The sequence below is a fragment of the Populus alba genome, chromosome 4 (assembly GCF_005239225.2).
Source record: "Populus alba chromosome 4, ASM523922v2, whole genome shotgun sequence".
Lineage (NCBI taxonomy): Eukaryota > Viridiplantae > Streptophyta > Magnoliopsida > Malpighiales > Salicaceae > Populus > Populus alba.
In genome coordinates this window covers 14,264,106-14,336,194 of record NC_133287.1, presented here as the reverse complement: position 1 = coordinate 14,336,194, position 72,089 = coordinate 14,264,106, and the positions used below count along the sequence as shown (strand labels likewise).

General features: G+C 33.2%; 3 protein-coding genes across 5 annotated transcripts in view; all 3 read left to right on the top strand.

The window, feature by feature from the left end:
• The window catches only part of LOC118050857 (uncharacterized), a 3,138-nt gene extending 524 nt beyond the window's left edge, over positions 1 to 2,614 (top strand). Inside the window, exons 1-3 of the mRNA XM_035061336.2 lie at positions 1 to 160; positions 1,508 to 2,107; positions 2,194 to 2,614. The exon at positions 1 to 160 is cut by the window's left edge and continues 524 nt beyond it. Of these exons, the coding sequence (XP_034917227.1) occupies positions 1 to 160; positions 1,508 to 2,107; positions 2,194 to 2,481 (1,048 nt within the window). The 3' untranslated portion in view covers positions 2,482 to 2,614. The remainder of the gene's footprint in view (positions 161 to 1,507; positions 2,108 to 2,193) is intronic.
• A 3,730-nt stretch (positions 2,615 to 6,344) lies between these two features.
• On the top strand, positions 6,345 to 12,853 carry LOC118050856 (uncharacterized). Its single transcript, XM_035061335.2, has 16 exons — positions 6,345 to 6,635; positions 6,736 to 6,864; positions 6,981 to 7,040; positions 8,688 to 8,801; positions 8,876 to 8,963; positions 9,262 to 9,407; positions 9,487 to 9,588; positions 10,312 to 10,383; positions 10,455 to 10,554; positions 10,634 to 10,716; positions 11,353 to 11,430; positions 11,521 to 11,619; positions 11,709 to 11,759; positions 11,841 to 11,897; positions 12,106 to 12,147; positions 12,580 to 12,853. Exons 1-16 carry the CDS (start codon positions 6,489 to 6,491, stop codon positions 12,661 to 12,663), a joined length of 1,452 nt encoding a protein of 483 aa, XP_034917226.1. The 5' UTR covers positions 6,345 to 6,488; the 3' UTR covers positions 12,664 to 12,853.
• A 22,945-nt stretch (positions 12,854 to 35,798) lies between these two features.
• LOC118050855 (inositol hexakisphosphate and diphosphoinositol-pentakisphosphate kinase VIP2) lies at positions 35,799 to 61,476 on the top strand. Of its 3 annotated transcripts, none has more exons than XM_035061333.2 (30): positions 35,799 to 36,142; positions 36,277 to 36,336; positions 36,426 to 36,472; positions 37,060 to 37,143; positions 37,628 to 37,691; positions 38,111 to 38,264; positions 38,890 to 38,960; positions 39,946 to 40,050; positions 41,087 to 41,179; positions 42,282 to 42,356; positions 42,966 to 43,051; positions 43,743 to 43,949; positions 44,033 to 44,132; positions 45,285 to 45,355; positions 45,872 to 45,953; positions 51,897 to 52,055; positions 52,237 to 52,279; positions 53,187 to 53,269; positions 53,395 to 53,457; positions 53,532 to 53,606; positions 53,914 to 54,039; positions 55,284 to 55,525; positions 55,780 to 55,824; positions 56,522 to 56,588; positions 56,960 to 57,031; positions 57,555 to 57,808; positions 57,886 to 57,943; positions 58,750 to 58,917; positions 59,728 to 59,802; positions 60,755 to 61,476. In XM_035061333.2, exons 1-30 carry the CDS (start codon positions 36,059 to 36,061, stop codon positions 61,022 to 61,024), a joined length of 3,183 nt encoding a protein of 1,060 aa, XP_034917224.1. In that variant the 5' UTR covers positions 35,799 to 36,058; the 3' UTR covers positions 61,025 to 61,476. The 3 variants fall into 3 exon arrangements, with proteins under 3 accessions (XP_034917224.1, XP_034917225.1, XP_034917223.1); XM_035061334.2 differs by having other exon boundaries at positions 35,801 to 36,124; positions 60,752 to 61,476; XM_035061332.2 differs by having other exon boundaries at positions 35,801 to 36,142; positions 60,752 to 61,476.
• Positions 61,477 to 72,089: the final 10,613 nt, after the last annotated feature.

The following is a 72,089-nucleotide window of genomic DNA, read 5'->3' as shown; positions in this document are numbered from 1 at the left end:
GGACATAATCGAAAGTGATTTACAATTACAGGATTATATATCACCTGCTTCTAGCTTTCCTTCTTCAGTTGGATCGCAGCTTTCCAGTTCACAGCGTTCGGACGTAGACTGCCAGCTGGTCTCTAGTTTAGCTAGAAACACACATTCTCTTGCAAGAGAGGTATGGATTTTACTTATTTCCTCAATTATTTTACTTTCTAATCAAATAGAAAGTATATGTGCTATGAATCCATTTGACAAATATATTATGAATTTTATCAACTACTTCCTAAAAGTTTTGCTAATATTAATCAAGTTTTTAGTCAAATTAAGTGTGTGAATGAACATGCACGTTAGATCGAAACCTTTTAAGAACTTTTAGTCAAATCTTACGCAAATTTTAATGCTTGTAAAAGTTCGAAATCGATAGATGGACATGATTGAGAAATGTCGGAAACGTTTGGGACTTGATTGGTAAAATTTACAGGTTTAAAGGGTGCATGATATAGCAAGATTAATATGGAATCTCTACATTTTGCTCTTTAAAAATGGATTTTTGTTTCTCTCTTGCTTATAAGTGGATACAAGGGGGAAAAAAAAGAAAACAAAGGTACATGCATGCTTGAGTTTGATGTGGCAAATAATTAATGAAATAATATTATACTCAAACTCAAAAGTCAATTTCTGGATTCATTCACCCGACAATACACACATGTACAGTTGTACACACACCACCAACTTGCCTCTCTTGTCTATTTGTTGATCCCCACCCCACTGTCGTTTTGCCATTCTATAAAAGCAACTTGTGCCCTAAATTAATTCATATGGCTTATTGAATTGATGTCTCGGCGACCAAGTGCACTTTTGGGACAGCTAACGTTATATACTGCAATTGTTAGTTTAAACTCAAAAAGTAAAAGTGGAAGAGAGAGGGAGGTAATTAATATCATCCCTTTTATTCTTCATATATATATATATATATATATATATACACACACTGATGACTTCTACATGAAGTGATAATATTGTGCTTTTATTAATTTATGAAGAATAACAAAATCTCCCATAAAGATAAAAGAATGATATTACAAATAAAGATTGAATTTGAATGACCGGATTTGCCTGTAGATATCATCATAACACATCACTAGCAATCTTCTTTTTCCTTACAAGGCAACTCCAATATTAGCTGCCAATATATATATATATATATATATATATATATATATATATATATATATATATATAGTGAATCTCCTACTTTCTTGCTTCGTTGATTGCTACAACTCCCCCCTACACATCATAATCTTCCAATTTCCCACACACCATTAGAGTTAAAAGACATGATTTTAAACCATACGCTGCTTTGATTCAGGTATTTTATCAAATTATACACAAAAGTTATGTTATCGTGATTGTTAATTTTCTTTTCTTGCTCTGTATTTTTCAAATGCTAAATTTCTTGTTAATCGAATTGCCGTGTTTTAGATATGTGATTGATCTGTTCTATGTATAATGTGGTGTCCAGAGTGCCATGGAACTGTTTGAGAAAGCAAAATCTGTTCGTCTTCGGAGCCACCATGACAAGTATCTATTGGCAGATGATGATGAAGAAACCGTTAGCCAAGAGCGAAATGGGACAATCAGGAACGCCAAATGGACGGTGGAAATCGTCGGAAATAGCAATGCTATACGTTTGAAAAGTTGTTTTGGGAAATATTTAACAGCCAGTAACTTGCCATTGTTGCTGGGAATGAGAGGCAAGAAAGTACTGCAAACTTTGCCTGCTGGACGATTGGATTCTTCTGTGGAATGGGAGCCTATTAGGGAAGGTATCCAGGTCAGGCTCAGGACTCGTTACGGACAATATTTACGAGCAAATGCAGGCGTACCGCCATGGAGAAATCACATAACACATGATATTCCTCATAGATCTTCCACGCAGGATTGGATTCTATGGGATGTGGATGTTGTAGAGATAAGAGTTCAAGATCTTCCACCTCCACCTCCACCTCCACCACGACAACGACGACGACGACCCAGTGATCAAACCGAAACGGCACCAAATTATGAGCCTAGTTCACCAACATGCATTTCAACTACACCACCCAAACTGGCAAGACAAGAGGTCCGTTCAAACATTAAACTCAATCGGCTTGATAGAACTTTCCTTTTTCTTTTTGAATGGGATTAAGATTGTTTTTCTGTGTGCAGTCTGATGATTCTTTGGAAGGTTCACCAGTCAAAAATGAAGGCAGGGTGATACATTACAGTGTGTCCGTGAATGATGATGCAGATGATGTTGAAGAACATTCCTTCTCATTTAAGGGAAGAATGGTGGAGGAATTGAAGAATAAGTTGGAAGAAGAGACAGGCCTCATTGATATCCAAATTTGTTCTAGGAATCCATTAAATGGGAAGTTCTATCCCCTTCGGTTACATCTTCCACCCAACAACACAGAAATGCATGTTGTTATCATTCCCTCATCAGGGAGAGTTTAGCTATTTTTATTTATAATTTTGTGCTTGATCATGTACGACTCCAAATTTTGATCTCTAATTTTCTCATTCACAATTATAAATCAATGTGATCACCAATATGTGATCAATCAATAGCACACGAATTTGAACCAATTTTTCCCACGAGAAACTTGTATTGTTTTCTTTTAATTTTCTACTGCGCTTCCTCTTGCAAGGTGTAAATGAAGTTTTGGGTCGCAACTCATTCCATTCTAAGAACTAAATCAAATTAATAGGTGATGATGATAAAGATACTAATCATGCTTAAGGCCATTTGAGCAATGAAGCAAGGCTTCCATTTAATAAAAAACCTTAAGAATAAGTAAGAAATATTTATTAATTATACTTTATAAAATAAAGATTATTCTCACTTAATAAAATGCTTTAAGGACAAAATGAAAATTATCCAAAGCCCTACTAAAAGGATATATATAATAAATAAATAAATAAATAATATTTCTTAAATATTTTAAATTGATTCATTTATAGTTTTGTCAAAGATCTTTATTCACTTTAAATCAGTTTTATCATACATGTAACGAGATAGCAATTTAATTTCCCTTCATGGATTGTATAAAAATAAATTATATAGCGGTCCAAAAAATAGTGATGTTAGGCTTATAATTTCAAGAGATTTGTATGGTAGTTAAGGATATACTTTCTCTTTCTTGAATTCAAACAGTCGGCTCAACTTCTAGAAGAATTTATTAAATTTCTCATAATATTTCTCATCTATGTAAAAGGGTACAATGTATGTCTTTAAGATAGTTCACGAAGAAACTCAATCTTAATTTGATGTGTAAATTGAATTAAAGATATAATTATCATTGAAAAAAAAAAAAGCACACTTCTAATATGAAATTATTGATATAGAAGATATGTTTTTTTAAGGTGTTTGAGAGTATGATAATTAAGAGTGTTTAAAATAACCGATCAACCGAGAAAACCAAAGAAAAATTAAACCGAGATGAAAAACCATTTAAACGGATTTTCAAAACCATAAATTCGATTTTGGTTTTAAAATTGAAATCGACAAACCGGACCAAACCAACCAAAAAGCTATAAAAACCTATGAGGGGTATAAATAGATAAATTCTAAAGTTAACCTAACCCTAACATAATCCCATCTATCCTCACAAAAAGTTGTCGCTCTAACCCCCGAGAATTCTCAATCTTCCTTTCAATTAATTCTCAATCTTCCTTTCCCTTTCAAGTTTCAACTACTTTGCGTCTGTCTCCATTTCAAAAGTCCCATATTTTCTCAATTCTAGCCAAACAAACCCACCTCTCCATCTCTCTGGCTTCTCTTTTCTCTATACTTCTACGCAAGTCGTCGTGATCCTTCTCTATTCTTGCAAGTTGCAGCAAAAGGAGAGGACTCTTTCATTAGAGAAAAGACAACAAGGTAAATTTTATCCTTATGGCTCATTCATCATATATCATGCTAAGTTCAGTTTTGCTTTTTAGATTTTGTTTATTTGCTCCTGAATAATTTTTCAACACTCTTGTGTTGTTCTTCCTTCTAGTCATTAGGGTTGGTTTTGGTTTGCTTGAGTTTGCATTTAAGTTGGTTGTACGGTTCCTATGATGATTGGCATGTTCTGTTTTGTTTGAATTTGAATTTTTCAGTTATGTTAATTTGTTTCAATGAAAGATTGGGTGTTTACTGGATTGTGTAATTGATTTGATGTTTGATTCATATGTATTTTTTCCTTTTTTTATTTTTTTTATTTCAATTACTATGTTTTGGTGAGGGAGGGAAGGAGGTTATAACATGTTATTAGTATTTAGTATTGATACTGGAGATTGGTAGTAGAGTCGCTGGACATATTCCAATGGAGATTATCTTCTCAGAGTTTAAAAAAGACTACTGCCTAGTGTTAGTGAAAAATAAAGGATTCGGTTTGATCATTTGTGATTGATATGGCATTTGTTGCGTCTTAGGTTTTTTTTTTTTTTTTTTATGACTTGTGGATGATAATTGTGTTTTGTTTTATTGATGGAGGAGCATCTTTATGTTGGTTAGTGTTATTGAAACTAGTTTTGATATTAATGTTCTTATATTGTGAGGGAAATGTTAGTGAAAAATATGTTGTGACATTTGCTCGCCTGATATTTCAAGGGTAGATTTTCATTTCAAAAACATTAGTTTCCAAGACAGTAAACAAAATGTATCATAGGTTTTTTTCTTGCTTTTGCATTAACTGATAGAATAATGGGCATAAAGCTTAGTGATTAGGTTGTCATATGTCATTTTGCTAACAGTTGAATTGCTAACTGTCACATTTTTATCAATAAGTTAATTAACATCTACATAGCTGAAAATAATTACTTGATTCATGTTGTTGTTTTTGTTATTTCAAATGGATAATCAGGAAGATCCTACACCAAATGAGTCAAATCCTTCAAGTTCAGAACTCAATTCTTGCTAATTCCAGTTCAATTACTTCCTTTAGTACAAATAGCAACACTGAAGGTAATCCACCTTCTAGATATAATAAAAGAAAAACATCCTAAATTTGGGATCACGTTAAAAAACTATATGGTAATCCTAAAGCTCCTATAGTTGTATGTATGTATTGTGAAAAAAATTATGCATGTCATACTATACTTAATGGGACTAGTAACATGTGAAGTCATTTAGGTGCATGTCAAAAATTTCCTTTCGTCATTGATCAAAAACAAAAAACTTTAGTTTTAGAACATAAGCCTGTAATAGAGGGGGTGATAATAGAGAGGAAAATATGGTGACTATTAAGGCAGTGGGTTATAATTATGAAAATTATAGGGAAGCCCTTGAAAAAATTATTATACTTGATAAGCTACCTTTTAACTTTGTAGAAAACCAAGGATTTAAATCATTTTGTAAAGTAATGCAACCTAGATTTGATGTTTCTTCTTGTTTGATGATTTGGAGAGATTGTTTGAAAATGTATGCAATCGAGAAGGACAAATTAAAGAAAGCTTTTAAGGATCAACATTTATGTCTAACAACTGATACTTGGACATCAATCCAAAATATTAATTATATGTGTTTGACTACTAATTGGATTGATAAAGATTGAAACTTGAATAAAAGAGTTCTAAACTTTTGTCAAGTTTCTAATTATAAAAAGTGAAACAATTAGCCAAACGATTGAGAGTTGTTTGTTGGAATAAGTAATTGATAACATTTTAACAATTACAGTAGATAATGCAAGTTCAAATAATTTGATAATAAAATATCTGAAAAGAGTAACAAGTGGTTGAGCAACTAATATATTGTTAAATAACTTCATGCATGTTATATGTTGTGCACATATTGTTAATCTTATTGTATGTGCGAGATTGAATGATATTGATGATTCAGTGGTTAAGATTAGATCTTCTCCTTCTAGACAACTTGTTTTTAACCAATGTGCGGAGAGGTTGAAAATTGTGAGTAAAAAATTTGTTTGCTTGAATGTTGTAACTAGATAGAACTCTACATATATGATGCTAAATGTGGTTGCTAAATTTGATGTTGTTTTTATGAGGTTAGAAGAAATCGATTCTAGTTATTTGAACAAAAAATGTTAGGTCCTCCTGTTTTAGAAGATTAAAAAAAAGTTAGATTTTTTGTGAAGTTCTTGAAACTATTTTACATGGTTATATTGAATTTTTTTGGCTTATTATATGTGATATCTAATTTTTTTTTTTTCATGAATTGATTTTCATGCATATAAGTATATTCTAAAATATATAATACATAGAACTTTCTCTCTTTTAAATGTGATTGTTCTGTTAGATACATATTTTAAATTGAAATATATCAGATTTTATTTTGAAAGATTATATAACGTTGAAAAGGCTGAAAATTTTAAAACAAAAAAATATCCGCAGCCCAACAGCAATCCCTTGAAACAATACCCAAAGGCACTCAACGGCGTCATTTTGAAGGAAAAAGTTCTCTAAACTAGAGAGGAGATTCGAATGCGGAGGAGATTCGAGTGCGGAGGAGAATCCATGAGATGAGCTTCCATTTAGCGCGTTTCTTTCTCCAATTTGGAATATCTTCAAGAACTGCTAGTATTAACTCTAGTAGTGGTTATTACGATCTCCTTTTCAATCCCAACAAAAGGAAATTTACTGCAACTGCCATTCCTACAGCCCAAAAGGTACAGATTTGTAGTTGGTCTCATCATCCATGTTGTTTCTACTCGACTACTTGACTAATCACTATACTATTTTCTTGGCCTGTTTTTTATGGGCATGCAGTCAAGTAAAGAAGAGCTATTGGTAGTTGTTGGAGGTGGAGCAGCTGGAGTGTATGGAGCTATTAGAGCCAAGACTCTGGCTCCTAATCTTGATGTCCATGTTGTAGAGAAAGGAAATCCTTTATCTAAGGTCATGTTTTTCTTTTTCTTTCCTTTCTGGGCTCCTGCTTATATATACTACAGAATTCAGTTTGCACTTTCTTGAGTCATTTTTTGCATATTGATTGTGGGTGTTTACATTTACAGGTGAAAATATCAGGGGGGGGCAGATGCAACGTGACAAATGGGCATTGTTCTGACATTAAGGTAAGTGTAAAACAACAAATGCTTCCATTGAAAAAATGTTATATTAAGATTATGTTTGTTTTGAAATTCCATGTTGCTTCCATGTTCTATGTTTTGTTGATGACTCTTGAATTTCCCTTTAATGGGAATATAGCTTACTTCTATTTTTGTTGTCATGTTATTCCTTTCTTACTAGTTTATGGCACATTCTACTAGTCTTAATGAGATTTTCTCATGGTAGAGCATCTGAAGATTGCTGCTTTTTTCTTCAGGATTTTTTCTAACGACTGGTTAGTATGTTATTTCTTGGGGTGTGCAAAATGAAATATCAGTGGTGGGTGGTCAGGCATAACAAGAAATTTAAGTAAAACACAGGCTTTATAGTATCTTTATTTTTCAAAATTTCAGTAATATTTAGAAAGGGGATAACTAAGAGAATGATTTTCAATGCTTATTGCAGTGTTATTGCACAGGATTTCTTTGAAATGCACTAGCTTGGTAGAGAAATTGTTGCACTTAAATTAGCATCTTTGAGTTACTCACTTCATATTTGCTCAGATTATTTTTCATCTGGTATTAAGTGTAGTTTTTTTTCCCCTTGTTAACACAATGTAAGTGCCATCAGGAAAGGGCCTTTTAAAGCGAAGCTAGTATAAAACAACTATTCCATGGTTTTGCTTAGCAATTAATCAAGTGCATACATAAGAATCAAATTCCACAAATTTAAATTCATAAACATGATGTGCCCCCTAGCAGTAGCCACCTTTTCTTAGTTGCAGATGAAAAACCATTGTCTGAGGAAAGCTCCTTGTTATATATGTCAAATAAAAGAAATTTAGTTCTTCAGGTGGCATCTCTAACCTTAATTTTGGCAGTGTCCCAGTCAAGAATGACAGTCATAACAAAGACAGCAAGCAAGGGTACTGGATAATTTGTCCTAACTGCAATTGCAGGATGCTGACTATAGATATCTGTAATATCATAACTTATAATAAGTTAACAGAAAAATCATGATAGGGGTCAATCTCTCTGATGAAGATTAACCCCAGCCTGATAGTAGTGGCTAGAGAAGCAAATGGAAACAGGAACTAAAATGGACAGTTTAATTAAGCAATCATAGTAAAGTGCAGTTTTTTTATTAGACATTGGAGGTCTTCAGTGCATGGATAGCCATTAATCTTGTAAAATTATTTTTCATCTCACCCACATTCTAATAGGAAAAATAAATGAAACAACTATCTGCTGCTGCCATCTCCTTAAATCTGTGACAATTTTAGCCATGGCCCTGCTTGTTGCTCTCTAATTATCTGGAATAGAGCTGTTAAAAAAAAAAAATTATCCCATGACAACAAAGATGAAGAATTCAAGGAGATCAGGGCCAACAGGATAGTCCTCTCCCTTATTTTTGGTATTAGTTGTGTTTGATGAATTCAAACAAATGAGATAACAGTGAGACATGCTTAATGACCACAAACTTTGTAGGAGCATTTAATATTTTAACCTTCTACACTGTACTGAGCAATAGTTAAGGAAAAGCTTGGCTTTAATGAAGTGTTAAAATGGACTTTGCAGTGGTGTTATTTTTGTCAGGTCTAATGACATCTAGAAACTGGATCCTCTTGCACATACATAATTTGTTGAATTCACATTGTGTTGGGTTGGTTGCAGATTTTAGCAGAACAATATCCCAGGGGTCACAGAGAATTCAAAGGTTCTTTCTTTGACATGCATGGCCCAGCAGATACAATGTCCTGGTTTACTGATCATGGGGTGGCCTTAAAGGTTGTCTCTGAAACTGCATGTATTACACTTCGTCAGTCATCTTGCACATGCTATTTATTCTTGTATACCCATAGATTGAGGAGGATGGAAGAGTGTTTCCCACCAGCAACAGCTCGTCTTCAGTAATTGATTGTCTTCTGTCTGAAGCCAAACATAGAGGAGGTTTGTTTTCTTTACTGAGAATGTGTGGATTTTTTTATATTAATCTTAGCTTAAAATGATGGTGTTTGTTTGACAATTTTCCTTTCCAATAGTAAATCCAATAGTGTATGATGTTGTAAGGGATATTAATATATGAATCTCGAAGAAATGTTTTAAATGATGGGCAACTTTCTTATTATTTCTGCTACAGATTTATCATTTATTCCTCTTGTAATATGATTTTAGATAGCTTACTATAACCTCAATATTATGGAATGCTTGAAAGCTATACTTTCTGAACTATGACTTGTTCTCCCAGTTTCATTGCAGACTAGAAAAGTTGTATCAAGTGCATCTGTTGAAGCTGGTGGAAAGTTTCTTTTGAAGCTTGAGAAACGTACAGTCAGTTTCGTTGAAAATGTCAAAGCTGATTATCTATTGATTGCCAGTGGGAGTAGCCAGCAGGTACTGATAGATGGATGTTTCACTTGCATCACCATGTGGGTACTTAAATTTCTTGTGATATTTTGTTTTCTTATTACAGGGTCATAGTCTTGCAGCTCAGCTTGGTCATTCAATTGTAGATCCAGTACCGAGCTTGTTCACTTTTAAGATTTCAGATTCAGGACTAGCAGAATTATCAGGGGTAATGCTTCTGTTTAATTTATTCACACTTAATATGCTACTTTTGTAGCCTTTTGCAAATGTACTATCAGATCTATATTGAGTCGAAAGACAGTGGTTCTTAATCCTGAGTCCCTAACAATTGTCTGCCTATTTTCCCCCTATTTCTTGAGATATTACTAATATAACTATTTTAGTTGTAATCAACAAAATTAGTTCTACTGAACAATGTGTAATTATTAGTTGCATGGACTATGCATTTTCTTAAACCATGATTGCTTGGACTGACTGTTAGAATGGCCTCTGCTTATTGTACTAGAAGTTGCTTATGAGAACCCTCAGATTACTGTTAATAAAAAACACTTACTAAAATTTCTAGTGGTGCTCAATCTCTTTCATTGTGGTACTTGATGTTTTATCTTAGGCAGCAGGTTCATGAAATAAATTTCCATTCATCATGACATTTAGTGTGAAATTATGCATTTCTGAAATTGGTTCTTTTCAAGGTTCTACATTGAATACCCTGCTTCCTATTCATTCAGGTGATGACTTCATATTTTTCAGCATATAAATGAATTACTTTTTTTTTTTAATGGATGATATATGCATTATTTTGATAGGACTCAAATAACTTCATGTCTGTCCAGACATCCTAGATTACCATGAAACAAGTTGCTCTTCATCACAAGTTACAGTGTGTTATATCAATATTGAAGTGTTAATTTTCTCAATTTGTAATGTTCAGGTTACATTTCCAAAGGTTGAAGTGAAGCTGAAATTAGAAAACATTCTGAGGAACACACCACACCTTACACAGGCATGTTTTTCTGGCTGATATGATGTAAATGTACTTGAGTGTAGGAAGTACTAATAGATATCAAATTTCAGGTTGGGCCCATGTTAATTACACACTGGGGGCTCAGTGGGCCTGTGATTCTCCGGCTTTCTGCTTGGGGGGCACGTGATCTGTTCAGTTCAGGTTACAAAGGTAATATAAGTTTTACTCTCTCTCTCCCTCTCTCTCAATTCTTTTTTTCTTCAATAATCTCGATAACATTTGGGTGCAGGCACACTTACAGTGGATTTTGTTCCTGATTTTCATATAGAAGACATGAAGTCAATCCTTAATCGACACAAGCATAAATATGCAGTAATCTTTGATCTAAGTTTTCACTACTCAAGCTTTTTGCATGCTCCATAAAGTCTTAAGTTATTCATGAATTGGGAAGTGGTCCTTCACCCTCTTTGCTAATATAGTGGGGTAATTCAAAGCCAAATTTCTCTCTGGTTTACCAGAGCTTGGTAGATCAGTGTTATAAATTTCTTGTTCATTTAAATGAGGGTAACATGAGTACATAGAACTGTTCTTGGTGATTGACCTCTGACAAATGCTGGTTAATGATGCTATGAAAAGTGCTGATATTTCTCTAAAATTATGATTTTTCTTTATGCATAACCAAACCACCAGAGAAGAGAAAACATGCTATGGCATTAATTTAAACTGCTATTGAAAAGCCTAATGGAATATGATGTGTTCCAGTTCTGGTTGTCAACTACTGGAAATCAGAATTGATTTGTAATAACTCTATTGAGTCTTGTATAAAAGCCAGATTAAATCTGCTTTTCCAGTCTCTGCAGATCAAATGTGCCTTTCCCAGTTCCTCATTATCTACAAGACTACAGTTATTTTCATGCTTTGCAAGTAGTGGCATATTTATTGCTTTTCTTTAAGGTTGTGTTATGATAATCTTGCTTTACTTCTATCATATTATTTATTTGTTTGCAGAAACAAAAGGCACTTAATTCATGGCCATTGGGGTTCAGCCTTACAAAGAGATTTTGGAAATATATTGTGGATCGAGAGGTTGCTTGCGTGTTTCAAAGTAAATTATCATCTGTTGATGCTCCAGCACAATATTAATTGCACATGCCATTCTTTGTTATTAATATGCAGGGTCTGATTGGAGATGCACTGTGGGCCTCCATATCAAACAATTCCATTGTTTCTATTGCTCATCTTTTAAAGCATTGTGCATTTGAAGTAACAGGAAAGGTAGAATGTTCACTCTCAGGAACTATTTGAGCTCCCTTCTTTTAATTCTGTCACTTTCTTGAGTAGCTATGCTTTTATTCTTAATGTAGGGCCAGTACAAGGATGAATTTGTCACTGCCGGAGGTGTTCCTTTATCTGAGGTTCTCTCTCTCTCTCTCTCTCTCTCTCTATTTTTTAGTGTTACCAGAACCACAACTTGATTTCCTTTTTACTTCATGAAGATCTCTTTGAACACAATGGAAAGCAAGAAATGTGCACGCCTTTTCTTTGCAGGAGAGGTAATGTTCCCTACTCTCAGACATTTAAGGTTCCTGTTTCTTTTTTGTGAACAAGGTAGAAAATAGCCTTCAGTGTGATTGTGATAGTTCCAACTTCTGTACTCAAGTTTATCTAGAATTTAAATTAATAATGCTGTGTGAAATCATGTTGGATAGTGTTTGAGTTCTGATCACCATTCATGGTGTCAAATTTTAAATTTTTTCGCAGGTGCTGAATGTTGATGGGGTAACTGGTGGTTTTAACTTCCAGGTATAAAGGCACCCTTTGGCACCTATATTTTCTTTTTTTCTTTTTGAGATTGGATCTGTTGTCCATGTTAAATTTTATTGATAAATGAATTATGTGAAATTTTAGAAAATTAGGAACTTTGTTTTGCCATTTGGAGATCTATGTAAAGTCAATGCAAGCCTTCAGTCACTGTGGAATGCTTTTCCTGCAAAAAATTCTCTTTTATAGTGAAATTTTGGGCCAAATCAATTTCTTTTTCATTGAAAATTGATAAGCAGATAATTAAGATCTCTATAATCTTGTCTTAGTCTCTTTGATTTTTACCAGAATGTTGGAACAACTGTATTTATGGAGATGGATTCCTATGATCAGATACAAGTGTCCTCTATTTAGTTCCTTCTGGAAGGAACAATATTTGATTAATCAATTCTCCATCAATTGTCCTTTTTGTAGAATGCATGGTCTGGTGGATATATTGCTGGTACAAGCATTGGTGAACTAGCAGCTGAAGCTACTTTGGAAGAGGGCATTCTTTGAATACGACAGTTCAGTTGTTTCCATTGCAAGCTTGTATGGACATGATGAATATGCCTTACGAGAAGCTTGTGAATGAATGTACATGCAGGAACATGATTATTGAATGTGCTTCAATTTTGACATTTAATTTTTTGTTTTCTTTTTCCCCTATCCGTCGTTGGCAACTATAAATGAAAATTATTGCATCTAACCATTGTCAAAATAATCTGCTTTCCCATGATGTTTGTTAGTTTGAATATTTCATGAAGATTGCATTCACATTTATAAGTTGCCTAATATATGCTGTCAAATTTTGATTATGCTGTTTTTAAGAAAATATTTTCAAAGTACATATGATAACCGAACAGCAGTCCATTGACAAATAGGTGGCAAAAATTAAGATTTGATAAACACATTTTCCTAAAAATATATGTATTTTTCCAGCCGTTTTGGCAGTAATTCCAGCTCAAAATTCAGCACAGACCCGGTTAGTGTAATCTTGTTCGGCATGTTATTTTATGCATTTTTCTAGGTTGTCATTTGATTTTTATGCACAAATTTTTTTCCACGCGTGCATGGCTTTTTCAATGCAAAGCATGCATTATTTTATTGTGATAATGACTCTATTCATCACAATATTGGCATAAATAGTATGCATCATCATGACTAGTCAACGGCAACACTAGTTTTTTCATTAATGATAAGTTCACCTTTTCTATGTAGAAATTTCAAGTTCTAGGTGTATAAATACACTGAGACATCAAATAAGAACACAAAGTAATTTCTAGTAATACAAGTCCAACATACAGCCATACAAAGTTAAAGTCATGCCATTCATTCATTTTATTTTTTTTGGTATATTTATTTCCATACACACCACTTTTTTTATATTTACTTATTTAAACATAAGAGAATTTCATATTTCAATATGTAACTTTTTATTAGGAAAGTTCGTGAACTCACGATCAAGCCCAGTTATACTAACAACTTAAGATGCGGCCATAAAAAATCCAATTTCTCTCCACAATTTTAGCATTCCAACTAAAAAAAGTATAACTAAGCTCTTTATCATCAATCAACAAGAACATGAAAAGCATTAGAGCTTATCTCTAGAGATTCAACAAGGAAATGCTAAACATGAAAAATCTACTCAAACCAATTACTATTGAGGCCTTGATAAATAGAGTTTACAACTACTTATAGGAAAACATGTATATACTATGATGCAAACTTCGTGATCACGTGAATATGCAACCTACAATCAAGATTAAGATTTGATCCTGGAAAGCCGAAAGAGGTTTGATAGAAATGTGACACAATAAAAACTTGTCTCAAGGTACTAACACTATTGAAATAAAGTTGAATGACACTATTAAAATAAAGTTGAATGACACCATTAAGTTAGTTAATCTTCGATAAGTCAGATTTAGTTTGTTCAAGAACCAAAGAATGCCAGAATCTCTCTCACACGATAAAACTAAAAAGTTCATAAGTATTATTCATCAAAGGTGCCAAAATTTAGGCTTACATGTGTTTAAATAGTTATAAGAAATTAACCCTAATGAATCTACCTTTGTGAACTGAATTGATCCACTTACAAAAACTAACCAAAACCTTTACTAATAAGTCCAAACCCTGATCTAAATAAGTATTGAATTCTAGTTGAAAACAAAATATTAATTATTTACAAACAAGCCTTGGGCTATAGCTAATAAAATAAAAATAAAGCTCATAAGTCCAAAGTCTTTATTTGTAGTGAAAAAACAAGAAGAATAAAAGCATTATAGGTCTTATACAAGATGTATTTATAGCCTATAATGTTGCCCAATAATCTTAGGAACTAAAGGAGAAGTTGTCGCCTCTTTGGTTTCCAAGTTAGAATAGAATTTTGATCTTAACCTTGTATTTATCCTTCTTTTAGAAAGCAAATGATGTTGCCTTTAATGATCCTCTTTGCCACCTCTTGATATTCTTCAAATACTAGGAAACACAATTAAGTTTTTGAATTATTATCCTTACACAACAAGGAAGCTTTGCCACCATATGTGTTTCCTAAGTCAGCTTTGATTTCTTTATATCACTTGCTGTGTTTTATCCTTACTTGACAAGGAAATAAAATAAAAATAATAAATCCTAATATTTAAAAGAAATAATTAATGTTCATACATAATAAGAAATCCAAAACTAGTTAGGAATCCATAAAACACATGGAAACATCATGCAATAAGGTTGACAAAAATTGATACAAAATTGACAACCATGTTGTCGAAACTCCATAGCCTAAATAAAGGTGGATTGAGCCCCTTTTACACAAGATTAAATGTACTAAGGCCTTCTTTTTATGCTCTAAAGGATCCCCAATTTTAGCCTTGGCTAAAACTTGTACAATCAGCCCATTCAATGCTTCTTTCATGCCTTCGCTTTGAACCTAGTAATGAGCCTATTTAGAATGTGTAATGGGTCATTGGTGTTCATGGAATGATCCACATCACACTCCCTAATAGGACTTTTCTAAATATAAAACGAACAATGGGTAATCATATTTGAGTAGAAGAAGCAAAAGTCAACAAACAAGGACACTATCATTTCTAAATAATAGAATCTCCACAACACTAGTAGTCCCTGCTAGAGCATAAAAAAGGAACATCAAGGGATACATCCATGATCATCTGACATTTATTAAGCTCTTGACAACACCTCTCACCACCACACCTGTTAAGGTATTGGCTGCCATTAAGGGGGGAAATTATATTCAATACCCACTTCCATGAAAATGGTTCAAACATTACGAACCCCAACAAGCTCCCACCATTACCATAGGCATGACACTAAGGAATGTCAAGCCCTGAAAAAAATAATTAAAAAGATTGATTGCTAGAGGATATCTATAATTATTTATAAAGAAAAAAAGACAGCTAGAACAAGAAAGGAAGCAAGTTTGCACATTCCACGATGAGCTTCCTAAAATAAGATAATCTCTAGATTATTTTCTACAATTGTATCTTCATCTTTTAAATTTCTCAATAAAGTAGTAGTGTTTCTACATGAAAATCTTTACGGTGAGTTCTCCATTAAATTCTTAGTGACTCCATGAAAATATCCATGGTAAGATCTCTATATCTCCATTGAATTCTCCAAGTTTGCAAACATATCTCCACGAAACATCTCCACGATAAGATCTTCATGTCTCCATTAAAATCTCCATGACTTAAAAAAAAAATATTTATCAAGATCTTCATTCAACGCAACATCTCCTTACATGATGCTTTTTATGATAATAAAGAATTAAAAACTTTCATGTTAACAAACTCCACAAAAGTAACATTTTTCATGCAAGCATAGTCGGTAATGCAAACAAAGGTAATGTTTATACAATAAGTATTTTCATCTCTCATTTTCACTAGTTAAATTATTCCGAACATAATTGTTTAAAATACTTGGGGGTAAATGATAATAATATATTCCTAAAATAAAATATTTTTCTAATCGTTTGGGCCAAGCCCAAACAATTAGAATTTTTCGAGCCATTTGAGTAGCCCAAATGGTTGGAATTTCAGCCCAAAACCCCATCCCAGATATGGTGTTGATCTAGTCTATCTAATCCTACCTAGCACACCATTTTATGTATTTTTTTATTCTCATGAGTTGAGAGCACAAAGTTTTCATTCATGTAATTTTTTTTACACACACACAAGTTTTTGTATATGGAGAATGTTATTTTTTGTGCCGATAACACTATTAATCACCAACAACCATGGCGTGAAATAATAACCAACGACCATCATAACAAATTAAGGGGTCGATCCTACAAGTAAGGTTTAATTCAGATGTTTATGCTAGATGATATGAAATTCGAGGGGGGGGGGTTGAAGTTATCTAGGTTGTGCTATGGTAAATAGAATAAAACAATCAAGCTAAATTAAATAAATCAAAAAATTTATCAAGAGAAAAAACCTTAGTCTCAAGTAAACATCCACCTATGAAAATCAGAACTGATCATTGAAATAATACGTCAACTTATATTTTGAATATTTATCTTTTTTTAATATTAGTTAGTTAACCGATCAGCAGTGTAACTAAATCTTTTCTTAACATTAGTTAGTTAACCGATCCGCAGTATAACTAACCCTAACCATTAAACAATTACAGTGTACGTACTAGTAATTTAATTCAACGGCAGCCTCAAGAACTAGATAAGTTGATTAATCTAGATAACATAATTGTTTGTAGTACATGTTTGATTTAATCGAATGTTTTCTCTAAAATTAATAACATAGATTTGCCACAATTATTAAACTCAGTTGCTTCACAAGTTTTTATATCACAACTCAAGTTTTGATAACAAACTTAGCAATAGATTGATTAGAATAATAACTTAGAGTCCACTTTAGCAATCAAACTAAACAATCATAGGAAATAAGTATAGAAAAAAAAAAACATACTTATCATATAAACTGAAAAGAAAAGATAAAATCGATCTCACAGTTCTTGAAATCTAAAGGTTTTCGTGTTCTTACAACCAAGAAAAAGAACTTAGCCTTGCATGTCTATTGAGAAAATAATCATGAGAAAACATGAATACATGATTTTAGGTATAGAATGAAAAGGTGAAGTTTTTTTTATCTCTTTTGGCCACCCTCTCTCTCTCTCTCTCTCTCTCTTATTTAATAGCCAACCATAATCCCTACGTCCTTAAAAATAGTCCTTTTCTAAGTAGACAATTTACATTTAAGTAATGCAATAACTATTTTTCTAAAAAATAGAAGAAATAGTCTTGCATAAAATCTTCAAGCTTTGACTTTGGACTTAGAGGAGTTAAATTGTCCTAATAGAAACTTGGATGTCGATTTGGATGCTTAGGAAGTAAATTGAACTTGTTTTTTCACAAAACCTGTTTGCTGGCAGAATCTATGAGTCGTCTTAGAAAAATCATTTGTCTCATATGAGCTCCTTTTCTACTGGAATGTGGTAGGCTGATAGGTCTTTGAGTCAGAAATTCAAAAAAAAAAAAAATTACATCAAATGAACTTCTCTAACTCAAGATACTCGAGTTGGAATGACCAAAGGTCAACACTGTCAGAACGTGAGATTTGTCTTTGAAGACTATGATTTCCATGCTCCTTCTCTTTTTATTGTTCTTGCCATATATGTATGGAACGATATGGATGTAAGCTTTCTAATACAAATGGAATCACTTCATTTCGACCTCTAGAGCTTAAGCTTTACACAAAACATCGATTAGAGGTCAAATTTGCCAAAGTTCGACACGGTTTGGAACATGGTCTGAATTATCTTCAATTTACTTCCTTTTAAATCTTACATCCAAAAGTGCCTTCAAAACATAAAACAAAGAATATCAAGGCAATATATATATAAACACACATGCAAAATACTAGGTAAATGTTAATAAAATTATCGAATAATATGGTTGCATCATATACACACATGGTAAATGCATCTAGTCACTAAGTAAGAAAGCAGAACAATTCCTAGAAATACAAATCTAACAACAAATATACAAATCTAAAATCATGTCATTCTAAGTTATGAAGCAGACAATGGTGCTTGTTGCATGCCATAGAAAAGCCAGCCAAAGTCACCATGTTATTCCAGGCCATAAAAGCAAGCTAGCCATGCCATAAAAGCCGGCCAAAGCCAACAAAAAACTGGTTGTGCCATTATTCTAGACCTATGCCATAAACTCTTTCTCTTTGTACATATATTTTCTTTTGTTTTTCTTTTCATACACACTACACTTCTCTCCATAGTTTTAAGACCCTGCCCGGTCCAAGGCCCAGGTTTCGAGTTTTGATCGAGTCACAAGGTCAGCCAGGTCAATTTTTTTTTAAAAAATCAAAACCACGTCGTTTTAGTAAAAAAAAAAGAGCCAATGGGTTTGCAGTTGGGTCTCACCAAATCAGCCTTGTCACACCTGGTTTTTTCTTCCCTCATTTTTTCTTCAACCCGGCCTGGTTCCAGCCCCGGGCAGGTCGGGTTTCAAAACTATACTTCTCTCACACTTGCTGACTTAAACATTAGAGAATTTCATATGTCATTAGAGGACATGTTTTGTAGAAAAGCTCGTGAACTCGTGGTCAAACTTAGTTATACCAACAATTTAATGTGCACCATAAAAAATCCAATTTTTATTTGAAATTTTTCCAACTTCATAAATTATAATTGCCATTTGTTGAAATCTAAGAAGAAAGTGAAATTGAGAGTTACATGCAGCACATATCAAGCAAAACTTTCAAACTATGTATTGTTCATCATTCCTCAAATTCTAAAGCAAAATGGTTAGGTATTTTTTTTTAATGGTTAAGCAAAATGGCTTACAGTGGAAATGGAACTCGTTTCCCTCTACTCTTTTTTTTCTTTTTTTTATTGTTTTGCATATTGTCTGATATTTCGCTCAATTATATAGTTGATTACGTAAACAACTAAGTAGGACTGGTCCTATAAACAAATAAACTATTGATTTTCCCACCTTTATCGAGCAAAATCATGCTAGGCTTCACCGAGTTATATCAAGGCCATGTCGCGTGTCTTTCTTCTACCTTTTTTTTTTTTTTAATATCATATATCCTTTTCCCATGATGCTAATAAGATAATATTCATTTATACATTTTTGAGGTTGACTTCCGGTGCTCTCCATGAAATAATTTGTGAAAGTGTCTATCGATTGATAACGAGACCTACTTTATTTTTTCTAGTTCTAAAAAAATTTAAAACACGTTGGAAAACTACATTAACAATCCATAATAAAAAATTTGTTTTGTTTTTCTAAAAAAAAATCAAATAATTAGTAATAAAAAGCATTATGATCTTTTCATAGGGATTCATTAATTATTATCATATTAATAATGAACAATTTGGTCTTTTCACATTTTTGTTACATGGTTGAATAATTCCATTATCCTTTAAATCAAGTTATTGAAATACTTAAATGTAAATTATCTACTTAAGAAAGAATTATTTTGTAGGAAATGGGGATTAGGGTTTCCTATTAAATAAAATGAAAGAGAGAAAGGATAGTAAGTGCGGTCAAAAAGAGAAGAAAAATGCACTCTTTTCTCTAAAAACCCGAAACCATGCATTCTTCCTTCCTTTTGATTAGTTGTTCAATAGACATGTAAAACTAAGCTCTTTTTCTTGGTTGCAAAAACACATAAACCTTTGGATTTCAAGAACTGTGAGATTTATATTACCTTTTCTTTTCAGATTATATGATAAATATGTTTGTTTTCCTATGCTTATTTCTTATGATTGTTTATTTTAATTGTTAGAGCGGACTATAAGTTATTATTATAAACACTCTATTACTAAGTTTGCTATCAAAACTAGAGTTGTGGTATATAAACTTGTGAAGCAACTAAGTTTTATAATCATAGCGGATCTAAGTTATTAATTTTAGGAAAAATATTTGATCAAATCAAACATGTACTACAACCAGTTATGTGTCTAGATTAATCAATTTATCTAGTTTTTAAGGCTGTCATTCAATTAAATTTCTAGTGCGGACACTGTGGTTGTTTGATGGTTATGGTGAGTTACACTACGGATCGGTTAACTAACTAACATTAAAAAAAGATAAATATTCAGAATATAAATTAATGTATCATTTCAATGATCGGTTTTGATTTTCATAGGTGGACATCTACTTGAAACCAATATTTGTTCTCTTCATAGTTTTCTGATCTATTTAATTTAACTTGATTGTTTTATTCTGCTATAACCTAGATAACCTCAACCCCTCTCAAATTGCATATTGTCCAGCATAAATGATGCGGACCAGCCCAGAAACACCACTAAGGACAGATTACATGTTCCAAATGGACCAATGACTAGATCCAAGATAAAGACATTGAAAGACGTATTGAATGCATTAGTTTTGAAGGTTTCCACCAAGTCAGAATTCGAAGGTCCATTGGAGTATCAAGAGGAGATCCTAGTACATCTTATCCATGTGCAAGAGGGGTCTAATACAACCTTATTTAGGCCATGAGATGAGGACAGCAAAAGAAACAAAAGAATCCTACTACAACTTGGAAACAACATGGTGGCTACCTTTTCCTTTTGTTTCTAGGATTAAGGGGCTACGTGTAAGGCTATAAATAAGCCTTCAATCAGTTCTATATTATTTTAGTTCATTCTCTTTTTCTCATGGCAGAACATGGATTTAATATTAGGGGCTTTATTTTATTTTGTTAGCTACAGCCTAAGGCTTGTTTGGGCTTAATTAATACTTTGTTTTAAGCTAGGATCTAAGGCTTGTTTGGATTAAGTTATGGGCTTTTCATTTTATTTTGGACCAGTTTTGAGTGGACCTCATATAAGTCCACATAAGGGGTCTATTAGGGTTAACTTTTCAAGAACTATTTAAACTCATGTAGGCCAAAATTTCGGCAGCTTTGATGATTATTATTCTGAATTTTTTAGTTTTAACGTGTGAGAGTGATTCTTGCATTCTTCAGTTCTTGAATGAACTGAATCTGACTTATCAAAGATTAACTGGCTTCGTGGTGTCATTCTACTCATTCCAATAGTGTTGGTGCCTTGAAGCAGGTTTCCATTGTGTCACACTCCTATCAGACCTCTTTCGGCTTTCCGGGATCAGATCTCAATCTTGATTGTGGGTTGCGTGACCACGTGATCACGAGGTTCGCATCAATTGGTACCAGAGCTAGGCTTCGAAATAAGGTCATATCATTCTGTTATTTTCATTTTTTTTTTCTTTAGTGTTCCTTTAAGTTTTTCAGTGTTTGCGTCCATCTTCTTGTTCTTCAAGTCTGCGTCATCTAAGCAAAAAAAAAAAATTATATTTCTTTTGGTTATTGTCTCTAATCATATTAGTTTATTAAAAAGAAAAAAAAACAGAAAGAAATAGAGAAAAGAGTGATTAGTTGAAATTTGAATGATCATTCAATTTTTGCCGCAGAAACACAAATCTTAGTGAACCATAAGTAAACCACCTCCGAATCAATTTAAAATTCATATTCAGTCTATTAGGGGTGGGATCGCATCATATATCAAAGTTGGGCTTATTCTGATATTATTTGCTTGAGGTTTGAATTCGAGTTTCAATTCTGCTGCAGAAACACTACTCTTAGTGAACCCTAAGTAAAACACCTTGGAATCTATTGAAACTTCATATTTCGAGTACTGGGTATGCGATCGCACCACATATTAAATTTGGGATTATTTTGATATCCGTTTCTGGAGGTTTTAATTGGAGGTTCAATTCTGCCGCAAACTGATCATACAAGGGGTTTGGGTACCTAGACATAAGAGAACGACCTATAAATTGATTTTTGATGTTTTCATAGTATTCTATTACTAAATATTGAATTTGAGGTCATTTGGAGATTGTTTAGTCTGGGTTTCAATTCTGTTACGTAAATATTGCGTAATAGAATAGATTTGCGTCAAATTTGAGAACGTGATCTATACTGTTTAGATTTGTCTGAATCTTTTAATTTCTCTTATATTTGGGTTATCTAGGAGTCAAGTAATTGTTTTTGCTAATATTCTCTTTTGTTTTATTTCGTGTCTTCGTTTCGTCCACAATTCGCATGAATTTGCATTGCTACTCGCAAAATCATAATCGTAGTTTCGTTTTGCTTTGTTTTCAATATATTTTTTTGATTCTTGAGTCTGAAAATTATAATTAGAGTGCGCCGTGAAAGCTACTGATTTGATTTGTTGATTTCAGTTCCTAAAGAACCAAAAGAAAGTAAGTTGTGAGGTAAAAGGCGTAGAGAGCTTAATAGAGTGAAAAGCCTTGATTTTTGTTTTGTGTGATACACGAGAGGTGTGAGGATATATTTGTGCTACTGACCAAATTTTGCAGATTCAAAGAATGTCTGAAAACAACTAATCAGCGACACAAAACATTGACGTAGCTTTCCAATTGCGATCTATAGGCCAGTAACTTGAGCTGTTGTCTAGGACGTACAAAGATCTGAAAGATGAGGTGAATTCGATAAAGCAACAGAATAGTGGGGCTGATCGCCGGGAAAATACAGTTTGTATGGCGGCACGGAATGTCAGATCTGATTTTGAAGAGTTTGTTGATGAAAACGCAGATGGGGATGAAGATGATTATGATTTTGCATCAACTGGCTAAGGAATCAGGTCTGGACCGAACAAGGCTAGGAGGAATGTGAATTTCCGTGGCATGAGCACTTATGAAGATATGGATAGGGACTTGGACACCATTAAACTGAAAATTCCTACCTTTCAAGGTAAAAACGATCCCGAGGCTTATTTAGAGTGGGAGAAAAAGGTAGATTGGAGTTTTGATTGCCATAGTTATTCTGAACAGAAAAAGGTGAAATTGGTGATAATTGAGTTTATAAAGTATGCGTTGATTTGGTGGGATCAGATTGTGATCAGTAGGAGGAGGAATGAGGAGCGACCCGTTCAAACTTGGGGGGAGATGAAAGTCTTAATGAGGAGACGATTTGTGCCAAACCACTATTGTAGAGACTTATATCTGAAGCTCCAAGGTCTGAATCAAGGTTATAAGACAATAGATAAATATCACAAAGAGATGGAGATAGCAATGATTCGGGCTAATGTTGTTGAGGATAGAGAAGCCACAATGGCTAGATTTCTTAATGGGTTGAATCGGGACATTGCTAATGTGGTTGAGCTACAACATTATGTGGAGCTAGAGGACATGGTTCACATGGTGACGAACGTGGAGAGACAACTTAGGAAAGGGCATGCTCAGCCAGCGTTTAATTCGGGTTCGTCATCATCTTGGAAGCCGAATCTAAAGAGAGAGGGTATTGTCCGGCCAAGATCCTTTGGTCCTTCTAGAACTGAACCACCAAAAGCTAAAGTTGATGTCCCTACTGATGCCAAAGGTAAATCTGAAACTCAACCTAAACGTACTCATGATGTTAAATGTTCCAGGTGTCAGGGACATGGACATTATGCTTCAGAGTGTCCAAACAAGATAATCATGATGATTAGAGATAATGGTGATGTGGAATCTGAAAGTGATAGTTCCGATTGTGAAGGCATGCCACCATTGGAGGATAGTGATGGGGATGAGTTAGCGTTACCGGTTGAGAAGTCCTTGATTATAAGGCAAACACTTCAGGTTCAGGTCAAAGAAGATGATATTAATGAACAAAGGGAGAACATCTTCCATACGCGTTGTTATGTACAAAGCAAGGTGTGTGGTTTAATTATAGATAGTGGAAGCTGCGTTAATGTTTGTAGCGCAACCCTTGTTAGTAAACTAAATTTGTGTACTGCTAAGCATGTTAAACCATATAGATTGCAATGGCTGAATGATAGTGGTGAAGTGAAAGTGACTAAACAGGTTGTGGTTTCATTTTCGATTGGGAAATATGTTGATGAAGTTCTGTGCGACGTGGTACCAATGCAAGCAAGTCACATCTTATTGGGGAGACCATGGCAATATGATAGGAAGGCAATTCATGATGGGGTTAAAAATAGGTATACCATTGTAAAAGATGGTAAAACCATCACTCTTGTACCTCTTATACCCAAACAGGTGTATGATGATCAAATAAAGCTAAAAAGTGAGCATGAGGCGATGGGGAGAGAAAATCAAGGTGAGGAACAAGGGGAGAGAAGACCATTAGATTCGGTTAGAACCCAAACCACCATAACCCATTCGGCCACCCATCCAAACACAAGCAAATATTCGGCCAACACTCCAAACAAATCAAACCATTCGACCACAACTCAAAAACACCCAAATCTGGCCGAAAGTGGAGGTAAGATAAGAGCAGTGAAGAAAGTCAGTAAGTGTGATGAGGATTGTGTGGAAAAACTAAAGAAACAACCCAATTTTTATGCTACAGAGGGTGAGGTCAGATCTGTATTTTTCACAAACAAGCTAATGATTTTACTTGTGTACAAAGAGGCTTACTTTAATACTAATGATCTTGATCATATTATACCTAGTGTTGCTATTTCTTTGTTGCACGAGTTTGATGATGTGTTCCCCGACGATACTCCTAGCGGATTACCACCATTGAGGGGGATAGAGCATCAGATTGATTTCATACCCAGAGCTTCAATTCCTAACCGACCAACTTATAGAAGCAATCCCGAGGAGACAAAGGAGCTTCAAAGGCAAGTTGATGAGCTGATGGAAAAAGGCTACATTCGTGAGAGTATGAGCCCGTGTGCTGTACCCGTGCTACTTGTGCCAAAGAAGGATGGAACATGGAGGATTTATGTTGATTGCCGAGCCATCAACAACATAACGGTAAAGTATAGACATCTCATTCCTAGGCTTGATGACATGTTAGATGAGTTACATGGATCCTGTATTTTCTCTAAAATTGACTTGAAAAGTGGGTTCCATCAAATTAGGATGAAAGAAGGTGATGAGTGGAAAACAGCATTTAAAACTAAGCATGGTTTGTATGAATGGTTAGTAATGTCGTTTGGACTTACAAATGCACCTAGTATGTGTATGCGTTTAATGAATCATGTGTTGCGTGCATTCGTAGGTAAGTTTGTGGTTGTGTATTTTGATGACATTTTGATATATAGCAAGAACTTAACTGAGCATCTTGATCATTTGCGTAATGTACTTAATGTGTTGCGTAGTGAGAAATTGTATGCTAATCTTAAAAAGTGTGTCTTTTGCATAGAGAAAATTGTGTTTCTTGGCTATGTTGTAACTGCACAAGGTATCGAGATGGATGAGGAGAAAGTTAAGGTCATCCGGGATTGGCCTCCACCCAAATCGGTAAGTGAGGTAAGGAGTTTTCATGGGCTAGCTAGTTTTTACAGGTGTTTTGTGAAAGATTTTAGAACAATAGCTGCACCCTTGAATGAAGTTGTTAAAAAGTCAGTTGGGTTTAGATGGGGGGAGGAACAAGAGTTGGCTTTCGTTCTTTTGAAAGACAAATTATGTTATGCACCTGTTTTGGCTTTACCTGACTTTACGAAAGCATTTGAAATAGAATGTGATGCGTCTGGAATAGGAATATGAGTTGTTTTGATGCAGGATTGGAGACCTATTGCATATTTCAGTGAGAAGTTAAGTGAAGCGACCTTGAACTAACCACTTACGACAAAGAACTCTATGCTTTGGTAAGAGCACTTGAGATATGACAGCATTACTTGTGGCCAAAAGAGTTCGTAGTCCATTCGGATCATGAGTCCTTGAAACATCTAAAAGGACAAGGTAAGTTGAATAGGAGGCATGGAAAATGGGTTGAATTCATTGAAACTTTTCCTTACGTAATCAAGTATAAGCAAGGCAAAGAGAACATCGTAGCTAATGCACTTTCACGCAGGTATGTTCTTTTACACACCATGAATACTAGATTGTTAGGTTTTGAATATGTAAAGGAATTGTATGATAATGATTCTGACTTTGCTGAGATTTATAATGCATGTGGACATTCAACTTTTGGTAAGTTTTATTTGATGGATGGTTATTTGTTCAAAGAGAATAAATTGTGTGTTCCTGCTAGTTCTTTGAGTGAATTGCTTGTTCGTGAAGCACATGGGGGTCGTTTAATGGGTCACTTTGGGGTCGCAAAAACCTTGGATGTATTGCATGAGCATTTCTATTGGCCAAAGATGAAAAGAGATGTGCAATGAATTTGTGAAAAGTGCATTGCTTGTAGAAAGGAAAAATCTAGAGTACAACCACATGGACTATATACACCATTACCTGTGCCTACTGAACCTTGGGTAGATATCTCTATGGACTTTGTTTTAGGTTTACCTAGGTCAAAGAAAGGTAGAGACTCTATTTTTGTTGTGGTTGATAGGTTTTCTAAAATGATGCATTTCATTGCATGCCATAAAACAGATGATGCATCTCATATCATAGACTTGTTCTTTAGGGAGATTGTACGTTTGCATGGCATTCCTAAGAGTATAGTGTCAAATCGTGATGTTAAGTTCCTTAGTTACTTTTGGAAAACCTTATGGGGAAAGTTGGGAACTAAACTCTTATTTTCGACAACATGCCATCCTCAAACAGATGGACAAATTGAGGTAGTGAATAGAACATTATCCCAACTTTTACGTGTTGTAATTCAAAAGAATTTGAAAAGTTGGGAAGAATGTTTGCCTTTTGTTGAGTTTGCTTATAATAGAACTGTGCATTCGACTACTACTTTTTCTCCTTTTGAAATTGTTTATGGTTTTAATCCACTAACTCCTATGGACTTAATTCCTTTACGTTTTGAAGAAATGGTAAGTTTAGATGGTGAACAAAAGGCAAAGATGGTGAGAGAACTCCATGAGGGAGTTCGACTACAAATAGAGAAAAAGAACAGACTTTACACTTCTAAAGCAAATAAGGGACGTAAACTGGTTGTTTTCCAACCCGGTGATTGGGTTTGGGTGCACATGCGTAAGGCACGATTTCCTACCCAAAGGAAATCAAAATTACAGCCTCGTGGTGATGGTCCATTTCAGGTTTTAAAGAGAATCAATGACAACACATACAAAATTTACCTTCCAGGTGAGTATAGTGTTAGTTCTACCTTTAATGTTGCTGATCTTACGTTGTTTGACACAGATTTTAATTCGAGGTCAAATCCTTTCAAGGAGAGAGGGGATGATGCGGACCAGCCCAGAAACAGCACTAAGGACCCATTACATGTTCCAAATGGACCAATGACTCGATCCAAGATAAAGACATTGAAAGGCGCATTGAATGCATTGGTTTTGAAGGTTTCCACCAAGTCAGAATTGAAAGGTCCATTGGAGTATCAAGAGGAGATCCTAGTACATCTTATCCATGTGCAAGAGGGGTCTAATATAACCTTATTTAGGCCATGAGATGAGGACAGCAAAGGAAACAAAAGAATCCTACTACAACTTGGAAACAACATGGTGGCTACCTTTTCCTTTTGTTTCTAGGATTAAGGGGCTACATGTAAGGCTATAACTAAGCCTTCAATTAGTTCTGTATTATTTTAGTTCATTCTCTTCTTCTCATGAGAGAACATGGATTTAATATTAGGGGTTTTATTTTATTTTGTTAGCTACAGCCCAAGGCTTGTTTGGGCTTAATTAATACTTTGTTTTAAGCTAGGATCCTAGGCTTGTTTGGATTAAGTTATGGGCTTTTTATTTTAGGGTTTTTGACCAGTTTTGAGTGGACTTCATATAAGTCCACATAAGGGGTCCATTAGGGTTAACTTTTCAAGAACTATTTAAACTCATGTAGGCCAAAATTTCGGCAGCTTTGATGATTATTATTCTGAATTTTTTAGTTTTAACGTGTGAGAGTGATTCTTGCATTCTTCAGTTCTTGAATGAACTGAATCTGACTTATCAAAGATTAACTGGCTTTGTGGCGTCATTCTACTCATTCCAATAGTGTTGGTGCCTTGGGGCAGGTTTTCATTGTATCACACTCCTATCAGACCTCTTTCGGCTTTCCGGGATTAGATCTCAATCTTGATTGTGGGTTGCGTGACCACGTGATCACGAGGTTCGCATTAATAAAACTCTGAACTAAACCTTTCTTATTGGATTGACTCCTTACTTGCTCTATATTATTTTGTTTATTTAAGTTATGATAATTAATTTGTGTGACTACAACATCATAATAATGGATTATATAGTCCCATCAGGTGAGGAATCTATTCCAGGGTGAAGGAATGATGAATATGGGAGCAAAGCGGGTTCTCGTTATAAAGATTCATTTCTAGGAACTTCTTACGTGGAAAGCAACTTATTGGGGAGTGCTCATATGGAGGAGATGATGTTTGACGGTGAAGATGAGGACTTTGGTGAAGATGATTATCTGGTCATCAAATTATCTAAAGAGGAAAAGAAAAGAATCCGTGAAACCTAGAGACAAACCCTTATTATCAAGGTTATGGGGAGAAAAGTAGGATATAATTACTTATTAAGATGTTTAAAAGCATCCTGAAAGGTGCATGGGACCTTGATTGGTGGACTTGGGTAATAAATTTTTCTTGGCCAAATTCTCAGTATATGGTTGCGGATCACTACCTAACAATGCATTAATGGCATCCAAACTTTGATCCGTATGAAGCAACCATTGATAAAGTAGCTATTTGGGTTCGTTTACCAGATCTAGCCATGGAATATTATGATTGCTCGGTAGGGAACCATATTAACAGAACGTTGAAGGTTGACAAAACAATATCAATAGGAGCTAAGGGGATTTTGCACATTTATGTGTTGAAGTAGATCTTACAAAACCCACGCTCTTAAAATACAAGCTGAGTAGGAGAATAAGGTGAATTGCCTATAAAGGACTTCACCTAATCTGCTTCGGTTGTGGCCAATATGGACACAAACAAGAGATTTGCCCCCATATCAACCATAATGCAGAAAAAAGGTTAAAAGTGGACGAGTATAAAGAGGAAGATGGTTGAGCAAGCTTGCTTCAGGATATTGAACTAGTGGATAGACCAGAGGTGGTGGAGTAGTTTGGCCAGTGGATGGTGGCGAGAAAAGTAGGGAGAAGATCCAACAAAAAGTCAGCGGAGATGAGGCAAAGGATCCACAATCTTCGGGATTTAGAAATCAAACAGGAGTTGTGGAAAATATGTCACGAGCGGATTCCAAGCACAAGGAATTAAGAGGAGGATCGTGGTTTAATATTTTGCAAGAAGAATTTATGGATTTTACGGAAAGGATGGGATTTGAGGTTGCATGGGTGATAATTTAGGAAGAGAATCGTGTGCTTTAAAAAAAAGTACTCGGCTTCAGGACAAGGTTAATTTTGTGTATCATGATAAAAGATTGGGCGACCAGGGCACTAACGTATGTAATAAGAAAACTAAGATTGGGCAACAGATACAGTGAGATGGGAAAATATAGATATAGACATGTCCAAAGAGAAAATGGTGGAGAGGACAAGAATGTCTAAAGCCCAGGCAATAAAAAGGGTTGAATTAGAGAGGGTTCAACCCAATAATATATAACCCTAATTAATGCAGTATAAATGAGAAGGATATTATTACGAGTCCAGGTGGTGTAGTGCAGTGTTATTCCACATTAGAGTAGGGAGGAAGTCATATGCATCCAACACGCCCACCAGATATAGAAACTGTAGAGACAGTGGATAGTGAAATGGGTTTCTTGGAGAGAACAAGAAAAATAGGGTTATAACAAAATATATGAACAGTTGGATAAGGGTTTTGACAACCAATTATTTAACGTCAGATTTCCAGATTTGTTTATTCGAGTTCTACCCTGGATAAAATCAGACCACCATCCTATATTGGTGGAGTTCAACAACAATAATCAGCATGCTCTGGTTGCAACTCGAACATTCAGATTTGAGATAGCTTGGGCACGGTATGAGGGGTTTGCTAATCTGGTTAAGAACAGACAGGGGGAGGACGAAGATTTAATTAGTAGACTAAACAGTATGACCATGAACTTAAAGGAGTGGAACAGGTCTATCTTTGGAAACATTTTCCAGCGCAAAGAAAGAGTTTTAACTAGGCTTGCAGGGGTTCAAAAAAGGCTGAATGGAGGAGGTAATTGTTTCCTTATGAGTTAGCCAATGAATATAATTTAATCTTGGACTAGGAGGAGATGTTGTGGGTTCAAAAGTCTAGGTGTTAGTGGTTGAAATCTAGGGATAGAAACACAATATATTTTCACACTAAAATACTTATGAAAAGATATAAGAATAAAATTAAATGCCTAAAAGACTCTCATAACCAATGGGTTTGAGACGAGCATAAACTTCAGAAGATGGCAATGAACTTTTATTATAATTTATTTATGAGAAATGAGGAGATGAAACTCATACTAGTTTTTACTCGGGTTTTCTAGGTATCGATAGTGATGTGAATCAGCCCACAAATGCTAGTAATAACCTATTACATGTTTCAAATGCGCTATTAACTCAGTCCAAGACAATGACATTAAATACATTGGTTTTAAAGGTTTCAATCAAGTTAGATTTAAAAGGTTCATTGGTGTATCAATAGGAAGCATTAGTATATCTTATCTATGTGTAAGAGGAGTCTAATCAAACCTTGTTTGGGACATAAGGTTTTGACAATGAGGCTGGTAATTTTTTAAAATTTTGACCAGTTTTCTGTTTGTGATGTTTCTATATATTTTGTAGATTTCTAATTGGTTGTGGACTTCCTATTATATATGAGCACATTAATTATTTCTTTTAAGTATTAGGATTTATCATTTTATTTATTTCCTTGTTAGGTGAGGAGAAAATACAACAAATAAAACAAATGAATATTACTACAACTTGAAAACAACATGGACTGCTACCTTTTTCCTTTAGTTTCTAGGAGTAACGGGCTTCATGGAATACTATATATAAGCCTTGAACTAGTTTTATAATATCTTCTTTCTTTTTCTTCTTCTTATAGCAGAATATGGATTTAATATTATGGACTTTATTTTATTTTATTAGCTACAACTCAAGGCTTATTTGAGTTTAATTAATACTTTATTTTTAGCTAGGATCCAAGGCTTGTTTGGATCAGGTTATGGATCTTTTAGTTTAAGATTTTTGAGTTAGCTTTGTAAGTAGGCTAAATCGGTCCACCATGGTAGATCCATTATGGTTAATTTTTTAATTAATTTTATATTCAAGCCCAATTAAATTTTGATTTTGACCAAATCAATACTTAATTCATTTTGAACACTCTTCAAAGAGGGACACGTGAAATACAATGTAAACTAGTTAAATGACTCACGTGATGTTGCAAGTCATTTTTTTTTACATAAAAAAATATATAAAAAAAAAACTAAGATTTAAAAATCTTGAGTTTTTCTGCAAAGCTATACTCAAGAATCTTGGGTTTGGCTACAACGCCTAACCTAAGAATAATATTAATAATAACATTAAACTTGCATGACCCAAGTTTAAGTGAGCATAGCTCCAACACCTGACCCAGGAATATTGGATGTGGGTCTAGCTATAATGTCGTGTCATAAAAGTGTGATAATTAAATAGATTAATTAAAAAAACAAAGAAAAAAAATCAACATGAAGAAAAAAACTAATGAAGAAAAAGAAAAAATTAAATTAATTAGGTTGATCCTTTAAACCAGGTTATCCCGTAAAACCTGGGATTCGCGTCATGAAAGTTTGATAACTAAATAGAAAAAAAAAATAACGGGTTTACCTAGAATTAACTAGATTAACCCATCAAACCAAGTTAACTCGTCAGGTCCAGGATACGTGTCATGAAATTTTAATAATTAAATAGAAAGAAAATTAAATTTAACAAACTAAACTAAATAAAAAAACAATTAAAAAAATATGGGTTAACTCGTCAAATCAGATTAACCCATCAAACCCAAGATCTGTATCATAAAAATCTGATAACTAAATAAAATAAATTTAACATTAATAAACTAAATAAAAAAAATTCATTAAAAAAACAAAAAAAAAATTAAAAAGAAAAAAGCAGTTATATAATTATAATTATAATTATAATAATATAATATATTAATAAGTAAATATATTAAAGATAGGAAAGTAAAAGGCGTGGGAACATGACTCGCGCGATACCGCGGATTAATTTTTTTATATATATATATATAAAATACCAAAAAAAAAAAACTAAGATCTAAAAGTGTTAGGTTTTTCTGCAAAGCTATATCCAAGAATCTTGGTTTTGGCTATAACACTTGACCCAAAAGTATAATTTATAATATTAATAATAACATTAAACTTGCATAACCTAGTAGGTCTAGCTCCAATATCAAACTCAATAGCCTTGGATACGGATCTAGCTGCAAGGTCATATTATAAAAGTATGATAATTAAATATATTAATTAAAAAGAAACAAAAAATAATGAAGAAAAAGAAAATAAATCTGAATTAACTGGGTTAACCCGTCAAACATTGGATTCGTGTCATAAAAGTTTGATAACTAGATAGAAAAAAAAAATTGACGAGTTTACCCCGAATTTACCAGGCTAACCCGTCAAACCAAGTTACCTGTCAAACTCGGGATCCGTTTCATGAAAGTCTGATAACTAAATAGAAAAAAAATTAAACATTAACAACCTAAACTAAACGAAAAAAATTAACAAACTAAACTAAACGAAAAAAATTGAATAAAAAGAAAAAAAACCAAAAAAAAAATTCGGGTTAGCTCGTCAAACCAGGTTAACCCGTCAAACCCGAGATCCGTGTCATGAAAGTATGATAACTAAATAAATTTTTTTTTTCACATTAAGAAACTAAATTAAACAAAAAAAAATTCATTAAAAGAAAAAAAAAACACAAAGAAAAAAGCAAAAAAAAAATATCATAGGCATTGAAAAAAAAACAAAAAAAAAAATCAGTCAAGTGTTTCACTATGCACTGTATGCACATTGAAACACTTATATGTAAAAAGCGTGAGGAAGCTATAGTGCTTCCCCACGCCCTTTTAGAGTCTTTATTAATAAAAGAAATGTATGTATATAAAAAAAATTATAATATAATTTGAGAACATAAAATTGCAAAGAACAAAAATTTGATGATTGAAGTGAAAAAATTGTTGATTGAACAATACAATCTAAGTAATTTGTAAGGTGGGCTACTGTGAATTACCTAATTCTTTTAGTTATTTATAAAATAATTATTGATTTTTTTTATTCCATAACAAACAATGTTTTTTTTTTTTGTCAGCTTGTAAATACTAAATTTATTTTTGAAATGATTATAAAAACACACTACCTTTTATATTGATATTTTATATTTATAAAAAAAATACTTTTTTTCTTGAATATTAATTTTAAGGTTGAACATAGAAAACTATGAAAGAGACTACCTCTCATAATGATATCAGTCAACTATCTAGATAACTATTTGTTTTTTTTGTTGCAAGTAGAACTAAAATTATTTTTAAATGTAAACAAATATGTAGGTGTTACTTATATCTTTTTTCTTTGTCAAAAAATAAAAATAAAAATAAAACTATAAATTAAAAAATTAATGTATATAAAGTAAGTTTTTTTTAAAATATTAAAACTACATTATCTTTAATCAACCCAAGCCCTGCGCTAATTCATTAAATCAACGACTCGGGTCATGAACCTGATTGGATTAATAACATTATTTTTTTTTATAAAATAATTTTTATTTAATTATATGATAATAAAAATATATGCTATAAAAAAGTAACAATATAAAATTAAAAAAAATGATGTGCGGTAAAGTTTATATAAAAAAACTTGCTACAATCTTATTCAAAAACAAAAATCAAATGGTATTTAATAAAATAATATCTGAAAAGCACTCTGAATCAATTTAAAAAATTAATAATATTTTTAATTAACTATCTAAGAAAAAAATTTAAATTAATAATAAAAAAAAGAAACCATATTTGCAACCTTAGGTAGCCTAATATGCTCAATTCTATGAAAAGAGCCCAAGCACATGGGTCTGCTACGCCAAACTTATGTGTTTGGCCTTAATTAAAAAGCCAGGCGTGTATATATTTTTTTTCTTCATATAAGTAAAATGTCATTCATTTTTCTTTTCTTTTTTGTTTTTTAAAATAGGTGATAGGTTGCCTAGTGATATGTCATCTATTGTCATGTTATATAGTCACATGTGATGACTCAAAGTCCAAGTGTTTGAACTTTAAAAACTTAATTTTAAGTTGTTTTTATTTGAAAACACTTCTAAAATATCATAAAAAACTATCACAAACCACTTAACAACTTCAAAATAACTCAATAAACACAAAAATCAATCGAATTAAAAATTCTAAATGGAACCCAAATTGCTTTTTCAAGGATATTTATAGAAAAAAAATTATCATCATTGAACTTTTCTTGTTAAAAAAAATTCATTAACACTAAAATTGATCATTTTTGTTGCTGTATTGTGGTAAACTGAATTTTTTTTTTTCTTCTCTCAAGCTCATGATTGAAATGTTAAGAAAATTAATTTTTGGACTAAAATTAGATAAAAACTAAAGGGGCTTCAAAGAAAGAAAAAGGAAAGCCGATGGAGTAAACATAATATTTTTTAGTGAATTTAAGATTGGCCATGAGATTTTTCATTGTTTTACATTTTGGTTATTTTTTGTTGAATTTTTTCTTTTCTTAACAATGTTTTAACAATTAGTCATTAATTTGGACATAGATAAGGCTGTAATTGAAAAAAGATATTGAGAACAAAATTAAAAAAAGGAGATGAATTGCTACATTGATTTATCTAATTAATTTAGTATATTTTAAAATTATAATTGTAATAATATATAATATTGTTAAGAAAAAGTTGTTCAGTCATTATCCAATGAAAATACCACCTGTGTCTAGAATGAAAGATTTGACAGCTTTTCAATTTACAAAGGAGCATTTCTGGCTTTACAACACGTAAAGCTTCGCTGGAAATCTAATAGGGATATTCTGTTGCCCAGTACCAACATAATTAAAAAAATAATTTCATATAAAACCGAGGTCTTGATAATCTTATTTAAACTCACACTCTTTAAGTGATTAAAAAAAAAAATCCCATTACATTTTATATCAAAGATGGTCAAATATGGAAGTCAAATGGATGGATTTTTTATACATAACCGCACCGCGGGACCACGGAAGAATTAATGAAAGTCATATATATGACGTTAAAATGTTGGATTTGAAAATTAGAGCCCATATCTACCGTAGACCCACCTTAACTTTTTTTTTTTTTTTTTATAGAATAATTTTAGTTATTTTTTAAAGTGTGTTTTATAAAAAAAATATATTGAAATAATAATATATATTTTTTATTTTTAAAAATTATTTTTAATATAGTGTATCAAAATAATCTAAAAATATTAATTTTTAGATTTTTTTAAAAATACTTTTAAAACGTGTTAGTATTACCATGCAAATAATATATATATATATATACCTACAAAATAAAACATTCCACATGCAAACTGGCCGAATACATTAAAAAAAATATAAAAATACTACATGCTTATTTAGTTTGAAATATAATACTGTTTTGAAGAAATATATTTTGGTTTTTCTTTATTTATAGCTGTTAAAAATTATTATTTTAAATGATGCTAACGTTTTGCATGAGAGACAACAAAACATAAAATCTCGTATAATTCAATTCTTGTTTTCAATCGATTACCAATAGAAGTTGGAAATTTCATACTTAACTCTAGGCAACTTTTTTTTTTTTTTTTAAAGAAATCATTACATAACAAGAAGCAATCAATTTGAAAAAAGAAGTTATAAATCCAAAAACCGTGTCAGGTATAGAAACCCTTACACGTCCTCATCATCCATAAAAAAAACACAAATTGCATATTCCAGAATCCATCCCTAATCCTCTCTCCAAACACTCCCTTCTTCTATATTACTTACTATATATATACACAAACACACACATGGAGGTTTTCGTTTCGTCTCTCTGTTTGCTTCCTCCCCTTCGTATATAAATACAAAATCACAACAAACTAACAAACCAAGCGCAGACGTGGAGATGGTGGCAGAAGGAGGAGAAGAGGAGGAGAAGATAAAAATTGGAGTTTGTGTGATGGAAAAGAAGGTGAAATGCGGCTTCGAGGTTCTGTTTCTCTTTATTATTTTTTTCTATCCCGAAACCAGAAACCGAAAACTATAAAAATCATTACTAATATAATCAAAACATTTCGCTACTGCTTTAATAACACATACATTTAATTTCTTTGGTTTCTTCAGTTGTTATCAGCTCCAATGGGACAGATTCTTGAAAGATTACAAGCATTTGGTGAATTTGAGGTACTTTTACTATTTCTTTTTTGAATTTATAATTTCCTATTTCGTTTTTATGATTTTTTTTTTTTTTTTTTGTGTTTGTAATGTTGTAGGTTATACATTTCGGGGATAAAGTGATTCTTGAAGATCCAATTGAGAAGTAAGACTGGATTTTATTTTTATGTGATTGTTTTAGACTTTTATTATGTTTCAATTGCAATAAAAAAATGCACTGGATCCTTGGATTTTATTTGCTGTTTATAAATCAATCCACATTTTCGGTTTTTATACTCAGTATTGATGATCGTGAAATGTTGTTTATTTTGGCATTTTGTTTTTATATTTGCCTGTTTTTCTTCTTAATAAATTAAATTTTACCTTCCACTTCTTTTGTTTACCAGTGCTTCTCCTGCTAAAATTTGATAGTTTTATTCGGTTATAAAAAAGGAATTAATTGATGTGTGCCCGATCTGAAATTAACACTTGGAGTTGAAAAATTAAACAGATTCTGTTGTGTGCGAGGAGGGGATATGTTTTGGATCATGACAAGTGTGCTGTGCCACTAATACTAGCGGGTTTTGGAGAGTTATTGCTGGCAGTTCCATGTCTAATTAGCTTGGTCATTATAAAGATGCTGTTAATCTGACCTGGTTAATTTTTTTTGAGCATGCATGCACACACTTGGAGTTTTTATTTCACTGCCCTCAAGGAAGTTGACTGATTTGTTGCACTCTTTACTCGTTTCAGCTGGCCAATATGCGATTGCTTGATTGCTTTCTATTCCTCTGGCTATCCCCTTGAAAAGGCTGAGGCATATGCCACTTTGAGGAAGTAAGTAGCATTTCTTGCTCATGTTCCAAGTTCAAATGATTAGTGAATTGCACATGCTTCTTGAGATTAAAGTCAACTGGAAACTTCATACACGCAAATGATTTTCTACTCACCTTTGAGAAGCTGAAATCTTTTATTAGTGTCTAGATGCTTTTTTTCATCAATAATTTGCACTTTGTTGCTTTTATCAGCGACATGTGAATATGGACAAGGAATGAACCTTTTCTTGATCCATGAAAAAGTGAGTAGAAAATTATGAAGTGGTGGAATAAAATTTTGTGCAGTAGTGTAATCCTGCCTGGTCGCTGTTCAATCTCATTGCGTTGAAGAATGCCATGCTTGTGTATCTTTAACTTTCCTTTTATATTTAGTCCACTGTTCCTGATAGACCTTATTTGCCCCACTGCACAAGCTGCTACTTCATGTCTATCCACATCCAAATGAAATGCTGTTCACTGTTAAATTGCTCATGCTTTTGACTCAGGCCTTTTCTAGTGAATGAGTTGGAGCCGCAACATCTTCTTCATGACCGGCGGAAGGTGTATGAGGTATAAATTCTAAACATCCATCTTATCCTAAGGATTTCTTTGTTTTGTGTTTCACACCTGCTTTGTAAGACATCTTGCATGCCTTGGTACAATAGTTTATTATGACACACACGCATGCGTGTGCGCGCCCGCTCAACAAATAATTTTCTACTCTTCCTCTTGAAGAATGCTTTCCAGTTATTCTTTTTTTTTTTTTCTTTTTTTTTCCCTGAGGGTTTTGAGGCAAGTGCTTGACCATATGATTGGTCAGTCCTCTACTGAAAGGGGTGAACCCATTGCACTGCAAAATATATTTCCTTAAATCTGCTAGTCCTCATCAATGGAGTTTGCTAATGACTAATTGAGCTGTGCATGTGCATTGTTATTTCTTAATTTATTAAAGCTAATCAATTTTTTTCTATTTGTTGTGGCTATTTAAGCGTCTTGAAATGTTTGGAATTCCTGTCCCGAGATATGCCCTTGTTAATAGGGAATTTCCATATCAAGAGCTGGATTATTTTATTGAAGAAGAAGATTTTGTTGAGGTACATGGAAGTCGTTTTTGGAAACCCTTTGTAGAGAAGCCTGTTGACGGTGAGCATATTTCATACATTTATCAAGTTCTGTGATTTATGCTGTTTTTGCTCATTAAGATTTGGCTAAACAATGCGGCATCGCTCCATGTATCTTGCTTGATGCTTGTATAGTGGACTGCAATCTCTATTTGCTAGGGAAATTATTATTCATGCTTTGGACGTAAAGTGCGTGTATCTGATGCAAGAACTTAGTGCTTTGGACATAATTATTATTCAGTGATGAGAGAACTTAGTTCATCAATACTTTTTTGTGTTGTGTATGGACAGCTTTATTATTATCATTTTGAATTTCTACCTCCAAAAAATAAAACTGTGCAATGAATCAGTGTTTCCATTTTTCTGATATTCTCAGTTTCTGAAGTCATCAATTTGTACAAGCAGTGATGTGTTTTGTGCCCCTCATATTGATCGATTAAATGATTCTCTTTTCTTAGAAGTTCTAGATGAACTGATGTGCTTGGATTGCATAAAGATGTTGCTTTAAGTAGACACTGCCTATAATTTTTTTATTTTGTAGTTATGAACTGTTTTATCCATTACATGTTGCACTTGCATTAATTTATAAGAGCTTTCTTTACAATTAGCATGCATGACAATGACTCCCATGTTGTACTTTTGTGAAGGGGATGACCATAGTATCATGATATATTATCCCAGTTCAGCAGGTGGAGGTATGAAGGAATTGTTTAGGAAGGTAGGTTTATCAACAACTTTTGTTTTTCTAATTTGGATGCTAAACTCTGTTTCTTTGTCTTTCTTTTCCCCCCCGATGACATAAGTAAATCTACAATGCCATGCAGGCATTCTTAAAGCGTTGGTGATTCTCATATGAAAGAATTCGAGGCATAAAAAATATTTACAGAGATAGGAAAACACTAATGGGGATTGGTTTAGACCCAATTTGCTTTTGCTGCTGTTTGCCTCGGTTGATTCTACCTTTTTGTTTATTTGTCTACTTGGTTCTACTGGTATTAGGGGTGAGCAAAATAACTAGATTATCCAGAATATCTGTAAAAGACTGACCTGAAAAAACTGAGAAACTGAATTTGTTGGATAATCTCATATATAAATTTTTTAAAGAAATTTGGTTCGGTTTGGTTTTAGTTTTAGAAACAAAAAAACTGACAAAACTGAACTGCAAAACCAAACCGAAAAATCTGAGACTATATAATTAGACCGAACCAAACAACCTAATTTTTGTCTAAAAAAAATCAAAGCTTTGATGAAAATAGCCCATTTTGTTTTGGCCCATTTGGACTCATTCGATTTTAAAAAAAGTAAAACCAAACCAAACAAAACTGATTGGTTTTTATTTTCATTTGGTTCAGCTCAAAATGTTGAAAAAAAATTCGGTTTGGTTGGATGTTTTTGGTCTAAACTAAACCATTTGAACCCATACTGCCCCTGAACTGGTTTATAGACAAGGATACCGATCCATAATCTGTTTCTCCCTTGGTGTGGCCTTTTTTCTTTTGCTAGATACATGTATTTTCCACCCTATTTGTGCATGGCTATGGAATTATTAAGGCACACCTTCCAGTCATACTTGCTTATAGTTATTTGCTTCTCACATTTCAAGATGCCTGATGGCTTGGATGCTGGAATGGTTTTGTATTTGCCGATCCATTGTATTTTTGTTATATATCACAGTACACTTACATGATCAGGTCTTATTTCAGGTTGGTAATCGGTCAAGTGAGTTCCATCCAGAGGTTAGAAGAGTGAGGCGTGAAGGCTCTTACATATATGAAGAATTTATGCCAACTGGAGGAACAGATGTGAAGGTTGTATATAGTTTTCTGTAAAAAGTTTGCCCTTTTAGTTTTGTTATACTCATTAATTCTGTGATAGGATGTAGCTTACATTTTTCTATGTTGTTATATGTTTTTAAAGCTCATCAGAACTTGTAATTGATTTGAAATAGTTGGGGTATCTGTCCAGGTTCCTCTGCTGATCAATTTCAATTTGAAGAGAAGATACAGAATTTAACCATGTTATTAGGATTTGAATTTGATTGCATGGCAGCAATACAAATGGAGAATATTATAGATTTCAGCTGTGTTTATCTTTTAAATTGTAACCTGTCACAATAATATCACATATATAAGAGAGGGAAATAAAATAGATGAACAAAACTTCTGAACCTATAAACTGATATAAATGCTTAGTCAAGTTAAACTGAAATAAGCTGTTCAGATGCATAATTGACCAGTGATATAAAACAGGAACATGTATTGCATTATGAGAGATGTGGCTTACTTTGTGTTTTCCTAAGAGAAAATGCTCGTCAAATCTAATTTTGTATAGTGAAATGTGCAGTATGAAATCTGTGGTAACTTGTGGATTCAAGGAGGAATCAAGCTTTGCTTTAGGTTGAACTTTACCTGTTATGTGAAAAAAGGAATGCCATGTCTACATTGTTTCTATATTGACTTTTTGATCGGTCTTCCTTTGCAAATTTTTGGGCTTTCCCTTGGATTATTGTAGTTAAATTTACCAAATTTGTCAGAAACCTATTAAAGAATTGACTTTGTATGATGTGTGTGTTTTTTGCATCACGTCTCAGCATCTTCTTAAGTGTCTGGTATTTCAAATATTTTTGGCTCACTATTAACCTTTAGTGGTGTGGGTCTGTTATTGCTTTAGTCCATGCTGCTTGCAGTTCTATCCTGCTTTCTGAATCCATAGGTTGTTTTCTTTTGAAACTATTTTGTGTTAGTACGATTACATTTATGCTATCAGTTGTTATTGTGTTTTCTATGCAGGATTCAATTCTTCATCTTGTTTTTGCTTGTTACTGACATTTACAAATGATTATAGGTGTACACTGTTGGTCCTGAATATGCACATGCTGAGGCAAGGAAGTCTCCTGTTGTTGATGGTGTTGTCATGCGAAATACTGATGGAAAGGAAGTAATTCCCTGTAGCAATATAGTCTACTGAAATAAATCCCCCTCCCTCCCTCCCTATATATATATATATTGTATGTGTGCATGAGTGATGATGCACACAGATTCAGTTTCTCAGCTGCTTCTTTGTATTCTGCTGTATTTTTGTTTTTTTAATGCACTAAAAATTTTATTGTTTCTCTGCAAACATCTGACTATCTTGTGAGATATTCAAGCATGGGAAAACTGGATTTGTCTAGGCGTTCCAACTTGTTGAAATACAGTTAATTAGAGTTACAACATGGTTGAAGAGTCAATTTTGTAACTGATATTAAAGTTTACCTGTGCATGCTTGATTTGATGTCATAAGGAATACCAAAGAGAAAAAACAGAGAGAAGTATTACGGAGTAATGTAACTATTGATATCCACTATGCAAATATTTAGATGGTTTGACCACATTTGGGGATATGAGGTCCATGTTTCTCTTTTTATGCTTTGGAAAATAGTGCAATTGAAAGCCATATGCTATGAAGTTTAGGAAAACAGATGCTATGGAAAAAAGATACAAACTGAAGAGCAGTTCTTTTTTCTAGTTAGCCAAGCAATGTACAGTTGCCTCTTCTCACCATATCACGTCCCTTAAGAGTACCAGCATGCTAGGTATAGTTCTCATAAATTGGAAAATGCTTCTTTTTCATGTCTCTTAGTTCAATAATGCTTTTAGGCTGTAGGTGTCAGAATTGACATAACGCTTCTATTGAATTGACTCTTCCAGTAACCTTAACATAAGTACATTTTAAGTTTTGAATTTAACTTTGTGTATTAATTGCAAGGCATTGTCAGGCTACCCTTTAAACTTTTCTTGTTCATTCGTCTACTCTTAACTGAACTAAGTTTGCTTCTCAAGTGATGGATTGCTAAACTCGTAAGAAAAGGATTAAATAAGAGAAGTAAAAATTCCATTATACATGCACGCCTGCATACATACATACAAGTACTCTTATTCCAATGCAAGTATACTGCAATCAGAAGTCATGACACTGCTGGTTGATTTTATGCATTTATATTCCAGGTATAGGGTTATATGATGATTGTCCCTCATTTAACTCTTACTGTGTTTGACAGGTGAGGTATCCTGTGTTACTGACACCTAATGAGAAGCAAATGGCAAGAGATGTTTGCATTGCATTTAGCCAGGCTGTACGTGATCTCAATTTGGTTTTAGTTAATTAGTGTTTTTCTGGCTTCCCAGATATCATCATTCTACTTAACTTGATTGTGTCTACTCATGAATATCATACGCAGACTGGTTTCTGTTTGTTTTAGTTTTTATTGCTTTTGCAAAGTGAAAGAGTTCCTTTCTCCTGCAATTATGAGTGGTGCTAAATATTCAATGATGATTGATAAGTGTGGGTGCATCAGATGGGTTGCTTCATTGGTGTTTCTTACCCGACATGATTTAGTTATCCAGAGCAATGAGCTCATTTTGCTAGTGTTGTCAGATGTGTTTTATGCGAACTTTTTTCATTTTTATTTTTGGGAAAAAATTGACTAATAACTCAACAATAGCCTCTTGATTCTTGCTAGTACAACTGCTTTAGCCTAGACTTCCTGGTTAAGACTTGCGTGTCTTCTTCAAAGTCATCTTTAAGTACATAGTTTGTGGTTGCTGATCATTTCAATGCTGGATATTCCTAACTACTAAACTTTCTTCCCATGAATTAGTACACTAACCTTCCATGTGATTCATGTATTTTATTTTCATATTAGTATTGCTAGTCAATTCTAAATTATACTTGTTGCTTGCAGGTTTGTGGGTTTGATCTCCTGCGTTGTGAAGGACGATCATATGTTTGTGATGTAAATGGATGGAGTTTTGTGAAAAATTCCTATAAGTAATGGTCAATATATATTTTTGGTCAATTTTAGTTTCATTAATGTTTGCTCAACCAGTTGTATGCTGCTTGCAATTTAGTCTAAAAAGTTACCTGTCTACTTGTGGAAAATCTCCATTTTTCTGGAAAACAGAAAACAGTAGAAACACGCTTACTAATTGTTAAATGAAAATTACTTTCTTAGACAAGTGTTTTCTATTTCTCCTTTTCTGGAACTACTGACAGTTCAAATACTCCCAACCCTAGAAAGCAAGTGCTGTTTTTTGTGTCTTTTTTTTATCTCATTTTCTTTTACTATCTGAAGGGCATACCAAAATAAGCCTTTGTTTTCTATTTTGGAAAATTCATGGTTAGTAAAACATGTTTTTCTAATTTTTCATGTGAGTAAAATTTCTAGAAAAAAGAAAACTTTTGAAAGCAACCGCTTCCTTGCATTTTTTCTAAAAACAAAATCTAATAAATGTATCCTGATTCCTCAACCTGTTTATTTGGACTAATTACGATGTCTTCATTTCTTTTATCGCATTGGCATAATACATAAAATTATGAAATTAATAGAATGTTTTACTTTTTGTAGTTATCTCTTTTTATTTGTTTTACTTTCTGTGGTTTACTTATTTTCTTGTTCTTACATTTTCCACGATTCTTGCAATCTCTTTAGATTTACATACTATCTCCATTCTCAATACAGATATTATGATGATGCTGCTTGTGTGCTGAGAAAATTGCTTTTGGATGCAAAAGCTCCTCACCTTTCATCAGCAATTCCGCCCACTTTACCATGGAAAGTCAATGAACCAGTCCAGCCTTCTGAGGGATTAACTCGTCAGGGAAGTGGGATTATTGGCACATTTGGGCAGTCTGAGGAGCTGCGCTGTGTGATTGCCATTATTCGGCAGTATGTTATATCATTTTCTTTGGCATCTTTACTTCACTTAAGATTTTCAAATCTCCCTTCTTATTTGTGTTTTATGTGGGCAGTGGTGATAGAACTCCCAAACAAAAGGTGAAGTTGAAGGTCACTGAGGAAAAGCTGCTAAACTTGATGTTAAAGTACAATGGGGGACGACCCAGATCTGAGGTGATTCCTTTCTTATTGGGATAAAAAGACATCAGTGGTACATGTTCATTTAATGATTTTCTAATTGAGTCCTTAGCTTTATATTTTGACAAATACACTTGTATATTTCTAAAAGAAAAAAAATAGTTCATATCCTTAGTCTCCATTTAAAAATACCGGTGTTGCTGCTATCTAATTGTGAAATTACACGTGGCACAAACCTCATCAAGATGGAGAAAATTTGGTTGGCACATCAATGAGTGATGTGGTTAAGCATCATCATTATCCAAATTTAGATATATGATATATAGATGAAAAAATAGAGTTGAAAAAATAAAATAAAATTATGGAACAGAAAATTATATATGAGATATGAGCTTGTGTATCAAAAGATAAATCAGATTTGGGATTAGCATGTCGATAAAAAATAATATTCATCTGTTTAGAGATTAGAAGCTTGATGATAAAAAACCCTCTTCATATCCCATTTTTGTTTGTTTGATTCTCATTTTACATTGAGCTGAAATAAATTATGAGATATGAGATTGTTTATCAAAAATATAAATCAGATTTGGGGTTAGAATGTTGATAAGAAAAATAATCAAGTGTTTCGAGATTAGAAGTTTGATGACCAAAAACCCTCTTCATATTTATTTTTAGTTTATTTGATTCCCATTTTATGTTGCGGAAAAATAAATAAAACCCATTTTATGTCTTGGCCTTCTCTTCTATTTCCCTTTATGGCATGACCTCCCTTGATTCTTCCCCATCATTTCAGTGTTGGGAATAAGTTTGTGGGGCCAGAGTTCCAGCTGGCATGGGTAGCCCAGCTTTGGATACTTGTGTAGTTGCAAGTGTCGTTAGCATTTTTCTTAATCTACAAAACTGATTGATGTTTTAGGCCAATTTTCTCCATCTTGATGACTTGTCTCACACATATTGTCACAATGGACATATATCTTTAGATAATGGTCATATCAGCTGCATTTTTAGATGGAGACTAGCTGTATTAACTCTCTTTGCCCAAAGTTGAAATACAAGGGTTCAATCAGAAAATTCCTAAAAGTAACTGTACTGCTGATATCTTTATCCCTTTTTTATTCATTTACTGTTCTGTTGTCTTGTAGTCCTACCAAGTTGTTTTATATCAGTTTTTTTTCCCTTCTTTCTCAGACAAAACTTAAAAGTGCTGTTCAATTACAAGATCTGCTAGATGCAACACGAATACTTGTACCTCGTACAAGGTATCATTTGAAATTCAACAATTCCTTTGTGCTTTTATTATTGTTCTACCTTTTAATGATACACATTATAGAATTTCATGAATGTGGCATTCAAAATGTTTGGTTATTACCACCATCAACAGTTTGTTTAAAATGCTCTTTGCTAATAAATTTTGTGGCTGATCTATTATCATTGTTAGTGTCATGCATTAAAGCTTTGCCAATGTATTCATACATGACAGCAGATATTTGTCTACTTGATGCTTATAATCTGGAAGATGGAGTTCAACTTTTATTTAGGGCATGCGGATCTGCTTTCTGAAATATATATTGATCATAAGTTTGTGATTTAAAATGAAATAGGGGCACAAGCTTCAGAGCATTGAGTATTGGTTCTGTCATAGTATTGAGACTGGTCTTCATGTCATATCTAGCCAGGCTGCTATGAACAATGGAGATTTCATTGTCCATATATAATTTTTTTTCAATGCTGATTATGATTTTTCGATGGTTTTACTCCTCTTTTTTGCTATATAGGCCAGGTCGAGAAAGTGATAGTGAGGCAGAAGACTTTGAGCATGCTGAAAAGCTACGTCAAGTTAAAGCAGTTCTTGAGGAGGTTTTGTTGTTTGTCTTGAATATTTCATTTATGCAAGACATCTTGTCACTTTTCGCGTTTATCATTATCAAGTTTATCTTCTATATATCGATGGGTTCATAACTTGTTCCATTTCATTTACCCATGGCTATTCCTTCTCTCTGTCTTAATAAATGAGTTTAGGCTGGATGAAATCTTGGTGATTTATGGTTACAAGGTTAGTCAAGTTTTGTGATGTAAAACAATTATCTTAAGAGTTTATAGACTACATTGAAGCATGAAGTTATTGTTTTTCTATTTTAATTATTTTCCTAGTTAATTTTGGATTTTAATTATTTATTTTCTATTTAACTTAGAAATTTTAATTTAATTAGTATTTTGGTGGGGACACCATTGGGCATTGTTCTGCATCATATTTTATTATTTAAGAATCCTAATGCTAAATTAATTCTATTATGTAAGTTTTAATTAAGAATTCTTTCTCATAAAGAATTTTAATACGAATATTAATAGGGATGTCTAGTTTATTTTATAGAGATCAATACTATTATTCAGATTCAATAAAAATATCAAAGAATTTTCTCTAGATTTCTCTACAGTCTAGTCTGTAATCTTAGAGCTTGAGAACCCTAGAGTGGCTTAACATTCAGATCGGTGATGAACCATGAAGAGAATCGTGGAGCATTTGGTGGCAATCATCTCCGTGACAGTGATCAAAGGATAGAGATCAATACTATTATTCAGATTCAATAAAAATATCAAAGAATTTTCTCTAGATTTCTCTACAGTCTAGTCTGTAATCTTAGAGCTTGAGAACCCTAGAGTGGCTTAACATTCAGATCGGTGATGAACCATGAAGAGAATCGTGGAGCATTTGGTGGCAATCATCTCCGTGACAGTGATCAAAGGATGTAGGCTGTTTGAGATTAGCTAGATTGCCATTTAGTAGTGATAGCAACTTTAGAGGGACAAATGCAGATTGGGTTTAGCAACATCAATACCAGAGTTGATGACCTTACAACCAGGCTTGAGACATTAGGGTTGCACACAAACATGAACTAGGGAAAAAGAGAGGCATGCACCAAGGATGATGCTCGCAGCCAACCTGTCAATGAACCAGCTCATGCAAATCCTCGCGGTCAGTATGACTACGAGTATTCGTCTGATGAAGAGGATCGAGGTAATGTTGTTGGAAATAATAGGTACGATCAAGATTATCGTATGAAGTTTGAGATTTATCCTTTTGGTGGTGATAAAAGAGTAGAGAAGTTCCTTGATTGGTTAGCTAAATGTGATTGATTTTACGAGTATATGAGAATTTCATATTTGAGAATGGTAAAAACTGTAGAGTTTAAATTGAAGCCTTAAGCCTTAGTATAATGGGATAAACTATTGGAGACTAGGAGGTGAGAGGGTAGAAGACCTATTGCGACTTGGGAACGGATGAAAAAATTGTTGAGAGATATATTTTTGCCCCTTGATTATGTTGAGTTTCTGTTCCATAAGTATTAGAGGTGCTCTCAAGATTTTCAAACCATGCATGAATATCTAGAGGAGTTTTTGCGCTTAGCAGAGCGAAATGACCTGTATGAAACTGATGGGGAACATATTGCTAGATATGTAGAGGGATTGAAACCTGTTGTTAGAGATAGAATTGGGTTTTAGATGCTGCTGAATGCTACTAATGTGCGAAATATGGCTTTAACAGCATAGCTGTTGATGCAGGATACAACCAATACAAGATTTGATTATCAAAGGAGGGTTCATACCACAGAGCCTCGAATCACATGTATTGAGAAAGGTAAGTTGTCACAGACAAACAATCAATCTAAAATAGCTATTGCTGACTCCCGTTGTGATAAAAATAGGCCTCAAGAAATTTCTAATAAGGATAACTAGAAGAGAGATAATCCTCATGCCAAGCCGCCTCCAATAAAGTGTTATAGATACAATAAAAAAGGGCATAAATCCAATGTATGTCCTCAGAGAAGGTTGGTGGACATTGTTGAATATGAGGATGAAGAGTGTAGAGAAGGTACAAAATTGTATTCGAAGGAGTGCTATGAGGATGATGATGAGGGTGACTATGAGGATGATGATGGTCAGGCCTATGTGGTGAGACAATTGCTGCTCACATCAAAAGTTGATGATGAGACACAACATAAGCTTTTTTGTACCATATGCATACTAAACCAACAGATTTCTGACCTTATTATTGATGGCGATAGCTGCTTGAATATTATTGGTAGGGAAACTACTGTTAAATTGAGTTTGAATATTGAGAAACATTTTGAACCTTACACTATGTTGGATTAGAAAGGTACCAAAGATAACAGTAACAAAAAGATATAAAGGTTTTTTTTTCCTCTCCTCTCTTCTATAGGCAAGTATAAGGATGAAGTTTATCATGATGTAGTTGACATGAATGCATGTAACTTGCTATGTGATAGGTAATGATAGTATGATGTAAATGCTCATCATGGGGGATAAGAAAGAATCTATATGTTTGTTAAGGATGAGATTAGTTTTATTTTGATGCATCCGAAGGGGAATTCCCAACCAAAATCTTGAAAGGCTGGAGGAAAGACATTCCTTACTATTACCCAATTTTTGTCAGAAATTGAAACAAATTTAAAGGAGACGAAGGAAGTATATGCTTTAATTGTTAAGTCTTTGCTGTTTGAAGAAATTGACAAGGCAGTTGAGGTCCCTGAAGCTATTAAGCCTCTATTGCAGGAGTTTCAGGAAATTATTCCATATGAGCTCCTAGGCGAGGTACTCTGTGTGATATTCAACACCAAATTGACTTGATACTAGGGGCAAGTCTTCCAAATTTGTCTCATTACAAAATGAACCTAAAGAAGAGATCTTGAGGGAGAAAATAAAAGAATTGTTGAAGAAAGGGATGATTCAAGAAAGCTCAAGTCCATGTGCTGTCCCTACTTTACTGACACCAAAGAGGGATGGTAGTTGGACATATGTGTGTTGGTAGTCATGACATCAATAAAATCACCGTGGGATATATGTTTTCAATTCCAAAAATGAATGACATGGTAGATTAATTGTGTGGTGCAACAGTCTTTTCAAAGATTGACTTGAGTAAGTACCATCAAATTTGGATTCGACCAGAGAATAAGAGAAAAATGACTTTCAAGACAAAAGATGGGTTGTATAGGTGGTAGTCATGGCATTTGGGTTACAAATGCACTGAGCACATTCATGTGGTTAATGAATCGGGTTTTTTGACCTTTCATAAATAAATTCGGTGTGGTTTATTTCGATGATATCTTTGTGTTCAATCATAATAAAACATATCATGTTGAGCACTTAAGGAGTATTTTGGAGATTTTGCTGTAAAACAAGTCGTATGTGAATTTGAAGAAGTGTAGCTTCATGACCAGCAAATTGTTATACTTAGGTTTGGTAGTGGGAGCTGATGGAGTTGAAGTTGATGAGGAGAAAGGGCAATTCGTGATTGGCCCACTCCCAAGATAGTTAGTGATGTGTGGAGCTTTCTTGGCTTGACTACTTTTATTTGAGATTTATTTGGAATTTCAGTAGTATTATGGCACCAATCACCAAATGTTTGAAGAAGGGAAGTTTAAGTGGGGTGAGGAAGCAAAAAAGAGTTTTGCCTTGATAAAAAAAAAAGCTATGCAATGCTCCAGTGCTTGCTTTAACCAACTTTGACAAGTTGTTTGAGATTGAATGTGATGTTTGTGGAGTGAGTATTGGAGGAGTTCTTTCCCAGGAGAAATGTCCTATAGCCTTTTTTAGTGAAAGGTTGAATGAAGCTCACTTGAAATGGATTATTTGTGATAAAGAACTCTATGTTGTGATAAGGGCTTTGAAAATTTATGAGCGTTGTTTGATCAATAAAGACTTTTTCTTATATTTAGATCATGAAGCTTTGAAGTCTTTGAATAGTCAGAAGAAAATTAGTATAGATATGATAGCTAGGTGGATTACATTCCTTTAGAAGTTTTGTTCAAGCCTGAAGCATAAAGCTGGAGTTTAGAACAAAGTGGTTGATGCATTAAGGTAGTGCTTCAGAGAATGATAGCATTGCTTTTTAAAGTGTTTTTTCTTGGAAATACATGAAAATAATGTTTTTTTTTTTTTAATGTTTTAAAAATCATTTTTGATATTAGTGTATCAAAACGATAAAAAAAAAAATTTACAAGAAATGTTTGTTTTTTACCGCAAAAACAAACAGCATCTGAGTAGGTGAGGTGCCCTACTAATCACGTTTTATAGCTAGATTTTAGGTTTTAAGTGTCTAAAGGAGTTATATGCTTAAGATGTTGATTTTAAGAAGATATGGGAGAAGAGTTCTAATGGTCACGCTGATAGTGATTTCCATATGCATGATGGTTACTTAATGAAAGGTAATTGATTGTGCATGCCTTGCACATCCCTACACGAGAAATTGATTGGAGACTTGCATGGAATGAATTTAAGGGTCATGAAGGAAGAGATAAAACAATGTCAGCTTTGGAGGATAAGTATTATTGGCCTATCTCAAGCGTGATACCAACAAATTTGTTCAACATTGTTTTATTTGTCAAACAACTAAGGGGCAATCACAAAACATTGGCTTATGCATGCCTCTACCTTTACCTAAACATATTTGGGAAGATATTCAAAGATGACACTCTTTATACCTTGTAAGAAGGCTATAAATGCGATTAGTGTGGTTAGACTTTTTCAGGGAGATAGTGAGGTTGCATGGTGTTCAAAAATCCATTATGTCTAATAGAGATACCAGGTTCCTTATTCACTTTTAGCTAACTTTGTGGAAGATGTTTAAATTCTCCTTGAAGTTTAATAATACTGTTGATCCACAAACACCTAACAGTTTCTAGACATAGCTTTGGACAATCTGAAATGTGGGATGCTGCCTTGGTTCAGGCAGAATTTGCTTACAACAGTTCCAAGCATAATGCTACTGGCAAGACACCATTTGAGATTGTGTTCATGAAGCCTCCAGATCATGTACTTGATCTAAATTCACTGCCTAAAGTTGCTAGGTTTAGGAAGTTACCAGAGAATTTGGCTGAATAGGTGCAAGTTATGCATCAAAAGGCCAGGAGGAAACTGTAAGAAACAACTGCTAGAAATAAGCACGTGGTAGACAAGGTTAGGTGAATTAAATTGTTTCAAGGAGACATGGTCATGGTTTTCTTGTGCAAGGAGAGGTTTCCAGTAGGCACTTATAATAAACTAAAGATGACGTATGGTCTGTGTAAGGTGCTGAAGAAAATCAATGACAATTCTGATGTTATTGATCTTTCGGATAGCATGACATATCAAAGACCTTCAATGTTGCTGATTTTTATGAGTACTTTCTAGATACTAAACTCAACTCGAGGATGAGTTTTCCTAAAGTGGGGAAAACTGATGTAGGATAATTTTCCTAAGAATTTATGAACTAGATTGAAGCATGAAGTTATTGTTTTCTTGTTTTAATTATTTTCCTAGTAAATTTTGGATTTTAATTAGTTGTTTTCAATTTAGCTTAGGACTTTTAATTTAATTAGTATTTTACTATTTTGAAATTCTAATGCTAGATGGATTCTATTAATTAAGTAAGTTTTAATTAGGAATTATTTCATATAAAAGACTTTGGTTCTAATATAAATAGGAATATCTAGTTTATTTTATAGAGATCAATACTATTATTCAGATTCAATAAAAATTAGAGAATTTTCTCTAGATTTCTATAGTTTGTTTTGTGACCTTAAGGCTTGAAAACCCTACTTTTATCTTCACCATTTCGATTGCATTGATGTTAATGGCTCAATTTGCATTTAACAATTTTGAAAGTATTTCAACGGTGCAGGAAAAATGCTGTTAAGAAACAGAGTTGATTAGCATCTTCAAATTGCCATATCTAATATATTGTTTAAGTATCCTAACATATTGCTATTATGTTTCTGGTGTTTGAATTCTTTCTTATTCCAGGGGGGACATTTCTCTGGTATTTATAGGAAGGTCCAGCTTAAACCTCTAAAGTGGATTAAAGTTCCGAAAAGTAATGGTGAAGGTGAGGAAGAACGACCAGTTGAAGCTCTCATGGTTCTTAAATATGGAGGTGTTCTTACCCATGCTGGCAGAAAGCAGGTATTAATTATCAATGTCTTGCTGATCTCATATTTAATTCATTATGCGTACATAGTGACAATCCAAGGATTGCTCCGATGAAGCAATACTACGGAAAATCCTTCATACCTTTCACTGTAAAATAACCTTTTTATTATTTTTTATTTTTATTTTCATTTCTGCTTTTCTGATGTCTTTGCAGGCAGAAGAACTGGGTAGATACTTTCGAAATAATATGTATCCAGGTCAAGATAATGAACTTTTTTTTTCCCCCCTTTTAAATGAGATAATGATCATTAGTCATATGTATGTCCAAGATTTTCTTAGGCCTCTCTTCCAATATTTTGCTGAAAGGTGTTATTCAGCCATCTATGACTGACAAGAACTTCGAGTTTAGGTCTAATTATTCTGCTCAGAATTTTTTCTTGTTCCTTGTTCAATTAATTGCTTCTTGAGGTAACAGCACCATGAATGCCTCAGTATATTGGCAGCTTTACTAAATGTAACCTGCGGTGTTTTTGTTTGATATGTTTTCACAAGTTGATTATATAACATGCACAAGATTTTCAACAAAATGAATTATAGGTGACTTCAGCTACATATATGGGAGTTCAGGCAATTTCAACTAGGTTACCAAGTTTTAGTGCTGCTTTTCCATCCCTGCAAGGGCAATTTTTGAAGTCCTTATATAGTCAGTTCTGGGAGTTATTGGGCTTTAGTATCTGGCAGTTTTAGTTTTTAACTGCCTATGGCTTTTCCTTGTGGTTTAACTGTTCTGGTAGACCTTTTTTTCTCACTACTTATGTCATCTCTCTTGATTTAGCCATTGATGCTTGTTGACAGCTCCTCAATAGAAGATATTATCGATCGATGCGATGCCATCTTTAATTTCTAGGCCATGTCTGTTTACCAGAATGCAAATGGCTTTATCCTGGACATAAATTTATGATCCTGTTGCCACATGTTCTCCAGTGCAGTTAGTAATTATTATCTTTTTAGGATGAAATTTGCTCTGAATGGATGCATGCCACTTTTAAGTTTGGACTTGGGGGTCCTTTTATCATCGAAAATCAGAGCAACATAAACTATGGTGATTGCAGTTCCAAGATTTATTATTTTTGCTTCTCTTGATGGAGATGTATAAAATTTCAGGTGAAGGGACAGGCCTGCTTCGTCTTCATAGTACATATCGTCACGACCTTAAAATTTACAGCTCTGATGAAGGTCGTGTACAGGTATAGCATAGTAGTTCACATAAATAAAATGGTAATTGATCTTAGGTTGCTATGTTTTCTTATTTGGGTGCTATTCCAATTATGAACTGAATTGCCACGCATCACTCACAAATAGAGTCTGACAGATGTCTGCAGCGGCATTTGCAAAGGGCCTCCTTGACCTGGAAGGACAGCTAACGCCAATTCTGGTCTGTGGTATTTTCTTTAGTTTTGACCGCTTTTGGATATTGAGTTCTTAACTGATTAAATAAACTTTATCAAGGTTTCCCTTGTTAGCAAGGATTCCTCCATGCTGGATGGACTTGACAATGCCAGCATTGAGATGGAAGAAGCCAAGGTTTGTTTTGCTCCATGAAATGCATTAGCACTTCTGTTGTCTTCTGCTTGATTGAATTTAGCATCCAGTAATTATCTAAAGATTATTACCCAAAAAATGTTAAGCTCATATGATGCTCATACCCCAAGTATTTTTCTATTCCCGTTATTATTGAACATTGCTTGATGTCCTGAGAATTTCCGGTATGAATAAACTAATTGCATTCTTCTACTTGATTGTTTGCTAGGCTCAATCATCTCCAAAATTCTGGAATGATGTTCTGCTCTATTATAACGGTGATTTCCTTTTGTTTTATTGATTTTTGCAGGCTAGGTTGAATGAGATTATAACTTCTGTTTCAAAGATAGTTAATAGCAATGGATCCTCTGAATGTCCTTGGATGACTGATGGAGCTGGACTACCTTCAAATGCTTCTGAACTTCTCCCTAACCTGGTGAGTATTCTTGCAAGTGAAACACGATTAGCCTAATGCTATAAACACAGGTTCACACGCATGTGTGGATATTTGTGCTGGTGCATGCCTATATTAATAATACAAAACACACTCGTTAAACTCATATTTACTTTAAGGCCTTGGCAGCAAGAATTATTATTTTTTTATGTTTTATTTTTTAGGAAAACGTTGCATTGATCTAGGTCAGAGCAGGCTTATAACTTCAAATTTCTTTTATTCTTGTAGATGCAAAGTGTTGCAGCACTTCAGAAAAAGAAGTTTAATTTATTTAGAGTGGAGCACTGTCTTAACTCCATTATTAACTGATTGAATGATTCTCTTCAAATCATTTTTGATTTAAAACTCACTTCTAAGTTGTTTTATTTATGATTAATTCCTCTATCATTATTGTATTTGCATGCATTCAAAATAACTGTGAAATAATTTTATCATTATTGTCATTTATATATGGACCCAGGTGTTTCCTTAATGAATTTGAGGTTTTAAGTGATTCATTTAAGAAGAGAATTCGTACTGGGTAGTAGTCAAAGGAGTGATGCTTTACATGTTTTGATGTTCTCAAGTTTGTTGCCACTTATCTTTATGTGAACTGGGTGGGGGGGGGGGGGGGTTGATTTCCTTGAAACAGTTATTACTTTGCTTTACTCACGATAGTTCCTGAGCATGCAAACCAGGCTTAAGGAGATCTTGTACACGTTATGTATTTAGGTTTCCATGTGCGATATAGTCTGGTGGTGAATTAGTGGATTATTTAGTACAGGGGAGCCCAATAGTTCCTGAGCATGCAATCAGGCTTAATAATGCACTTCTTGCATGTTGAAAATTTTCTGCGTATTTCCTATCTAGGATTTCCATGTGTGTTATAGTCTGGTGGTGAATTAGTGGATTATTTTGTACAGATTCTTAAGATCAGTTTTTGCTAGCACCACTTGGCCAAACTCTGTGTTGTAGTTGATACTTTCTGTCTGGAATCTGAAAAGGTCTCCATTGTTAAACCAACTATGTAGTGTGCCTTCTGCTCACTTTTAGTTGATATATGGCTGTTACACTGTGTAGTAATAAAAACTCCTACCTTTGTGACTAGGTTTTTTTATTTCCTTTCTCTTACGTAACAATTTCTCAAGTTATTTTACTAGATTTCCATGAGTTGTATTTCATTGTTAGGTATGGAAAATTCATCCAAACTTCTCACCTCCCTCTTCTTGTGGGCTCAATGTGGATAGGTTAAATTGACTAAGAAGGTGACAGAACAAGTGAGACTACTCGCCATGGATGAAGATGAAGAACTTACAGAGACAAGCTCATATGATGTGATTCCACCATATGACCAAGCAAAGGCTCTTGGTAAAACAAACATTGATATAGATCGTATTGCTGCAGGATTACCATGTGGAAGTGAGGGATTCCTGTTGATGTATGCTCGCTGGAAGAAGCTTGAAAGAGACTTGTATAATGAACGCAAAGAGTAAGTGGTTGCTATTATTTGTGTTGGTTGTTGATTGTGTGATGGGTGTAAATAATTCAGGTTATTGCTCTTGCATTTCCTATTACATATATGTTAATATTATCTGAAGGTAATTCATTTCAAGAATATGGCATTTCAGCATCTTTATTTTTTAACAAAAACAATTTTTTTTTAGTATTTCTGTTAATAAGATAGAGCAATTCTGGTAAACTGCCATATTGTTCAACACTTCTTAATTATTGATTTACATGCAGACGGTTTGACATAACACAAATCCCTGATATTTATGACTCTTGCAAGTAAGTTCTCTATTCCCAAGTTATGCTTACATATAAAGTAATACTGCACCCATACAAAATTATTGCCTTCTAACCATCATGGATGTGAAAAATATTCCTCCAATCATTTTATGGCTCCCAAAACAGGGATTAAGCTTAAGCCATGCTACACTTTTTATGTTTGTGTACATGCCATGAATGTTGAGATTCTTTGCTTCTTGTGTTATCAGTTTCTACTGTATATTCGCATCATGTGTTTTTCTCATTGTCTTGCTTCCCGTCCATTTAGTGTTTTCTAGTATTTGGTGATCTTTGAGATTAAGAGATTACACACAAGTTGTGATGGTTTGGGCTGATTTGTGCTGGTCAGGATGGGCTCAGTAATGACATTGATAAATAGTGAGATGCATTGCTACAGGTAAAATGCACGAAGAATTAAGAAGACATCCATTTGCCTATGCATGTTGGCATGACTGATATTCACTGCATTGATATGAAAGGGTGACTGATGCATGTTGAAGCAGGATATCTATATTTGTTCATTTGTAATGTTGCTTCAAAATGGACATGAAATCAAACTTAATTCATACCGGTGATGTTTGACTTGCCTTTATTCAAACACCTTTGGCATGTTAATTTTGTAGAAGATTCCTGGTATTATGCCTTTCTCACTGTAGTTGTTTTCTGACTGTTACATTATTTGATCTACCAATTACAGATATGATCTGTTGCACAATGCTCACCTTAATCTAGAGGGGCTGGATGGACTCTTCAAAGTTGCTCAGGTATAAATGGACTCTAATCCAACAATTTATACATTTTTAACTTAGGATTTCATATTTGTCTGTTGTTATTCGTCGTTAGCAGATATGGTCTACTTTAGTAATGTGGTTCTGAATGTCATAAAGATATAGTAAATCTGTTCTCCCATGATATGCTGATTAAGATGGCAATATCTGGCTTCTTTTTTAGAGTGCGTTCCCTGTATCTTGAATTAAGAATGCATTTGACATAACTGTTGATTATATGAAATATTTTTTGTAGAGGCAAAGAAGAATATACATAGCTAATCAATTCTCTCTTGCAAATATGCATAACAATCTGCAATTATTGGTTCATCAATGTATTTCTCTGAGTGTTGAAATTTTTATTGCAGTTACTTGCTGATGGTGTCATTCCTAACGAGTATGGAATTAATCCAAAGCAGAAATTGAAGATTGGCTCCAAGGTGAAGTGCCTTTTTTGATGCTTCCACATTTTACCTGACAATAAATTAACTTGACAGGCATGCTTTATTTCTTCAGTATGTCATATTTTGCAAACATATTTTTGATGTTAACCATGAGCATTCTGATAAATATTTCTCGAGCAAAGATACCAAATACTCATACAATTATATATACTCATGCTAGATCAATGGCTTGATCACAGGGTAAACTACCATTAGGTTGTTTGCCCATATTTGAAGTCACATTGTTGTTTTAACATGTGAACTGTTGAACACTATATTAACATCCTTCCCCGAGTAATAGAGATCCGGACAGGGTGGGGGAAGCAGGTTAGGGCACTGCAAGATTGATTGATGTTTGGAGTTATAGTCAAGATTGACTTCCTTCACCTTCGTGTGTGAATCTGTTGATTCTCTTGCATTGCTTTTAGTCTCTAATATATATTGTTTCTAACTCTATTCATTTACTGATACATACTTGAAGACACTCAGTTTTTTTTCTGTTTTTATTTTTGCAATTCAGATTGCTCGACGTCTGTTGGGTAAAATATTGATTGATCTTAGGAACACACTTGAGGAAGCCATTAGTGTTGCTGAATTAAAATGTAATCAAGATCAACAATCAGCTTCTAAGAAGAATGATAAGGAAGACACAGATTATCAGTCGAAGCTTTTCATCAAGAATGAAGACATGAGAAGAACTAGCACCCCTAGTGAAATATCAATGGATCAGGATGATGATGATGATAAAGAGACGAAATACCGTTTGGATCCAAAGTAAATATTTCAACCTTTAATGGATGCTTCAACTTTATATAGAATAACTGATTAATAGAATGTTCATTTTTAATCAGGTATGCAAATGTAAAGACACCAGACCGCCATGTTCGTACACGCCTCTATTTTACATCGGTAAGAAAAATATCTTGTCCCCTGCATTCTACAACAGCACATACATCTCTCTCTCTCTCTCAACACTTTTTGTAAAATATGAAACAATTTTGGGTAATACTAGCTTCTCTGTTAAGATCTTGGAATTAATAGACACCTATCGATCAGTTAAATAATCTCACTTTTTCAACTTTTGGCCAGAGGGTTGAAGGATCCTTGGTTAACTGCTTAAATTCTATTATGAAGAAGACAGATTTATGTTTCTCTGGCAAAAAAAAAAAAAAAAGAAAAAGAAATTTCTTTGGTTTTTTTTAGAAAATGTTTAATCACTTTTCAAGTACAGAGTTGTCTTAAAAGACAAGATTTATTCTTCTGAAGTCAAATTTTAATATGGGATTTCCAATTATAAGACTAAAACTTTGGTTTTCTTTTTTGAATATTTCCGCTGTTAATACTATTGTATCCCATTGCTAATGATGTTGATGGGATGAGGAGGAGAACCCCCAATGTTGATGAATAGCGACTTTTATAGACTCAATTCTTCAAGTTCTTTCAATGAAACAAGGTTTACTTCTTTCGTTTCACACTTTGGCAAAAAAAGGGGTGTATTGCCACTGATATGTTGAGTGCACGCTGCAAGCTTTTTCTTACTTTTCATCATTGTTGACTTTCTTAAGTTCTGCACAATCTGAAATATTTACTTCAATAAGCGGCACAATCTGAGATATAAGCGGAATAATTATTTTTCATACAGATATACAGGAATAATTTTTTTCTTATGACACATCATATCTTCAGAAGTTTATATCATGTAACTTTGATGACAGGAATCACATATCCATTCCCTTATGAATGTTCTCCGTTACTGTAACCTGGATGAATCTCTTCAAGGAGAGGATAGCCTTGTTTGCCATAGTGCCTTGGAGCGTTTATACAAAACCAAGGAGCTTGATTACATGAGCAATATTGTACTTAGGATGTTTGAGAATACTGAGGTGGTAACACTCACTATTTTTAGAATGTTCTCTCTACTTGATTACCTTAATTATCTTTGCTTCTTTTTTGCTTATTAGACTGTTACTTCTATAAAATTATTTCAGTCAAAGCTAGAGCCAGTGTACTCTTCAAGTTGCCCTGATTGGCTGTCCAACCCAGAAACTGGTTTCTATGGCCTTAAACTAGTTCAGTTTAGGAACCTAGCAGGAAGCCAGTCGTCATGATTTTGAGTCTCTCTGGTTGAGTTATAGAGAAAGGGGGGTTTCCAAGTCATTTTCAAACCTGAAACTTCATATTTTCCATGTATTAACTTTGAGGAAGCTGTATGCGAATAGCTTAAAGTTGGACCTGCTACCTTCTCCTTTAATGCACAGTTTAAAATTCTGGTGTGGGAGTAGATGCAGTGCAATTCCTTGAATTTTGGAGCAGAGTAGAACGACTCCCTGGCCTGAAAGAAAACGAGACTATGCTCAACTGGATCAAAATGTACAGGGACTGGTTTTCCTACTCACACTGAAGGGTACTGTGCCTCAAATGGTGTCAATCTGATGGAAAGTGTCTCCCATTCATATTCATGTCTGTGAGTAGGAAACACAATTTGTGATTGACATCTTGTGCAATATGTTGACCCTTCAACATCTAGAAGGGTTCCTTTTCCAGACTTTTCAATATGTTTGGGTTGAAGTAGACTAATTAGAATGGTGTCCGTTAGTCACATGTTATGTTTTCAGTAGGAGATAATAAGCTCTTAGGCTTAGGAAGCCAGTTTCTTTCTTTTTTTGTTTAAAAAAAAAAAATTGATATTGCAGGTAGCTTTAGAAGACCCAAAAAGGTTCCGCATAGAGATGACTTTCAGCCGTGGTGCAGACTTGTCTCCATTGGAGGTAAGCATATATTCATTTGTTGCTAAGAGAGTTCCCAGGTAATTGTGCTGCTCTGCTTTTCTCATTTTAATTTAAATGTTTTCCCAAAGGAAAAGGAAGAAAGTAAAAATTACAGTGGGAAAGCTGCCACAGAACTTTATGTAGGAAGTTTATCGTCATATACATGGAAAGAAGGGGAGAGAGTAATATTTTTCCCTTTATTTGCTTTTAATGTTTGGAAATACAAATTGAATTTCACTTTAGCAAAGCACTAAACTTGAAAAATCGTTATAACCTGGCAATCATCACTGCTTGGAGTTATGATGTACCAGGCATATCCTTGGGATAGTAAACGATGGAGGTTAATGACCCTCTAACCTTTTCTACGGAGGGGATTTTTTTTTGTCCTTTCTATAGATGGCCTCTCCATATTCTTTAATGGAGGGGAGGTGAATAGCTCTATAATCTTTTGACATATGCTTCCTATTTTCTTTTTTAGAAACCCAGTTTTATCCCGTTAACAATAAAACCCTTTTAACTGTATTTGCCACTTCATCATCATCTCTCCTCCAACTAAAAGAAAGGGTCTTAATAACCCTTCAACATTGATTACCTTCCCGTCTCTGAATAAAGATATTTTATCCCCTTAATTATCCAAACAAACTAGGGAAGGTAAAAATTTCCCCACCGGGTCCCCTTTCCTCCCCTTCTATCACTAACTCTTTTCCACACTGTAAAGCTGAACAAGTGGTGGCTCTGTCAACGCACTGTCTAGACTCCTTCAGATTGTACAACAGATTTCAAACATCCTGATTTCTTCTATTGTTCGCTGGTGTTTGTTACATTCTACCAAGATGACCTCATTGCATCTGATGCTATGGATATTATTAGTACACAATACTATTTAAACTAGGCGTAGTTGAATGAACCATCTTAACAAGGTCAAGTTTGTTTCTGTTTTGTTTGTCAGAAGAAGGACAGTGAGGCCATCTCATTGCATCAGGAGCACACTCTTCCGATAATGGGTCCAGAAAGGCTGCAAGAAGTAGGATCCTATCTAACATTAGAGAAAATGGAGATGATGTTTCGTCCTTTCGCTATGCCAGCGGAAGACTTTCCTCCACCTTCCACCCCTGCAGGATTCTCAGGCTACTTCTCAAAAAGTGCAGCAGTCCTTGAGCGCCTTGTTAATCTCTGGCCCTTCCATAAGCATGACAAGCATGCAAGTGCTAATGGAAAGTAGCTACTTAAATTTTGTCATGTTTCTTCCATGGTCACAGTTCTTTGGTTATTTCGTATCATAGTTCTTGCGCTGTAAGGCATGCTGATTGGTTTAACGGCTGAGGTGTGCTTTGAGCTCTCTTGGAAAGAAAAATTCCGGAGCATGCTAACAACTTTTAATCGTTGAAAGTGAACCCTGTCCTATAATTGTGCTTTATTTTAACGGCGAATATTCATAAAAGATACGATACCATCTCCAGTTTGTTCAATCGTTCAGGTTTCTGCGGGTTTCATTAACTGTGAGTTTATCATACCAGTAGTGGTGGACATGACAACATTATTGAAGACGATACCTGAAATATTTGGTGAGTTCTTACTTTTTGCAGGGATCTTGTTTTTTAGTAGATGTGCACTGTTAGTTTAACAATTTGTGCCAAATTACTTAATTAAAGAGATCTTATTTCTTCTGGGATATGCCTAAGGTTAGCGTTTCATACATGAACAATACAGGATTGGATAGTCGGTCAATGCTTTGATGTTTGGAACGCACGTGATCCCTTTTATGCCATTCCATGTCTGCTTTTTTGTCACACCACTTAAGCCTTGAACATTTTTATCTCTATCCTTTTTTATGGAGTTCATCTCACTAAACACGCTTGTAAATAAGATAAAATTTAACAGTCATTAAAATTAAATCATATGCTGAATTACAATATAATAATTATTTTTATATTAAAATAAGTGTTAAATAATAAAATAGAATTCAATTATATTATTTGGAATACATATAAAAATAAATTGAATTAACAATTTTTATTATTTTACTCTTAAACATAGAATTTTTATGATAATTTTTTTATTAATATTAAATGAGAATAAATATTTTTTCTTTATTTTCTCATTTTAAACTTTTTATAAAAGTTTTTCTATATGTTGTCCTTGTCTTTTTATATAGTTGAGGAGAGATAACCATAGATTAAATGCGTGAAGATGAAAAATTAGTTTTTTTTTAATTAAAAATTTACACCTTTTTCTTTTTATTCCAAATTGATATAGCTTCTTTGAATTGTTTTACTATATTTATTTATTTAATGAATTATGCTACTATTAAAAAAAAAACTTTTGAATTAAAAAGAATTACATTAACAAAAACAAAAATATAAATGAAAAAAAAAAACTTTTCTCCTTAATAGTTGTAATTGTTGTCTTTTTTACTAATATTTACTTTTATAATCATTTATATGATAAGAAAAAAAGGTTTTAGAAAGCAAGGTTGTTAAAATTGAATAGTTATGACCTAGGTCTTAGGTGAATTTACTTGTTTGACTAGGTCATTCAAAATCATTGCCATTTCAAACTTCTTTTATAAAAATATTAAATCAACTTTTTTAAAAAATATATTTTCTTGGTAAAAGTCAAGACAAGTTTTTAGGTTAATCAATTTGCAAGTGCACCTGTCAAGTCAACTAAGCCATACCTGATCAACTCCTACACGGTTTGTTTAAAAACTTGATTAGGCCCAACAATCGGGTCAACATGTCACAATGATGATTCATTGAGTTTAATTGAATTTAATAATGTTGTTGAAAGGTTTACAACAACTATGAAAGAAACTAAAACTAAAATGCTAGTAGTTTACTCTAGTGAATTATTGTAGCAAACACCTTTCACAAACATTAGATATCTTTTTTTTTTTTTATCTTTTTTGATCCCTTAATTTTTTTTACACTTAACTTTATTTCTTTGTTATTTCATCATTGCAAGTTGTGTTGACATAATTTTATGTGTTGGGAGTTGTTTGCTTCACATGCTCTTATTTGATGCTTCAAATGTTATTCTCACATTAAATTAAAGATCTCTATTATCATAATAACATTTTAGGTTATAGCAAAAAAAAAATAAAATGAAAAGACAAGGACAAAACTTAATAAAAAAAAACAACCATTTTTTTTTTTTACTGATTAAGAGGCATTTTTTTTTATTAGTACTTAAAAGTATATTTTTATCAAGGTTTTATATCATTATTTTGCACTTGAAGTATCAATAACTCCTTAACGAAAACATGTTTTATAATAACAAGTCTGATATTATAAGATACCTCTAATTTATGGTAAATGTTTATCTTCAATGCAGGTTTATCACATAAATCAAAGGATTGATTGATGAGTTTAACTACTAAAATTTAAAAGACAAAGAGAGGGCCAAACTTAGAAAAGAGATGTTGGTTCAGTCCAAATTAGAACATTGTTTGGTCACTGGGTCATATCTGGAGCTGTAGATCTTGGATTTAGGTTTATTCTACATGGATATAAAGCTAAACATAGGCCTAAATCTTTCATGCGGGGTCCAAGATTTAAAAAGGTCGTTTTCAAATCCAAATTGTAGCAACAACAGAGAAGTCCGAGTCTGTCCTACATCCTAGACAATGTTCAGTGTTCAACTCATATCTTGAGTTCTAAAAGTCCAAATGACCTCAATTATTTTTTCCTGGAATGCTGAGACAAATTCCTAGAACTTTCATGAGTTAAGTATGTTCAAATTCTGACGTTAGCAATGATATTTTGTTCAGACAAGAAGATAAGAATTGTCACCAAGTCAAGATGTGATTACCCACTCAACAATTAGTTATCAAATCAATAGTTTCAAATTTTGGCATATAAAAGGAGGCATTTGCCATGCATTTAATCTTGGTTGTTCAGATCAAGATCATGCTCTTTATTTATTTCTTTATATTTTTGTAATGTTTAAGTTTTATTTCATGTTATATTTTCCTTAATCTCTTGTGTATGCTTTTCATTTCCTTTACTATACTAATGTTCTTATGTTGTTTATTTATGTTTCTCTTCTTCATTATGTTTAGCTAAGTTTATTATGTTATGGTGAAAAGGTTTCACTAATAGATTAGAATATGTAATATAAACTCAACATGGATTTCAATGTTTATATCCAAGAAAATTTGTTATTAACATGTCTTATCTTTTTATCTTACTAATTCTTAATACCTTGCTTGTTAAATGATTAATCTAGATTTGTGTTGTATAAAACTTGGGACAACAAATGCTTGGCACTTTCATAGCTAACTGTATGGTATAACTTACACCTGTGCTATGAAAGGAACTTGATTTGTTGTTAACATAAGTTAGCATCATGAATTCCTGACAATATTTAAAAATTTGGTGTTACTTAAATAAGATAATTAATATGATCATGTTAAAAATTTATAATGAACTATTAAGAATAAATCATCCGATTGGAACCTTCTTTGTGTGTGGTTTCTAGTTAATTAATAAAAAGAGTTTATACTATACTTATTTCTAATACTATTAGTGGATCCTCTAACCTTGACATTCGTTTTTATCATTGTTGAATCCTCACATAAATCTTACTTCTCAAAGTCCTCTTTAACTTATTATTATTATTATTATTATTATTATTATTATTTATAATTATATAGTTAACCTCCCCATAGTTCGACCTCGGTTTTGCCGGGTTATTTATTACTTCAACATTCTTGTACTTGAGATAAGATATTAATCTTTTGGTCTTGTCATTTTTCTACATTTTGGTCTAAATATTTTCTAACCTTTTCATTTTAAGCATTGATTTTTCAATCCTTTGAAGTTGAAGTTTGAGAGAGAGAGTTATTATAAAAGGAGAGGAGAGAGAAAGTCATTTTGAGCATTGATCTTGATAAGCCCTGTTTTGACCACCCAAACCACCAATCTTGGTATTAATAACTTCATCTTGATGAGAAAAGTTCAACAAAGGTTGTTTGGCCTTGAAAAAAGTAGATTCAACTTTGAAATTTTTGTTATAACTTGATTTTGATTTTGAGTTTTTAAGCTTATTAGAGTGCATTTTGTGGTTAAGAGTTGGATCATTTAGGTTTTGAGGATGTTATTTTGGTGTGTTCTAACAAGTTAAAATTTTGGTTTTGAAAACTCAGACGTTGATATTTTGACCTCCAAATTGAAAAAATTGTTGCAGCAAACGACTTCATTATAGAAAAAAATTTACAAACATGTAAGCCTGAATTTTCAGGCCCATGTATATATAGACTTTTTTTTCTTCTAAAAGTTAGGTGCACAGGTTTGGTCTCCCAAGCCTAAAAGCATGGGAACACAGTGTTTACTGTTGGCCTAGAGAATGGGTTGTCTTTCTTTCTGTTTTCTTTGGTGTTTCTTGTTAGTTTTTTCTTTTCTCTTTTGGTTTCTTTGGCCTAAAGGCTTTGTGACCATTAATGTCTTAGGTGGTGCGGTCGGGATTGGACCATTGTCAAGACAAGAACAACTCACAAGTGGAGCAGGTAGGTGACTTTCACCTTTCTTTTTCATACGTTGAATAATAAAATACTTTATCATGAATGTTACCATATTGTATTAGAACAAATATCAGATTGTCAATTGCTTAAATGTTGACAAATAGTTGATTAACTTCGACTAATGGCATCCAAATAGATGACTGAGACAAACGATTGATTAGCCTCAACTAATGGCATCCGAATGGATGACCGGGACAAATGAATGTTTAGCCTTGGTTAATGGCATATTTTGTATGAATCAATGTACTAAACGTATAACTTACTTTTATTAGACCCTTTTGTTTAAATTCGTGATGACTATTATGTATATTTTTAATGTGAACTTCTAATCATGCAAACATAATATTATGTGTTTATGTAAGATTCACTTTTAAATGAAATATTATTGTTGATGTATGGATTGAATCTTGATGATGTGAGGGAACAGGTTCGTCGATTACCGACACAATGTGTGTCAAATACAAAAAAAAATTACCATTGTTTTGGGCTTGAAAAGCCAGGTTGTTACAAGATTTGTCTCTCTTTGTTTATAATTAGAAATCGAGCACCATATATATACTTATATATGTTGATGACATTATTAACACTAGCTTTGATGATAATGCCCTTGCCAAAATTATTCAAAAGCTACAACAAGAGTTTATCATTAAAGATCTTGGCCCTCACTCATTCTTTATGGGCATTAAAGCTATACAAGATAATATAGGTCTCTTTATCTCGTTTAACGATATTATATTGTTGATGTGATCTCCTTGAATGGTGCTATATTGTTGATCTCCTCAAATAGTCTAAGATGGATTGTGCAAAGCCATGCCAAACACCCATGTCCACTAATGTGTCTTTAACTGCCATTGATACAATAACTTTTCATGATCCATTTATAAAACAAAGCATTGTTAGGGGAATTCACTATCTACCCCTTACTCGTCTTGATACTACTTTCTCAGTCCATCCTGTCAGTAAATTCATGCATCCACCGAAAAACTCTCACTGGTAATGTGTTAAACAAATACTATGTTATCTCAAACACTCCATTTCCTTTGGTTTGTTCTTATCTCGCACATGTTCCTTCACATTTTAGGCCTTTTCATATGCGGATTAGGTAGGAGACACATATGATTGCCAGTTGATTGGTGCCTATTATGTATTTCTTGGATTTAATTTAATCTCTTGGCGTAGTAAACAATAAGCTACAGTTGCTCGTAGCAGTACAAATACAGAGTACAAAGCTCTCATAGACACCACTATTGAACTATAATGGTTACAATCCTTAGCTTTAGAACTTGATCTGTGATTTTCTCAATAACCCACTCTTTAGTGTGATAATATTGGCACTACTTATCTATCTTCAAATCTAGTCTTTCATGCTTATACAAAACACATAGAGATTGATTTTCACTTTGTTAGGGACCTTGTTGCACAAAACAAATTATGTGTCAATTTTCTATCCAATATGACCAACTAGCTAATCTTCTTACGAAACCTCTCTCTACTAGCGGTTTCACCTCATGTGCTCCAATCTTAACGTTCGTGATCTACCGTTAAGATTATGGGGCATGTTGAAGATATTACCAAAGATACTAAAGATATTGCCAAATCACAAACTGATCAAAGAGGAAAATAAGGGATCTTATCTACCATATTATATTAGGCATAGATGCAAGAGATATTTTAGGAATTAAGTGAATATCTTATCATTCATTGTATCATAAAATATAGTGATTTGAATCAAGGAATTGTAATATATATATATATATATATATATATATATATATATATATGTATGTATGTATATGTAATAAATGTATCTTCTTAAAATAATACTCTTCTGTATATCTCTTCTCCTTATTTTCACCTTGTTAGATAGCACAACTCATATACTTCTAGGGATTTGGTTAGAAAAAAAATCTGCAAGTCATGGGATATTTGAAACTCCAGGTTTGTTTCAGATGCTAGGCTTTTTTCAATAGTTTAAGTTAGCTATTTATTATCAATCCCTGCTATTTTGGCTGGTAGGTGTAGGCAGGAAATTTTGCAGGTCATGGGGTATTTGAAACTCCAGGTTTTGTTTTAGATGCTAGGCTTTTTTCAACAATTTAAGTTAGCTATTTATTATCAATCCCTACTATTTTGGCTGGTAGGTGTAGGCAGCTTGCAAGTTATATTCTATTTTTCAAGGCCTAGTATTGAGTTTTTTTTAATATATATATATATATATTATATATATATATATATATATATATTATATATATATATAGGTGTTAATGAGAGATTAATGCACTGGACAAGTTGATGAAAAAATGACTTTAAACCTTGTGAATGATGATATTTGTGTTGTAATTCTAAATTTGATCCGCTATACAAATGGAGTAATAATTTAATATAAAAGATATAAAGATGATGAATAGAAAACATTTATGGGTATATATATATATAAAGTAGAAAACCTAAAAAATTGAAAATAAATGAGTTCCATTATAAAAAAAAACCAAAACAAAAAAAACCTAGGTCGATTTAAACCAGTTTTTGCTTTGAATTGATTCAAAATCTTAAAAAAAAAATTGGTTTGGTTATTTATTTTGGTATAAAATTGAACTAAAAAAAATATTCACTCCTAAAAAGGACATGTCATGAATTAAAAATTATTGTAAATATTTATTTTAATTACCTTGAGTTTTTATTAAAAAACCACATTATTCATAAAATAAAAAGACCTTTTTTGTCAAAATAAAAACGAGATGTATATATAAAAAAGATTTTGACTTGAGAAATAAATTTTCTCCTTCTAAATTTAAATCTTTTAAACTTTTATAAATATTTTTTTTAATTGCTATAAAATTAAATAAAATCTTACTTAGAAAATAGCCATGCGATAATTAAAGGTAAAATAACTAGTGTAAAGTAAAATTCCTTGCAAATTCACATATGTGGCTGTAAAATTTAACCAATTAAAAAATCTTGATGGAAAGACAAAAGTTAACTGGGTAGCTAAGAAAGTTGCACGGCAGGTAAGTCGCTTGTGAATCGCTTGGTATTGTTGATGGGCATAGGGTTTGTTTAAGAATGTGGTGTGATAAGGTTGAAATTGTGTTTTATTTTATTTATAATTTTGAAGGTTTGGGTTAATCAATACAGGTTATGTTTTTTGAAATTGTTTTTCTTAAAATATTAATTATAATACAATTTATAATTTTTTAAAATATATTTTTTAAAATTATAATCACATAACTATCACAATACTAAATATTTTAAGCTGAAATAGTAATATAAAAAGTCTCTAACGTACTGCCCACGCCACACAATTCTAGTAGAAGAAACATAGCCTCCCAATTATTTATTGTACATACAACACAAGAAAGAAAGAAAGAAAGAAAAACTCACTATTGCCTGGCTATCCACCAATAAATTGTTTGCTATTGGCAATCTTTATATAAATTTATGAGTACTCCCAATTATTCCACACAATACTTTGTTATAGCTATACCGAGTCCTTAAGATAGGTTTTGTTTTTGTCAAGGTAATTATGCATTATTTCTCCATTCATAGTCTCTTAATTCTTTGCCATCCATTAGCTTTGGATCCATGCTGTAACATGATTATAGAAACTACTTAATTTCATGCAGGAAACAACAAAGATCCATGGAGGCATAAGAAAGTCCAGCAACTACTGCTGTTGAGCAATCTTCTGCTGCCAATATCATGATGACTTACTTATTCATAAGGTCCAAGGTGTTGGAAACAGACTGCGGAAACAATAGCATAAACATTTTTTATATTATTCTTTTGATTTGATTGCTTCATAAATAGAATAGAGAGGCCTATATAACAAAAATTAAATTAATGAAATCTAGGACCACATAGACTTCCATAATATAAGGAAAATCAAGAGATTATAAAGCCATAAAAACTAACAATAAATAACATTGAGAATTACAAATTACACTTTAACACTCTCTCTTTATTTGTAATCTTTAAAAACTCCTTGAATTGCGGAAACTTCTCAACTAGAACAGCTTTTGTAAGATTGTTTGTAGGTTGAAATTTGTATTGATAAACTCTAGTTGTATCTCCTTCATGTTCATCACGTCTCTGATGAAATGATGCCTTAATTCTATATGTTTTGATCTTGCATGAAAAACTGAATTCTTGGTCATTGCAATTGCTGACATATCATCACATTATATAACAGTAGGATCGCGAGCATTTTCCTGTAAATCAGACTGCCTCTACAGTAAACGACTTCATTTGCAGCAATAGAATTATGCTTCCTTGAACACCAAAAGATTATATTTGTTCCTAGACAGAATACATATCCAGATGTATTCTTCCTATCATCAAGGCTTCCAGCCCAATCACTGTTAGAATAGCCAATCAACCTATTGTCATCTTGTTTCTTGTACAGGATTCCATGATCTTTGGTTCCTTGAAGATATCATAGAATCCTTTTTGCTGCTACAAAATAAAGTCTACTAGGATTCTCCATAAATCTGGAGATAATACTAACAGAGAATAGTATATCAGGTCTTGAATTTGTGAGGTAGATTAAAGATCCAACAAGACTTCTAAAATGTTTTGAACCCACACTCACCATACCATTATTCTGTTGTAATTTCTCATTTGCTGCCATGGGAGATGCTACTGGTTTACACTCTGACATGTTGAACTTTAAAAGATCTGCAACATACTTTTCTTGCAAAATAAAAATTTTCCCTAAAGATGGCTTCACTTAAATGCCAAGAAAATATCTCATCAAACCAAGATTTGTCATCTTGAATTCTTTCATCATAACAACCTTGAATTCTACAACCATATCTTTACTTTTTTCTACATATATTAGATCATCAACATAGAGAAAGACCATTAGAAAGTCTTCCTTTTTCTTTACATAAAGAGATGGTTCAAAGTGACTTCTTTCAAATCCATTCTGATAAAAATAGAAATTAATTCTAGCCTTTAGCAGTAATTCTAGCCTTATACTTCTGAATATGGCCATCTTCGTTGTATTTGATTTTGAACACCCATTTTAATCTCATTGCCATCTTTTTTTTTTTGGTAGATCAACTAACTTCCACGTCTGATTCTTTTCAATACTTGCCAGCTCCCCATTCATGGCTTTTTTTCATTCTTCATTTCTTACTACTTCTTCAAAATTATGAGGTTCACTTGAAAAGAAAGAAACATGACAAGAGTTGTAAATGTCAGTTAATGGATGAACCCTCCTTGGAGGAGATTCTAAGTTTAATTTGTCATTAGAACTTGATAAGCTTCCTCTATTTTGAGAATTTGAACTAGTTCTATCTTGAGAATTGGAATCAGGCTGCCTTGGAGCTTGAAATAACTCTAGTATTGCTAATTCTGGATTGACTAAATCTTCCCATTTCAAGCAGCAGATTCATAAAAAATAACATCTATAGATAGAAGTAACTGATCCTTTTTAGGATTGAAAAGTCAAAAGCCTTTTGATTCATCACTATAGTCAATAAAGATAAGTTTCTCTCTTTTTTTTCTTTTTCTTTTTATCAAACTTGTCTCTACTTTGAGAAGGAACAAGAGCATAAGCAATACTACCAAATACTTTAAAATGACTAACATCAGGCTTTTGTTTATGCCATGCTTCAAATGGAATTTGATTCCAGATTGCCTTTGTTAGAGATTTATTGAGAATGTAAGCTGCAATGTTGACAACTTCAGCCCAATATTTATTAGGAAGTCATTTCCCCTTTAATATGTTTCTTACCATTTCTTTAATAGTTTAATTATTCCTTTCTATAACTCCATTCTGCTAAGGAGTATGTCAGACAGTAAGTTGCCTTCAAATATTATTCTCTTTAAAATAATCAAGAAAAAGCTTGTAAATAACTCTCCTCTATGATCTCTTTAAAGTCTTTATCTGGCACCCACTTTGCTTTTCTACAAGATCTTTAAATTTCAAAAAGACAAGGAAAGCTTCTGATTTTTTTTTTTTATCAAGAAAATGAATCCAAATCATTTAAGAATAATCATCAACAAAGAGTAAGAAGTATCTCTTTTTTTTTTTGATCAAATGTAAGAAGTTTGAGTAGGACCACAAATATATGCATGAACTAGTTCAAGAGGTGCATTGGCTCTCCAAGCAGTCTTTAGAAAATAAAAATGATGTATTTTTTTCATACACATGATTAGTACTTAAAAATGCATGTTTATTAAGGTTTTATATCATCATTTTGCACTTGAAGTATCAATAACTCCTTAACTAAAGCATGTTTTATAATAACAAGTCTGATACTATAAAATGCCTTAATATATGATGAATGTTCATCTTAAATGCCTATCACATAAATCAAATGATTGATTGATGAATTCAACTACTGAAATTATAAAGATAAAGAAAGGGTGAAGCTTAGATAAAAAAAGAGATGCTGGTGCAGTTCTAAATTGGAACACTGTTTAGTAATTGGGTCATATCTCGAGTTCTAGATGTCCAAATGACCTCAAATTTTTACACAGATTCGAAAAGACATAGGCCTATAACTTTCATGTGGAGTCCAAGATTTAAAAACACCGTTTTCAAGTCCAAATTATAGCAACAACGGAGAAGTCCGAATCTGTTCTACAACTCAAACACTGTTTAGTAATCAACCCATATCTCGAGTTCTAGAAGTCCAAATGACCTCAATATTTTTCTTCCTGGAAAGCTGAGACAATTTCCTAGAACTTTCATGAGTACAGGTGGTTCCAATTCTGATGTTAGCAATGACGTTTTATTTAGACAAGAAGATAAGGATTT

Bases quoted from the DNA above. Each gene is read 5' to 3' on its own strand.
- LOC118050855 (XM_035061332.2), top strand. From the start codon at position 36,059: ATGGTGGCAGAAGGAGGAGAAGAGGAGGAGAAGATAAAAATTGGAGTT. The intron at 37,692-38,110 runs GTATAAATTCTA...TGGCTATTTAAG, and splicing joins ACCGGCGGAAGGTGTATGAG to CGTCTTGAAATGTTTGGAAT. The intron at 54,040-55,283 runs GTGAGTATTCTT...CAATGTGGATAG, and splicing joins CTGAACTTCTCCCTAACCTG to GTTAAATTGACTAAGAAGGT.
- LOC118050856 (XM_035061335.2), top strand. From the start codon at position 6,489: ATGAGCTTCCATTTAGCGCGTTTCTTTCTCCAATTTGGAATATCTTCA. The intron at 10,384-10,454 runs GCATGTTTTTCT...ATCAAATTTCAG, and splicing joins ACACACCACACCTTACACAG to GTTGGGCCCATGTTAATTAC. The intron at 11,898-12,105 runs GTAATGTTCCCT...ATTTTTTCGCAG, and splicing joins GCCTTTTCTTTGCAGGAGAG to GTGCTGAATGTTGATGGGGT.